Here is a 69056-nt window from a genome sequence, read left to right on the forward strand (position 1 = left end):
TAGGTAGTCTTTGGGGTGGCAATCACATAAGGTTGATGCAGGCAAGCTCAGGATAAGTAGGCCAGCAAGAAGCAGCTCGGTTCTCAAGAGAGACCGCATGTTAGGATGAACGAGCGGATCCCGCGGATGGCACATGGAAGAAGGCAGACCGGAACCACTCTTATATACTTGTGTTTCAATCAAAAGTGTAGTGCAACTGTTCTACTACCACATCATCAGGTGCATCTCCAAGAGATTTTGAAAAAGCAGGAAAACATCCAAAAAGGAGTCTCCACAAAACACAATCACAATCGCCCCATCATAGGCACTGCTGGCGTGAGATGCTCTACTAGGAGCTCAGATGAGCAGAGATGGTAATAGGAGTAGCACGAGAGGATAATTGTAGATCGACAAAACATCATCTGAACACAGCTGCCGGTGATTGCAGCATCCAAACTCTAATACATATGTTTACAACTAGCGCAGATGAGTATCGCAAATCTAAAATGGGAGTTTCAACAACCCTCACCACCATATCACATCGAATGCTTCCTCCGCCATATCACATCGAATGCTTCCTCCACCATTTCTTTTGGTGCGCTTAATTATGCACGAGCAACTTTCACTTGGACACGTTCATATCAGGTAGGTGGTGAGGATAATGCGCTCCACTGCGTATAGCAAATATGGTTTTTTATAAAGTGATTCAAGCAAAATGAAAAGATATTTTAAATTGTCTCCCACCTCCACCTTATTCCATTTCATTACTTGGAGGAGAAGAGGATATGGCCTAAAAGGAGAGAGGAGAAACAAGCCATGCTAATACGTGTATGGATAGAAGGTTCAAGTATGCCACTTATGACCTTTCGACATTACGCTCACTAAACTCTTTAATTTTGTTAGTTAACATTGATAGATCACAATAAACACTTCAAAAATGGAATGAATTTGCCATCCATATAATTAACTTATTTGTTAGTAGTAAACACAAGGCTTATTATCCAAAAATAACTTAATTCCCATGAGTTAAGGGGTGGCACTAGTAACTATATTATAAATATTATTGTTGATAGCTTTGAGGGAATTCTCACCATGCTTATGCCTTTTATGCCTGTTGTAGTAGGTATTTCTATGTGCCTCTTTCTTGAATATGGAGCAAAAAAATTGATATTCAACATTATGGTAAGATGTGCCCTTACTATACAAGGTTCCTTGCCCTAACACAAAACTAATAATGTTGCTTTGGTTAGGAAGTTGGATTGGATTTACTATTGAAACATTTAGACCTCAATCTTGCAGTTCCAACATATCCAATGCTAGTCATGGGCATTTCCAAACACTATCCTCTTGGAATATGTATTGTAACATAAATATTTTATATTGGGTTAGGCAACTCTTGCTTCATAGATGATTATGATTATATTGGACCCTCCTTAGAGATATAGGGCACCAAATCGTGTGATTGTAATGGAGGCATGATTAGCTTTGCTTTGTTTATTAAGTGGGTTAATTGATCATTAATGTAACATTCATACATAAATAAGCAAAAAAGTCTTTTGTGCATAGCTTATAATTAAGCCAATTATTGTTAATGTTTACTTTAGTATTTCCATGGGATTTATTATTAAACTTTGCTTTAGTATTGTGAAGAAAATAGTCACATATAAATGATGTGATCCAATAGAAAGAAATCGAGCTACGGATCTCAAGTTGTGGCCATGGGAGGTATCCCCATGGCCATAATGTGTACATTAAGGAGCATGAATCATCTCGGATAAAGGAGCTATAAATAAAAAAGTGTTATTTTTTAGGCTCTACCCAATGGAGCTATTGATTTGGATAGAAATATTTGAATTCATAAAAATATGTATCATATTACAAATACCATGGTATTTATTATGTTTGCAATTTCCTTATACAAATGATGTACTACAAAGTTCTCAACATTAGTTGTTATGAGGTATATTATAAAAAATAGTATTGAAAATATATTTTGGTTAGAATCTAACCTCTTAAATGAACCATGTATAGAGGTACAAATTTCTAAATTGATCAAAAATTTAGGATGCCAATGCAATTGCTAAAGATATTACCAACTTAAAGTGTTGTATTAGTAGCCTATGAATCTTTCTCTTGTATAATAAGATTAGATCAAGGGTTGGATGATAAATTCAATTGGGTTGAGCCCTTTGGAAAAATCAATGATCTACCCATTAAGGTGGGAGATGTGAGATTTATATTACTCTTTGCAATTGTAGATTTATCTCACTAGGTAATTGTATACAAAGAGGTATGAAATAGACTTATATATATGGAAGATAACACTAATTACAAGGACAAAGGAAGAAGACATAACAAGCACAACCCCAAGATCGACAAGTGTATAAATAACCACCAACTCCCATATGGCAACATCTTCCCTTCATACCCTTCTATATATTGAGGTGGAATTTTGTCAACCATATCATATGACATTAATTTTTCTTCTAGCAATCCATGTTGACAAGAATCAAAGGACTTCGGCACTAGAGTGGATTGGAATTTCTTAATAGATGTGGCAATTAGGGTTATAATGGACTTGAATTAAGTCATGGCATGGTATCTCCCATCTAAAAAAGTGATTGCAACATATGAAGTATCTATGGTACTAATTGCTAGTGTCTCTAATTGACTATTAGAGGACCATGGAAGCCTAATGGAATCATGTAACATCTCTATGAGAGGTTAGTGGAAGCATCTAATGGGATTTCCTGCCGTGAAAGACATTGCATGTGTGGCACTTATTGGCAAGATACAAGTTGATATTGGACCTTATGGTGGGGGTCTCATTTTCTGTGTTGATATGCCAAACAAGGGGTGTATTTGTGAGCATAAATGTAGCACATAAACTACTTTAGAAAACACCAAAGGCATGTGAGTAGAACTATCACATTTGGATGACACTTGTCAAAATGAAACTTAAAGACATATTTCAGAAGTTCTCATCAAGGCAAGGGAGTTATCGGTCAGGTGTGGGAAGCTACAAGTAAGAAAGGCAAGAGATCACAGGGGAATTTCTATCAACATAAGGAAGATGTTATGGTTTATTAAAGGGTATGGTTAATAACGTCCTACCAAGCCCCTAGGATCTTAGGAAAGCCATTGCCAAAACAAGACTATACTTGTTTTGCATTTGTGAGGAGAATATCTTACAACTTTATAGTGAATGTAGGCATGGCATATGTATAAGGAAAGATATCCTACAAGGCACCATAGCATATGACAAGAAAGAAGAAAACAATCATAAAGAACAATGTCCCTCATTTGGTAGAGGAAAATAATCTTAGAACAATGTCCCTCATTTGGTGGAGTCCTTTAAGATTTATTGCTGATAAAATTGTCTAGAAGATACATTGCTTCTTTAGGAAGAAGGACAAGCATTGCCACATGTAGGAAATGGTCGATGAACTAGTGAAGGATGAAATTACTTACTTGGAATTATTGTTTCTACATAGTTAACATGCATAAGAAAAAGGCACATGGAGTTGGTGAAATGGTTGACAAGGCAACTAGTGCGTGAAGTCATGGAAAATTGATGCAATGCCAATGAAGGATGTAAGAGCCAAGATGGAGATGTATGGAAAGATACAAAAGAATGCCATGGGAAACACTATGAAGCTTATGTTAGTAATGATTTTACCTTTCATTTGATATTGATTTGTCAAATAATGCTAACAATTAGTATCTATAAGTGGCATTGATGTAGAGCGCTTCATGACAATGATCAGTGATGGTTAGGAGAATCCATGTATATCATCTTTGATGAATTATAGGACCTTGTAGTTTTTTGGGATTAATGAGCTCATATGATTTGTTATACAAGTAGGGAACCAAATACCAACATGGGTCTTCCCATTATTTGCCTCCTTCACATCTACATTTGGGGTCTACTTGTAAAGATGTTTCATGGTATCATGCTATGCAAACCTCAATCATCAAGTAGTCAATTGGTATTGAGGCCTTACAGCCTATATTCATTGCATTTTTGCATCAGGGTAGTGGTCCTCCTCTCAAAATCCCAAAGAATAATCTTGAAATCTCATTCAAAGAGAACGAAAAGATTAAATTAAATTCTTAATGTGTGGATCACACTCCAATTGATAGAAGTGATAGTAGAACTGTACTAGATGGATGGTGGCATTGTAATGAATGGGCTTTATTACTAAAGCATTATTATGGAAAAGCATTGATGTGAACATTATTGATACTTAATATTAGGTCGACTACTTCAATACGTACTCCAGTTGCATGACCTTATTCAAAGAGGAAACTTTGAATAATTCTAAGGACAATGTTGAATCAAAAGGTAGAGAAGCTCATAAGTAGTGGGAGAGGATGAAGATTTTGAGATGGCATTGAGAATTGTGTAAATTGGACCATTGGGATAGGAAATAATGACCTAACCCTAAGGGGTGAACATGTATACATTTTTGTATTCTTTGGAATATGACATAGCATATCGCTAGGCATCTTTTGTGCACTTCATTCTCTCCCCCTAATCCTCTAATATGGTATTAAAAATGCTCATGCTCTATCCTTGCTTTGTAAAGAAACAATCCTTTACTTCTATGAAGACACAAGCCCTCTTTCTAAGGCATCTTTATCTTTGTAGAGCTCAACTTGTAGAGCTCCTTCTCCTCTTTGATCCATTAAAAAAATATTGTCGCTTTGGCCTATGGAGAGGGAGCCACATTCATTTTAGTCTTGAGCTGTCTTCAATCCCCTTTCATTTAGAGTTTCCTCTACAATGAAATCTTGTAGTATAATAGACGCTTAAATTCTATCAAAGTACTCTACTCTCCATGAGGAACAGAGCATCAAACAACACTACAATATCACATAGATGACTCACCAAGCTCAACACAATACAGTAAGAGCAATGCAATGAACAATAGCTATAGACAAGCATGACTATTATATCTACAAGACCTACAACAAGCATTGTAGCTAAGCAAGGGCTAAGCAATAAGCAATAGACCGGCATCTACTAAAGGTGCCTATGTAGAACAACATCACATATTGCATAGAAGACTAGCAAAGCAACAACAAAGAACTTTGGATCTCCAACATGCAAGCAACAACTAAGCACACAAGGTTTTGACTCCCACTTAGAACTTGAAGAATCATTTGCTCCCCTTTGTTTTATCTAGGTTGCCTTGCCTTGGAGGTTAGATTTCGATCTCTCCTCATCATCATCATCTGAGGTCAATTATGGCTGCTATTGTGGGCACATCTTGTCAATCCACCCAAAAATATGTCAAGTGCTCATCATCATGCAAGCAACAACTAAGCACACAAGGTTTTGACTCCCACGTAGAACTTGAAGAATCATCTGCCCCCCTTGGTTTTATCTAGGCTACCTTGCCTTGGGACTTAAACTTTGATCCCTCCCCTAATAAAATATGAAGAGGGGAGAGGAGAAGAGTGGGGATGAGGAGAGAGGGCATAGCTAGAGAGCACACAACAAATGACTAACTATACACTAGATTTAGTTGAAATTGTAGAATATATCCAAACCCTTTTAGGGTTAGTGTTAAGGCATCTAACCCTTTTCTTTATAGCACTCTATTGGGTTAGTGCTATGCACATATCAAATACATGATGTTGAGCATGGTTTCTCAACACCTTCCCTCAAGATCAACATCATGAAGCAGGCCTTCCCTCAAGATGATGATTATGGGGAATCGAAGAAGGACTGAGCATTGCATTCCGTCACACCCCTTTAATGGGAATGTCCTTCCTCTTCTTCAAACCAAGAGCGTGTCGGTGCTTCTCAAAAAGCTCTTTGCCAAGTGGTTTGGTAAAGATGTCTGCAACATTCTCTTTGCTATCACAATGTTGCAATGTGATGTCACCAAGTAGCACTCTTTCTCTGATGAACTGCTCTTTGACATCAACGTGCTTGGTCCTAGAGTGGTATACTTAATTCTTGGCCAATGCTTGAGCTGATTGATTATCACAGTATATTATTGTTGTCTGTTTCTAATAATAGTCTTCTGAGCCATATAGCCTCACATGCACCTGTAGTGAGTGTCCTATAAGATAGAAATAGTTGTTTCTAACAATAGTCTTCTGAGCCATATAGCCTCACATGCACCTGTAGTGAGTGCCCTATAAGACAAAGAAATAGTTGGCTGTTTATTTGACAACCATGATATTGCATCTTAACTAAGAAAAAATACATATCCCTGTATTGATCTCCTGGCTTTATGATCTCTAACATAGTCACTGTCACAGTATCCATGCAACCTTGGATGACTTTCTCTGTATTCTATTCCAAACTTTCTTGTACCTTTGATGTATCTCAAGACTCTTTTGGCTGAATTCCACTGAGACTATTTTGGATTTGCCATAAACTATGCTAGTGAGCTTACTACATAACAAATATCTAGCTGTGTGATAGTCAGATATATAAGAGATCCGATGAGCTGCTGCCGATAGTGTCATTGATAGTAGGCTTTTCTAAATCTGTTGTAAGTTTCAAACTCTGTTCCATGGTAGAGGCTCAATCTTGCAATCTACCATATGAAACTTTCTTCAAGAGACTGTCAACCTATTTAACCTGACTTATGAAGGTGTTGTCTGAATCTCTCCAGAACTCAATTCCAAGACAATAGTGCATAAGTCCATAGCAAACAAATGGGTATACAAAGTAATACTCTTGTGCATTTCTTCATTCATCATAGTAGTTTGCCATTCTAGTTTGTCAACTGCATCTTCAATGTACACTAGTCCTTATGTAGCCATGATGGTAGTCATAAGAGCATAATTGGTGGTTTCAACATGAATTGCTTTACCTTTCCGAGCATATGTGAATTTGGAAGGTGGTCTACTTTCCCTAGTAGACCATCTGAGTTGCTATGGCTTTTCTCGAGGTGCTTCTGGCAATTCTTACTCTTCTTCATCAATCTTTTATGTAGATGACTAAGTAATTGGTGTGTTCATCTCCTATATATTTGAGGTTTTCCATTCTGATTCCTCATCAAATATTACATCTCTAGAGATAATGACCTTTTGGTTTATGGGATCATACAACTTGTATGCTTTGCTTTCTTCACCATAGCCAACCATGATGTATTTATGTGACTTTGCATCCAATTTTTTGTGATGATCGTCATGTATGTGGGCATATGCAACCAAATATGTGGAGATGCCCAATGTGTGGCTCGTGTCCAATGAATGCTTCTAAAGGTGTCATACCCTGAATCGGTCTGATCTTAGAAGACAATTACGCAAGTAGTTTGCAGGTGGATATTGCTCCTGCCCAATGTTGATTCAAAAGATGCTTCTCACTGAGCATTGCTCTAGCAGTGTGTAGCCTAGGTGGTCAAGCCATCATTCTTGATGGGCCTTGATTGACTGGCTTGTGAACTAGTTATTTTGGCACCCTTCAAATTCAAGATAAGGCCTATTAATGTGTGCATGAATCATGAAACCAAGTGGCATGTAGCAAGAAGACTTTCATGTGACATTTCCACTCAAATCATTAAGAGCATCCTCAAAAGACATATCACGGGATGATTCCTAAATGGCCCAGCCTCATGGTTGTAATAATAATTTTGATGGCCATGGCTAGCCATCTCGATGTTTCTAATAGCAAGCTATGTGGTTTGGCCAATCAACAACATGAAAATTTTGATGGCCATATACTCCATGTATCTACTTAAATGACCAACCTAGTCGTTGAAACATCAAGTTGGCTAACAAGCCTTAACCAAGCCCTAGCAACTTAGTTAACTTGCTAGCCAACTAGTCCACATAGATTGATGAATATATTTTGTGTATATACTATGCTTTTCTTATAGTTTCATTTGTGAACATAGTACATACTACATATATGCTGTGCTTTTTCTTATAGATTGAATATTCTTAATGGGTTGGAAATTTATTTCCCTTAAGCTTGGAAATAATTTGAAATAAGGATATTAAAATGTTATCAAGGGCAAAGATTTACAATCATTTTTTTACACTTTGTTGGATGAGTAGATAAAACTCTATTTGCAATTTTTGGCTAATAACAACCCTGACACATAAGGGCAGGGTAGAAGAACTTCAACATTGTAATCTTTGATATGTTAAAAGAATCAAAGACAAGACCAGGTGCTACTACAAATGCACATAGACTTTTGGCCTAACAGGGCAATATTTGAATGGCTTGAGATGTGTCATGTTAGAGCATCACTGGCTGAAGATAGATGCCCATGTATCCCACAATAATGTCCCATCTATTGACCACTTAGATCCTTATCATGTGCTATAAAGGCAAGAAAATATCCTAATGTCCTTGTGGGAGCCAATTATTTGTCCAAAAGGATTTTCTAAGTGGCACTTCAGTGATGAATTCACTATTTTAGCACTTGAGCTCATAAATGTGAGCATACTTGCAAACTTTGCTAAGTATTCTTTTGATGGGAGATTGGAAAAGAAGCTTGACCAATGTGCACATAGAATTAAGGGGGTGGAGAGTAATTGGGGTGGGGGGGAATTAAGGGGGGAGGGGACAACCTATTGCATTCACAACAAGTTTCATGTGCAAGGTGAAGAAATGGGAGACACGTGGGAGGGGGGGCGAGGGGGTGAGGGGGCTTTTCCATTGAATTAAGGGGGGAGACTTGTTTTAAGTTCGTGGGGAGATGAATTAGGGGGGTAGCTAGATACGATATAAGGGGGGGTGAACCCGTCGTATTCGCAATAATAGTTTGTGGGTGGGACGTGGAGGAATTATGAGGGAGGTAGGCAACCTATTGCATTTGTAGTAGCTTATGGTCAGGAGGAATTAGGGGCAAGGATAGAGAGGAATTAAGGGGGGATGGACCAACCAGATCCATTCTCAATAGGTTGTAGGTGGGGGTTGGAGAGGGATTAAGGATGGGGGTGGAGAGGAATCAAGGACTGGGGAGGGTGGGGTTTGCAAGTGGAGAGACATTAGGGGTGGTGTGTAAGGAATCCTATTGCATTTGCAATAGGTAGGAATCAAGGGTCAGTATGGAGAGGAATTAACGAAGGGTGCAACCTTTATCATGCATAAGAAGTTGTGGGTGGGGGTTGGAGATGGAGAGAGAGAGAGAGAGAGAGAGAGAGAGAGAGAGAGAGAGAGAGAGAGAGAGGTTAACATCTTTGGGAAGCCTCACGGCCCATGAGATAAGGTACAATCAAAAAGGTAACACATACAAGCCCCAATGGGTAAGGCAAAGGGCCCTTGGTGAGTGATACTAAGAAACTCAAGAACTAGTACTCAAAACCCAAAAATCAAAAATCCTAAGGTAGAAGGAGATGTGATTGACTATCATCTATGATCCTAATGCTATGGCAACCCTCTAGTGGGATGTGAAGATATCTTGTATCTATCTCTATCAGGTCATCTCTCACTATAGTGGCATGGCCTCCATATCTCATATCTGATAGGCCATAGCAAGAGTGATGCTTCAACTTTGACAACCCCCTCTAAGTAGAGATAAGCTAGACAACCCCCTTTGAGTATAGCCAAGATAGGCTAGATGTCTGTCATGCATGCTCTCATTAACCTTTCCACCATGCGTGGTCTTTTTTCTCTAGCTCCACATCTCCACATCATCTCTTCCCCTACTGATCCACTCTGCCTTGACCAGCTAGCTTTTCCTCCACTCCATTATGGCTTGGTGCTGACTTAGATGTGCAAAAATCTATGACATGCCACTATTTCTTGTCTATCTCTGTCTCCTATGGCATTATATCTATTTTTCTCTGGTCTATCTCAATAGGGTCTATCGATAATGTCACATCTCAATTAGATGAAAAGGGGGGATTTGATCCATCTAATTACCTAACTACATGGTACAAACCCATCTAGATATATGTGCATAACATGCCATCAAACCCCTCAATCTTCTCATCATATTGATGACTCTATTGCCAACCTCCATAGTCTCCAACTAGGCAAGGCCAAACTCTGTGAAGGTATGTCATTGTCTAAAAGATAGCATTAATCTGGTGTGGCGTCATGGCACACTTTACTTGTACTATTTGATGAGGGATTACTCCAAATCATCCAAGAACCCCTAGTCCCCTATAGCCTCTCAAATATCCTCTAATTAGTCACCAATAGATCACTCCCCAAAAAGGTATCACATACATGGTTATTGACCTCACGTTTGTACCAAACAGCCACCCTTTTTAGGGGGTCTACTAGAAGTATGTCTAGAAGCATTGTCACTCTAGTTGCTCTAGAATTACCTGACCTCATATAGGACATTATCTAGCTACATGAATCATCATGAGTATAGGACTGCAAAATCTCCACTAGCTCCCCTCAATAAGGGAGTCTATGTTAATTATGTATAGTCTATGAGGTGTTGAAAATCATGACCTTGGTCTTACCAAGATTGACTATCTACAAAACACCTCTAGGGACTCTTGAAGGATATGAGGACTATATCATCTATGTATAGCGATATCTGTATCATCAAATCAACAAGCCATTATAAAAAATTTGGACTCAAAAAGGGACCCTTTAGAGAATTATTAAATTTTAGTGGCCTAAATAAGGGATATGGAATCTATTAAGGAGATTATGCCATGTGGACTTCTTTGTAATAGAGGCTCCTAAAATCTAGGGGAAATTCTAAGTTTTTCCAAAGTACCTACAAAAATATCATTTGGTGCTTCACAATAAAATATTACCTTTGGCAGGCTTGGCCATGTTAGGCCTCCTTGTTTTCCCTCATCCAATCTATCTCCTAACTAGAACTATGCTCGTGTTAGTTCAACCATTTGGCCCAGAATTTTGACTTCAAAACTAATTCTCTCACTCCTCTCTCTCTTCTAAAATATTTTGCCCCCTCCATGTGCTTCAAAAATGCATTCATGCTGCTTTCTAGTAGCTTGTTTCCAAACTATCTTCATTCCACTCTTGATTAGTCATTTTTCCTCTTCTCTATTCATGTTTTTCTTCCACATGCAAAAATCTCTCAGAGAAAAAATCTATCAAAGCTCTATTCATGCCTCTTCTCTCTTACCACATTATCACTTCCATTTAGTCTCTAATTGCTTCTCTCTCAAAGATTCAACCTAACTCTACTTGAAAAGAGGAAGAAAAACATATGTTTTATCATTTTTGCCCCTTTTTGTGTCATTCTGAAGTATTAAGAATCAACTTCAAATGAAAGATCACATATTTTCAAGGTAATAAAGTGACTTTGCTTTGAGATTTGTCTCTCTATTAAGTAAAACTTTTCATTTCATAATCTATCCATATGTTTATTGTAAAAGGTAAAAATGAGCAAGAGGTAGACCTACACTATATTTCAATCCATAAGACCATTTTCATCATTTTTTCTTCTTTAGTATAGAAGAAAGAGAGAGAGAAAGAGAGAGAGAGAGAGGGAGAGGGAGAAAGGGAGATTTTATTTCAAACTATTGTGTGTCTTTTGTTTGAGAAAGAGAGAGAGAGAGAGAGAGGGAGAGATTGTATTTCAAACTACTATGTTTATTGAGTTTTTTAAGGGGGATATCAAAGGAGAGAGAGAGAGAGAGAGAGAGAGAGAGAGAGAGAGAGAAGTAAGCCATAAATTTTGAGAGAGAGAGAGGGACAGGGACAAGGACAGGGAGAGAGATCATATCCCTCCTTCCCTCTCCCCTTCAAGCTACTCACTCACACAAACAAACAAGAAATGATTTCAAAATACTTAGTTCAAAATCCCTTACTCTCTTTCCCCTACCCCCTCACACCAAAAGACAAAATATACTTATCAAGACATGATCTCTCCCCTTCTCTCTCTCTCAAAATTTTCTCTCTCAAAATTGACTCTCTCTCTCTCTCTCTCTCTCTCTCTCTCTAGCTATCTTCATATGTCCCTCTCTTTCTTGGCCACTCCTTTAATCTACCCTATGACACAAACAAACAAAAAAACATTTTGAAACGCTTCAATAAATATTACTCTCTCTCTCTCTCTCTCTCTCTCTCTCTCTCTCTCTCTCTCTCTCTCTCTCTCTCTCTCTCTCTCTCACATATGAATATGAACTTTGCCCCTTACTCTTTTTCCCTTACAACCTCACACAAACAAACAAAATACACTTATCAGGGGGAGAGAGAGAGAGAGAGAGAGATAGAGATTATATTTTAAAGTTCCATTTGTTTAAGTGGGATGAGGTGCACCAAGGCGGGGGGTAGAGAGAGAGAGATTAATATTTATTGAAGCGTTTCAAAATGTTTTTTTGTTTGTTTATATCACAGGGTACATTAAAGGAGGGGCCAAGAAAGAGAGGCACATATGAAGATAGCTAGAGAGAGAGAGAGAGAGAGAGAGAGAGATTGAAAATTCTAAGGGATATTTCAAATAACAAAAATGTTTATGGGTGAGAAGAGAGAGGAAGAGAGCTATTGTTAATCTTATAATATTGGTGGAACAGGGACTATGGAGATGAAAAATATGTGGTGTCAAGGTAGTTTACAGTCTGTTATACTAAAAAACGTCAAGGATGAGCATGAGGAATGGATTTCTTAGCTCTACAAGAAATATTCTGGGATCACAATGCAACCTCCTAATTGTGGGTGTCACTAAAGTGGCTCAAAAGGATGCAAAGGACAGCTCCAAACATTGGAAATGTAGAATCATAAACTTTGAAATATCTCCCAACAACAAGGTAGTCACTTGTGTATGTATTTACATGTAGTTATGCATCCAAACATATACTTACATATGGAAAATGTAGGCCTTCCACATCATAGGCCCAATCGTAAGTACTTCATAGTGTATTAGGGTCATGCTTTAAAGTATTTACACTTAGCTAGGGACACTGACACAACTTTCTTATCCTTTCATTTGTTTGAAAATTTTGTATCCATCCAATTACAAGAAGTGGGAGCATGCAGCATGAATAACTAGGGTGTTGCATGTCCTTCATGTTGAGATTGGTAGTTTTTAGTATGAAGGTTGCATAACATTAGAGTGAAGGATGGGACCTTCCTTTTTTTATTCAATGTTAATCATGCCGGATCAAGAAGGCCAGTATGAAATATTAGAATCTCTTCCCTTGCCTTCTTTTGATAGTATATAGTGGATGCTTCCAAGCACAGAGATCAACGAATCATGTAGAAAGAATATTCAATGATGTGAGAAACACTATGAAGCCAACTACTGGTGGAAGAAATGCTAGGCTAAGTTGGTTTCTTCTATTCCCATGCTTTGTTGATTTCTTTGCTAATTGTAGGTAATTGAGAAAAACAAAGATAACATATACTTGCAAGAGCTTAAGATTGGGCTGGCTATGTGAGCTATTTGACAATAGATGGACAATAAGAAAATGTCATAGGGAAGACTTGGTACAATGTCATTTGGCTTCAGATGTGACATTTAGGATGTAAAGAGAAGGGGGAGGGAGGGAAAAATCAAACAAGGAAAAAAGGCACTAAAAAAGTTAAAAAATGAAAGAGAAAGAAATAAGAAAGGTAAATAAAGAGAAGGGGGAATATATAGATAAAGAGGGGAGGGAGGATAAATGCATAGAGAAGGGGGGAATTATAGATAGAGAGGGGAGAGAGAGAGGGGGGGGGGGGGGTTTGATGTTTGAAATTAGATAAAAATATAGGGAAGAAATAAACATATAAAAGGGAGGGGGAGCGGGGTAACAACAAGTGAATAGAAAAAGGAAGGAAAGGAGAGAGGAAGGGGGGGGGGGGGGGGGGGGTAAAGGGCATTAAAGACTTGAGAGTTGAAGGCAAGCATGCAGCAGGCAGGGAGTACTAGCACAGAGGTACTTCAAAGCAACAAGACATAGGCGAGGCCATGAGAGACGGGGTCACAGGGGAGACATGCACAGGCAGCATGGGGCAGGCGACTGCACATTGCAATGTCAAGGAGCTTAGTTGAAGTAAGAGCTACGTGCAGGCAAGACTTGAGAAGGTAGCGATTAGGATAGGGCGGGAGGAGCATGCGTAGTAGGGGTTGTGGGAGGGGCGGTAATAAGGGTGAGTAGATAGTTTGAGCATGCACAGTAGGAATTTCTAGTAAGTCAATGAGTGGGGGAGAAGGTGAACCAATGGAAGAGCAAGATGAGCCAATTGACAAACCAGTGGGAGTGCAAGAGACTTGGAAGTGGGAAGGAGGGAAGCTTTAAATAGGTGAGGTGAAACGGGAAGTGAGGCAGTTGGGGAAGTTAGGGAGTTGAGGGAACCAGCCAGTCGAGTAGTTGGAAAGGTAAGGGGGGGGTTGGTGGTGGTAGGAGTAGTGTTTGGGAGAGATATTAGGTTAGGTTAAGAGTGAAGGAAATAATAGTTTAGAAATAGGGAAAAATTAGGGGAAGGTGAGAGAAAGGGGGAAATAACGAAAAAGTTGGGGGGGGGTTAGAAAAATTAGGGATAGGGGAATTAGGGGAAATTAGGAAAGAAGGGGGAAATGGAAATTTAGGAAAAATTAAGAAGTTAGGAAATAATTAGGAGAAATAGGAAATAATGAGGGAAATTTAAGAAATAAAGAATATAAAGAAAAACTAGGAAGAAAGGAGAAAACATTTTTTTGAAGGAATTAGAAAAGTAGAGAGAGAGAGAGAGAGAGAGAGAGAGAGGTATAAAATTAAGAGAATTTTAGGAAAATATTTAGGAAAAGATAAAGTAAAGAAAGAAAGAAAAAAATATTTATATAGAAATAATAGGGAGAATTAGGAAATAATTAGAGGAGTTAGGAAATTAAGAAAAAAAAAAGGGAAAAAAGAAAGGATAAGGGATAATAGAAACAATTAGAAGAGAGGTCATAGAGTAGGACAAATTGTGAGGTTTTAGGGGGGGGTATTTTTTTAGGAGAAAGAGAGGGGAGAGAAGGGTAAAGAGAGAGAGAGAGAGAGAGAGAGAGAGAGAGAGAGAGAGAGGAAAATTTTCTAGAGAGAGACAAAGGGGAAAAGTTACTCTTAAAGGAATTTCAAAGGAATATAAAGGGCATAAAAAATAATTAGTGTGGTCAAGAGGAAAAAATGAAAAGTATGTGTGTGTGTGTGTGTGTGTGTGTGTGTGTGTGTGTGTGTGTGTGTGATTGTGTGTGTGTGTGTGTGAGAGAGAGAGAGAGAGATGGAAAGGGGTCACTAAGGTGGTTGATAGATGGAAAGCGTTGGTGAGTGAAAGAGACAGTGAGAGGTTGTGCAAAGGTGGTGAAAGAGAGCAATCAAAGTGAGAGATTAAGAGAGAGATAAACAAATAGACAGATAGACAGATAGATAGATAGAAAGAGTATAATCAAGCTGACAGAGAGTAATTAGACTGACAAAGAGGGACAAACATCAATTCTTGTTATTTGTGTGTTAGAAAACCATGACGATATTATGATTGAAGAATTTCCAAACTTTGGAGTCACACTTTTATTATTGCACATACTTTTGTACTTTTTGACATTTAGAGCTCTCACAAAAATCCATTTAGTACGTATGGGCTAAATCAACCATGGCAAGATTTGTTGCCAATCATCAATGCCCTTGATAGGGAGGGGGGAGAGAGAGAGAGAGAGATTTAATAATTTAGGGGTTTTTTTTTTAATATGATTTTAAAAATAAAGTTTTTTAAGGGCAATAGCCCCTTTATAAAGTATAATCATTTTCCTAACAATATTGAACAACTGCCCAAGGTTTCTTCTGCATCCACAAGTGATGAAGCAAGTTTGTCTGCATCCACCAACTGGTGGTAGAGACAAACCTAGACATAGAACTTGATAAACATGCTATTAACCTAGCTCTAGAGAAAGTTGGGAGTCAAGTCATCCTATTGGCATATCGAACCCTTCCTCTAACTATGATCTAGTTGAGGCAGCAACCAAGCCACACCTTGCATTGATTGATCCAATAACTATTAAAGGTGAGGAATACTTCCCCCTTAATGAAGTTTTGAAAGAAATCGATATTGAGAGGATGAGATACTATGCCAACTCTTAAATGCTTCTTGTGTGGATGTCATTGACTTTGGTGCCCTTTGATCTAACAATCAATGAGATTGCATGCTGCAATGACTCAAGCCTCACCAATTTAGAGGTCATCTATCTCACATAGAAAGCAATTGAGCCATAGTACGAGATGTCTAACGATGAATTTTGGGATTTGCAAAGGTCGTTGTTTTGCGACAAAGATGAAGAAACATCACCTCTAGTTTGCATCAACCACACAATGCACCAAAAAAGGGATTCTAATTGGACACTATACCCGAAGTCCTTCACAGTGTGGTAGAAAAGATATGAACTTTCTTAGCTTAGGGTTTATGATTTATTATCATATTGCTTCATTGTTTGTTTTGATTTCCCATTCCATGTCATCTATATTTATGTAGGTTCTATTCTTGCATAGAAAATCCTTGTTTTGTCTTGGCATCAAAACTAGGGTTTCTCAATAGCAACTGTGAGCTTTAAATTTATTTTTTATTTTAAACACACATGCTTCTATAGACATCAAAAGGGGAATAAGCCCTAGAAGCATCAAATATGATACCATGCGACTAGGACCTATTTTGTCTAGTATTCCATATGATGCCCTCTGATGCATGTAGGAGCATGTGACTTTAATTAAAATCCAAAAATTAAAGACCATCTAGTGTTTAGGGTCTTCATAAAATATTCATTAATGGTTGATTCCAAGATATGTTTGGCTCGATCAATATGCTATTCGCAAGGGTGGAAGCAAAGGACCTACTAGGGGAGCGATGGCTTCAATCGATCACTACATCAGCAACGTGGCTCCACACATTTTGGTCTTCCATCGACATTTTTACCGAATGGAAACTTAAAGATAATGAAGCTTAGGGTACTTAGCCAGGTGCTAAAGATGAAGGCCATCTATCACAATGTTGATTGGATGGTTAGTCAGATATTAAAGAGAATGAAGATTATGGTCCTTAGTCGAGGTCCTTAGTCAAATGCTAAAGATGAAGGCGATCTATCACAATGTGGATCGTGTGGCTTTGATTAAGCCTAGCATTGCTTTATCTTTGTTCTCGGACACATGATTTGGACCCCTCCATAGCGTCATAGCCATTGTAGGGCTATCCAGTGTTACTGATCCCTAAGCTATTGAGAATGAAATTCTTGAACCCTTCCTTCTTCGACAAACTAAAGAGGGTGCAGAACCCAGTATAGGCTAGAGGAGTATGTGCCCTAAGAGCTGATCCATGTAACTCTAAATCAATAACGACTTTATTTTTTAATTGTTTTCTTTCTTTGTTGCTCAATATTCTTTCCTTTCTTTAAATTGCATGTAAGTAAATAGAGATTATAAAGATGAAATCGTAATTATTATTTTTTTCAAATTTCATGTAAGTAAATTGAAAGATGCAAAGATAGTCATAGACTGCAAATGATGTGGGAAAATGATTTTAAAAGGAACCAAGTACAAGATTGAGATTGTCGAAGGCACAAAACACATATCAAACCTAACTATCATCCAAGGCATAATACAAAAGCAAAACCTAAGTATCTTTGGCTCTCGCCTAAGGCATACAATACTACATATCCTTTATGGTCATCATGGTGACCCTTATCATGTGGATGGTAGCCATCTAAACATCATCCATGAGGTCTACCAAGTAGGCCTCAGTTGCATGTTGTAGAGCAAGCAAGGCATATGCCCTATACACCAAGGGGGATCCATGGTCCCATGCCAATCCCACCAAGACATTTGGCTATTATTGATATTTTGCATGACCTCAGGTAACACTTTCACAAAGCTCGACTTTAGGATAAGAAGATCAATAGACTTCTAATACTTATGGATCTCCCAAAGTGCCACAATGCCCCAGTTTAAATCTATGCTTCCTCACTGGTGGAGGACCACGAGTGGGAGTCTTTGTCTTGGGCATAATGGTGGTTGTTGTGCTTGTGGTCGACATGGACAAGCTGCTTGCAGGTGTGCCTCCCCCCGTCTAGAGGATGGGCTCCTAGTGTGGGGGTTAAAGGTCACTGTGCCTTAACCCCGGTTATGTACAATACTCAAACACATATATAAATGAATGAAAAAGAAGATTAGGGTGGTTATGCACCCACCAAACTTGTGTGGCTCTCTGTCTCTCTCTTCTCTTCTTCCGTTCTTGCTTCCGTTGAGAGCACTCTCAACTGGTATCAGAGCCCGGGTGATCTAGCTGAGCGTGCGTGAATGCTTGAAGCTCAGCAGCTCTGTGGGAGGAAGGAGAAGCTTTGTGGGAAGCTTTGTGAGTGACTTTACTTGCATCCGAGTGTGCAGAGACCTTGGAGGAACCTTTGGAAAAGTCACTTTGGCTTTGCGAAGTGGTTTTGAGAGCCTGTTACGTGGTTTCAAAGAAAAAGTCATTTTTTGAGCTTTTCCCTGTTCCGTTCGACGACAGAGACTCCATATTGACTTGTAGAGGCAACTATTGCTTGCTTTTGGTGTCCACTTCACTTCAAGAGCTTGGAAACACCTTCATTCTTAAATCTGGGATCATTTCATTGGATTTCTGGCTCACTGTGTCAGTTTCTGCGTTTTTTGCTCGGGTGTTGGAACTCAAGTTTGGAGCAACCATTTGTAGATCTGTCAATTCCGGTGGACTCAGGAGGTCCTAAAACCTCTATGTTGCTCATCATTCGCACTCTGGTGGAGTTTACAAACAACTCTGTTTCCAAAAACGTTTTTCAGTCCGTGTGTTGGACCCAGTGATTGAGACCACGATTTCCAAAACCGTCTATCCCATTGTGTTCCGGACGCCCAAAAACCCCTACCTGCCAGTTCTTGCACGATTCGGTGGAGGATTTTTAGAGTTATAGATCTCTGTGTATTCGATTTCGTCTCTCTGTTATGCATTTTTCATTCTAAGGTTTTGAAACCTTAGATTTATGCCACATGGCAGTGGATAAGTGTTGACTCCCATTTCTCACTCATCGGTTGGGATTTTGGAGTTCTGGCAGAAGAGAGATATTTGCAGATTTTCTTGCTGAGTCCGATTATGCAATGGCGCCCATGTTTTGAGGCATCTCAGGTTCTATTTTCAGTAGCGCTCATTACCGTGGGACTATGATTTCTTGAGCATACCTTATGCAGATCACTCTGGTTGCAGTTCGAGAAGTGTGCGCTCATTCGTGGTATGCATTGGGTTGCAGTGGATGATTTATATGCCATTTGGAAGCATTGCGGTCCTTGTTGGATGCACTGATAGGCCCAAATTACCTTGTGGGATGGTATTTTTTATGGACGCTTTGCACATGGATGCTATTTTATGCTGAGGGACAGCTTTGACACATTGTTGGTGATGCACTGATAGTGCTATGCTCTCTTGGATGAGATATTATTGATGCATATGCCAGTGGACGGTGTTTATGCTTGAGTTATTTGGCACTTATTGGCATTTTCTTTTGGGCCAGATTTGCTCATATGGATGCATAGTATATGCACATGAGTCAGATGCATCTTTTGATGCTTTGAGCTTTGAGTTTTTTATGATATTTCAGTCTATTCTGGCATACACATTTGGGTGCACCTGGTATTTGGTGTGATTCTCTCTTGCAGGTACTAGCATTTGGGATTTTGTTTCATTTGCATCATGGCATCCTCTTCCATGTCTGAAAAGGAGTTTTTCAACATTAAAAAGTTTGATGGGACAAACTTTTCTTTGTGGAAAGAACAAATAAGGGATGTGCTTATTCAAAAGAAGCAGATTAAACCCTTGGCAGGGATTGAAGCTAAGCCTACAAATATGTCTGAGGATGATTGGAATGAGTTGGATGATGGTTTCATACACTTTTTCCTTAATATAGCATAACATTGACATCAACAAATAACATACAAACATGACATGTTTCAAAAAAATATCAAATCAAGCAAAAATAAAATCCCAACTACATACAAAAACTAATTATTCGAATTTATCGATTTAAAAATACACATATAAGAATTGAAAGTGTCAATAGAAGTAAGAAATAAAATATCTCATGATGGTTACTCAAATCAACCACACTAACATAGAACATTAGCATGTAAAACATGGTAAAACAACAAGAAGAAAAATTCATATCACATATAGAGACCACAAAAACAACAAATAAAATGACTTTGCATTAGAGGAATATAGTAACACACTTGTTACGAATGTCAATAACATCACAATAGAAAACAAAACTCATATCACATACAAATGATCTTTTCTCATCTTTTGTAATCTTTACTTTCCCAAAGCATAGTCCCATATCAACACGAACATTTTCTATTCTTGATATCATCCGGTCACTCTCTTATTGGAGATTTGTACAGGTATACTATCCTTTTAATTATTTAGATAATAGCATGAAGGACACAGATATGTACTCTCCAAAAAGAATTTTAAGGATTGGGCTCCAAGATGGAGCTTTCCTTGGAACATCATGATCCGATGCTTTAGTTTGATCGATCTTTGCAAGTTCAAAAGCCCATTCCTTTTGGATCTTTTTACATTCCTGCAATGATACTCTCTTTTACATGCATGATGGATAAGGATTGCTTGTATTTCTACATGTGCTACATTAAGCATACATTTAATTGTCTTGAGGTCATCACTAGATGCCAATCTATGTGGTAGGATCCATAGCTCTCAACTTCAAGCAGCTCAACATTATTATGACCGTTGATCACACTTTGGATATCAGTTTCTTCAAAGAACCACTTCAAAATTAAATGTCACTCCTTCGTCACCTGTAAAATCAACTCGCATTCTATTTTTAAATATTCTAAGCATTTTTACATTACCAAATCAAAATTCAAATTCCCTTGTTACCGGAAATGTAGCTAGCCACCAAATCTCTTGTTTTGATTACACATTAACTTCCTTGCATCATCAAGCTCAACTTGAAGGTCTAGTATTCTATTAATCAATGTCAAACTAACTCTTTCTAGTTTTTTACCTTCGACCATCTCACTTTCATCAAGATTTAGTACGATCATTAGTTGACCATTGCATTCTGATACAGGCATGTCGTAAAACTTTACCATGGTGTGCAAAACTCTTCGAACATCCATCACAAAGTTACTGTTGACTATGAGTTCCAGTTTGTTACACTCCCCAACCTTCCATTTCAGAGTTAATATACTACATATATGTTGAGGCTTGCCGACTAAATCAAGTACACACAAATTGAGAGCATGCCTTGCCTTATCCACATCGGTTCATTTTGGAAGCAAGGCTTTAACTTTTGTTCCCAAAAAAAGACATGATTTTTTAAAGCTCTTTAATATGAGCCAATATGCCCTTGTACTTATTCGTGAAGGATCATGAACTCCCTATGCATTAGTTGCATTGAATTGTTCCACAACCTTGTTCATTGACTCAAATGTCATCTCTAATTTTAGACTTTTGAATCTAGAATGTTGTATAGTAGACTCTAACATTTTCTTCGTAAACATCACCCATAGCACCAGAGTGTTCATCATGGTTAGACATGAGTTCTAAAACAGTCCTACAAGCCTTCACTCGAATGCTTCTAGTGACCAATTTCCTTGGATATTTCCTCCATTGGATGCAATCGCCTCTTACGATGAGTATCTTTCATGAATGCTAGTGTCTTTCTAATTTCCCAATGTCATTTTTCAGAGATGTATTTTACATATGTAAGTGAATTGCATTTAAAGTGCTCTCTCCCAACTAAGCATCTAATGTTTGAACTCACTTGTAATTCTTGATTATTCTTCTCTATGCCAGCATACCATGTTTCTTTTATAGCCATCTGAACACCTGTAGCTTGTATAGATGATAGCAAATGTTGATTCCAATCCTCTAACATTGCAATCCTTTTGTCTCTTTCATTAAGCAAAGATTGATAATGCGGGTAAAGTTACTTGCTTCATGAGCAATCAACATTTGAAAAATATCCTAACAAACCATTGCCATCCTTACATAGAAACTTTATTAAGCTGGCCAACCCATGGAATTGGTTAGCCTAACAAGTTTGTGGATCTACCGGATTTATCGTCCCATTTAACTAAAAATCCATGTGTTTTTCCTTGATTCTAAAGAGCTAGTAAACAAGAGGTGCTAAATCACTTTCAATTGCCAAATAAGATTCATTCCTAAATTAATTGACTTGCATTTAGCAAATTTAGAGGCATGCTTGACTTAGTAAAATACAATACAACAACACAAATCACATTTGAAAATGACAAACATTGTTAAACTATCAAATGTACAAACCAGATTCTTAGAACAAGAATCTCTAAAGGAAAAATGTAATCAAACTTGTCCTCCCGAGTGGCCCCTCTTGTATTCCACGCTACTAAAGTTTATGGATCTTGCTCCAAAACAAATTATATGCTTCCAAACATCTCGAAATCCATTTTTGTAAAAAACTACAGATACTAAGAGTGTATGTATTTGAAACTATTAACTTGCTTGAAAAGATATCCAAAGTGACTTTTTCTTTACTATTTCACTATTTTATTTTATAAGAAAGACTCTATAAGCTCACTTTTCTTACAAAATAAAACAATCTTCCAATGTTCCTAAACCATGTAGTGAAAGAAAACAACACAACTACACAAAACAAACTATAAACGCACTGGTTATAAACGCATTGATTCTTCAAAGTTGCATCATTAAATTTCAATCTCGTCAATGTCACTTTTTTGCATTGTTCCAAAGGCTGCCTAACCTAAACCTCTAGAAAGGTGCTTGAATAGGTCCAAACCTTCACAAATGGTTCAAAATCATGCATCCCAAGAGATTGCAGCAAGGAAAGTGACCAATGTTGAGAGATAGGTAAAAGAAAGATTGATTTTAATGCATAAGCAAGTGTAATGCCTGAAACTCAATCCTCTTTCTTCCTTTCTCAAAGAAACTCATCCAGTAGCTCCTTGTACATTCATGTTTGCCCAGAACACCTCGAGTTACTAACTGAAATGGATTTGAAATCACAAGAGAATCTTAGATGAGAGAAGAAATCGTCAAGTTTAATCTCATTCAAAAATCTTGGATGTAAATGTGAAGTAGGAGGGAAACATAGGTAGAGAAAGCAAATGATGAGATTGACGTGAGAGTCCACCCCATTATAGGGAGATCAGAGAGAGAAGCTTCCTGCTCAAAAGAAAGGAAGAAGTTTGAAAATAGGATTGGAGCAAGAGAAAGTCAAAATGGCACTTAGAAACGAGCGAGAAGGAAGAGATATGAGAGACAATGAGAGGAGTGTGATGGTTGGATGGGAGGATTTGATTTCAATACAAATGGTGCAAGTTTCTCTTTTTGCATTCAGGAATCCTCTTTTCTCCTTCCTCCTGGACACAATACAAAAGATAGATTCAAAATTCCACCAAAACACAGTCCTTTAATCTTACCAAAAGATTCTCTTGTTTGGTTAAGAAACTAGGTTTTTCTAGTTTGGTTACCATTCAAAAACTTGATCAGAAAATTGAGGCAGCAAAAGTGGGAGATCTACATCAAAAGTTGGTCCATGGAATAAAGAAATAGGAAGTTAGACGATTTCCAATATTCTATTGCCCTCCACTATCCAATATTTTACTCAGTTTTATTCACCTTATCCTTTCATGTCACTAGCCCAAGGGCTCTCTTACAAGGGTCCCCTTTTGAGTCCAAAAATTTTGTAATGAGGGATCACGTACCTCTTAGCAATCAATGAAAGTCGTGATCTCATCCATAGAGTTTCGATGAGAGTTTGCATCCTACTTCACTCCAATTGGCTCTCATTCTAGTCTGACACGACTCCTGGGGCATGTACTCTCCTTTTGATTGACTAATATAGACTCATGACCCCTCGAAACATAACTCTTAGGGTGTGCAACTTCGAAGAGCGGAACATGTCTAGATCAAGGTGATCCAATTTCAAGATCGGGTTTGCATTAGCCTTTACTTGATTGAGATGGATGGCATAGAGAGACTATGTTGAGACAAAGCATACATCGAGAGGAGATGGTGACATAGGAGACAAAGTTGGACTAGACGATAAAACATGTCACAGAATTCTACACATTTGAGTCAGCACTGGGTTACAATGGAGAGGAGAAATTCATCGAGATGAGGATAGAGTGTGTTAGCAAGAAGAGTAGGCTAGAGCATGCACAATGGATGTCCAATCTATCCTAGCCTTACTTATGGAGGGCTATCAGAGGTGACATGTCACTCTTGATATGGCCCATTACATATAGAGAGCACCTAGGCCTTGTCCCGCACCACATCGAGAGATGTCTTGGAAAAGGCAAGTACGAGATATCCTCATATCCCATCAAAGGACTAATGGGCCTCTAATACTCTTCGATTCCAGATCTTCAGTTCTCTCAATTTTGGATTTTAGTATAGCACTTTGCAAATGCCTTTGCTTTGGCCCATGGCAGCTTGTACAAGGAACTACTTTTGGTTGTACTTTGTCCCATGTCCCCTTACACCTCCCTAAGACACTAATATATCTTTCTATTTCTTTTTCTCAAAATCACCCCCCCCCTCCCTCCTCCCTCTCTCTCTCTTTCTTTGAGCTCAAGCTTCAGCTTATAACCCGAAGGAGAAACGTGCAAGATATGGAGAGTAGTGGAAAGCATCAAATTATTGCAGAGGTCATATAAATGTAATGTATCCCCACCGGCCACAACACTTGTCTCCATGATTAAGGATATGATCACGAATCAACTAAGCTAAGAAATGGTTGTTGATACTAACAACAAAGTCAATAGAGGCCTGTTCATGAAAGTAAAAGAGCAGGAAATCAGAGCACGCAATAAGATGATCTTATTCATTGGGGGATCAAAAGATGGTTGCTTCATAATGATGAGGAGAAACGCAGTTCTAGCCACTTCTATTTTTGTCTAGTTGCTTGCTAACTATTGATCACCAACCTAAATGACTGATTGTTGCCACATCAATCCACTGTGGTTCTTTACTGAGAGTTCTTAGGAGGATTGAGGCGACCATGCAGACCTGGAGCAACAAACATAGATGACATATTTGTGTGCCTTAAAAGAAGGAAGTACCACAAGGAATAAGACCTAAATGGCACCCACAATATCAATCAAAACTACATGCAAGCTACTTCAGGTGGAAGGCAGCAAGGAATAACATCATCAGAAAAACACATAAGTTGAAGGATGCAAAGACTTGGATATCTAAGGAGCTCACTTCGATTGAGCTCAAACAAAGAACCAATGAACTAACCAAAGTAAAGGAAGCATGCAAAGCAGACAAATGGGCGGTTTATCGAGATGGGCAAGCCTTGATGAAGGACTTCAAATCCAAACCTAAAGACTCTTAGCCTTAAATTGATGTTATAAAGGCCACCCCCCTCCTCACCCGACTATTTGGCACACATATGCCACATAGCTCTATGTTGTACTAGCCCATGTGCCATCTCATATGTCCTTACCCAAGTCCACTACATCCTACTTGTTTACACGGAATGTGTAGGTTGCATTGCATTAGGATAGACCAAGGCCACAAGGGCTACGGACCAAGATTTTGCACATTGACAGTAGGTCTTGGCCCTAATCCTAGCATAGATGTCCAACCATGTTGTTTGCCACGGCTTTCCCTTGCTTGGAGTATTGCTATCATAGTGCCGATACACATAGCAGGCGACCACGGACACTAGGAACTATTGCACTCTCATGACACTGGTCAAGATTTACAGGTCGATACTAGAGAGAGAATAATACCTACACAGAGGCACATGGGCAGTGAGATTTGGGATAGGCCAACACTCAGAGGAATGAGAACACAAAAGATGTAGCAATGGGTGTCTATTGATTTGAGAGGGAAATCCCTCTTTTATAGAAATGGAGAGAGGGTGGCCTAAATCAATGGCACCTCGCCTAAATCAATGGAGGTAACTCCTAAATCATAGGAACTCCACAATCATAGGCACCACCCCATGTGGGGGCCTTTGCATTACATCATCACCTGTGTCATGGTCTATGGCACTGTGCATCTTCTACACACACACACACACAACCATATGACTACTAGTGGATGCACACATGCACCTAGCAAGCCCTTGATCACACATATCCCAACATACCCCCCCTTAAGGGTTTGCCTCTTGTTGTTATGTCACGGATACATCTAGTCACATAATTTCACATGCCATCTCATGGTGGTCACACATGTCATCTCATGGTGATTAAGGATAAATCTATGACTAGGATATCATGCTAGAGAGGGTACCCAAGTGTCAAGGTTTACAAAAATGGGATAGACCCACCAAAATGGTTCTCTCCTTGCATGTACAAGGATGAATCTTAGGCCTTTGTGTGGACCTAGTTTCTCATGTATGCAAGAGGTACCATGGGAGCAAACACATATCACATGGCCTACATCATATGGTGACCGGAGGTAATTTACACATAACATTCTTCCTTTAATAAAGGAGACATCCTCCCCATTCCCTCCCTAAAGGATTGCAGTAATTTACACATAACATTCTTCCTTTAATAAAGGAGACATCCTCCCCATTCCCTCCCTAAAGGATTGCATATCGGAGATCACATCCTGGCTTTCCAAGTCTTGCTCTTATTCCCATTCAATGTGATCACAGTGTTGCATGAGCCACACTAGGTCACGAGCAATGCTTGGTGTGATCTCCCTGCAATCAACCACGTGATTGCTATCCATAGGCTCAACCCACATGTGAATAGAATGTTCACAAATTCCCTATAGACACATATGAACATGCTTCTTCAAATACTCCATTACAGACAAATGCATACTTGCAAGGGACACGGCCTCTTGAAAATTTGATTTGATCCTCCATATCAAAGTTTGGGCTTCGTTGAGGCGAGGACCCACAGCTACACCATAAGAAGACCATTAACATTTTGAGTTGAATACAATTTACTAAGTATGATATGGGTATTGTACATCAAATAATCATGCCATCATCATTCCTTATAGAACCATAAAAAGTGATATATAATATGGTAAAGATGGACTCCCCTTGGCAATATGGTGTTCCACCAACAGGCGTTCCAAGTGGTAGCTCCACGAGATGGACATATATTGAGGAGAGGAATTACCAATTTTACCCACCCCAAAATTGGGTTCCATTGCTCTTATTGATCATCTTGGGAAGAATAGATAGAATGTGCATATGCTTGGACACAAATAGGGAGGGTGAATGGATCGAAATACAAGTTAAGAAATGTAAGAAAATAATACGTCGTCTGTGCTCAACAGATAACAAGATCTCATACGCAAGAGAGAAAACAAGATAGTATGGAGAATCTAAAATTTGATTACTGTAGAACTGATACAATAGATGGCACTGCCTCCCAACCGTATGCTCCTGTGAAAGAAGCTTCGATGGCATGCCGGAAACAATAGAAGACGGAGGTTGGATGCTAAGGAATGAGGGTTGCTATAGCCATCTCAAAGGGCTCACAAAATGATCGCCTGCAAAGCGAGAACAAGCACTTGAAAAATTTGGGAAAAGAGATAAAAGAAAGCATGAAGAAGGAGAGAGATGGGGAAGAGATGACAAGGCAATTTTAAAAGCTCTAGATGCTCATGGAGGTCGAAATGGCTCTGATACCAAATGTTCGAACGTGGGAAAAAATAGATGCATTGTGGCAAGAGGAGTGACAACACAAAAGATGTAGCAATGGATGTTCTATTGATTTGAGAGGAAAATCCCTCTTTTATATAAATGGAGGGTGGCCTAAATCAATGGCGCCTCTCCTACATCAATGGAAGTAACTCCTAAATCATAGGGACTCCACAATCATAGGCACCACCTCATGTGGGAGCCTTTGCATTACATCATCACCTGTGTCATGGTCTATGACACTAAGTGTGCCTCTTCTACACACACACACACACACACACAACCATATGACTGCTAGTGAATGAACACATGTACCTAGCAAGCCCTTGAACACATATCCCAACAAAGTGCTCCTCTATCTCCGCCTCCTCCAATGTGCACTAGAATGAAGCCTATCAATACACTTCTCCAACTTCATATCTCATTTAAATGCTACATTCCGGTTTGGCAAGACACATGGGGGAGGCTAGACAACCCTATTACCATGTAAGTTTTGGCTGCGTATCCATCACATGGCAAAATTCATCATTCAACATTTATGACATTATGAATCTTTATGTATGCAAATTTATGTGTAAACAGACATGATCCAGGGCACCTCCAATCACACATGGCCATAAAAGGCCAGTTTCGTTTAAAAACACCACCCATCACTTTCTGGAATCGTAATAAGACGACTTCAGACTTTTATGCATGGCAAAGGATGATTTCTTTTCATCAGTCACAGACTATCTTCAATCACTCAAGTGAACTCCTTGAGCCACAACTTATGCTAGTTGAGATAACAGCCCGACTCCTCTCTCACGACTCTGATGATGACCCAATGCAAGAAAAAAAGCTAGATCTTTGAATGCCATATGAAAAATATCCCACTCTAGATCATTGGTAACACTAAAATGCTTCAATTAATGAATTCCCATGAACTCCAAAACTCTTTTATAACAAGCAAATATAGTCCAACTATAAAGTCTGATTTTACATTTGCTGTAGCCTTTTTAATCAAATCAAGGGAACTTCTAGCATGATACAAGCCTTTCTGAACTTCATGGCAAAAATTTGCCAGGAAGTTGCGAATGTAAAATCGTATAGTATCCATTCTACCACATAAGTGCTGTGAGTCTATACTTGAGCAAAAAAAATCTTTCCACCAACTGGGGACACAATGTGATGCTTCCCCACCAAAGAAGGTAATGTAAAGTCGCTCTCCTGGATGCATGTTTCATCATATGGAAAGATGAAATACGCACATTATATGTCTAATAAGCAGCTGGGAGGTTACAAGATATTAGTACATTAACACACGACAATCTACATCCTCACCAGGTGATATTGGACAATTCCTTGGCATCTTTGGGGGTGTGTATAATCAATCAATACAAGGGAATGACATGACACATCTCTATGACAATTAAAACGATCCAGGCTTCTCAAAAGGGTTGTGCTGGTATTGATTCTGCGTAGGAGTTCCAATCCCATAAGGAACATTCACAGCATAGGGATTACTGAAAGGATTTGACCCAGCCTGTGCTCCCATCATTTGTTGTTGTTGCATTAAAGTCTGTTGCTGTTGCATCATCATGATTTGCTGTTGCTGGGCCATGGCCGACAACTGCACATTTGGAGGTGGTGCAACCCTGCTAGATGCGATGAAAGGATCTTGAAGCCCCACCTGCATGCTAGGACCTGTCTCAAAAGGATTATTAGTAGTTGTGTAACCACCCGGAGAAGAAGCGTATGGACTGCGCCTCATTGCTGCATCTTCATATAAGCTATCCAAAATAAGCTGGTCGAATCCGCCACCCTGCAATATCAGGTGAATGTCCACGGGTTAGGAGAAGCAGTATGAGATAAAGACTAAAATATAAGACATTATACAAATATTAACCTTGATTTTTAAACCACAACTTGAACGCTGCAATTGTCAAAATAAAAGACGAATTTGCAGATATGCTCTTAACATGAAAATGCCAATCCTCTTTCTGCTTGAAAATTGTACAGCCATTATTAGTATCAAACATATCACATGTGACTTTCGCCTTGCAGGATCAATAAAAGTAGTCTCTGTACTGCACCTATTCGAAATAACCTTCCCAAAAAGAATTGCTCTTCTGTAACCTGTTAAAGGCTAGCTTGGTTTCACAACCTTTGAAAAGAACTCATTTATAAAGCATGTGATGTTTTCTTGGCGCAAACATGATAACAGAAGCTGCTTCATCAACATCTAAAAAAGAGCCTGGGGGGCACGCGTGCGGGGGGGGTTGGGGTTGGTGGAGGGGAGGGGTTGGTATTTGCACAAAAAGGAACTTCTATTAATGCTTGAAAAACAGAGGGGGATTAAGCATTCAACAAGGCTTAGAAAGGCCTTTAGACAGAGACAATCACCAAAGTAGGACATACATCCAGTAGAACTCTTGAGCGGCCGAGTAATCGGTCCTAGAGACAAGTAAAAGACTTGAAAGCATGATTACTAGATATTGCAGATATCACTTCTATTAATCTTGAAAAACAGAGGGGGATTAAGCATTCAACAAGGCTTAGAAAGGCCTTTAGACAGAGACAATCACCCAAGTAGGGCGTACATTCAGTAGAACTCTTGAGCGGCCGAGTAATGGGTCCTAGAAACAAGTAAAAGACTTGAAAGCATGATAACAGCTCAGTGAAGGTGCTAGATATTGCAGATATCACTAATGCAGGAATTTGCAAGGGCACATAAGTGAGCAGCCCAAAGCTCATAATGAACTTAAATTCAAGTCATGCCATTGAGCATAGAGCCAAGAGAAGCAAGCAAGAACTTGCTAGAACTTCAACGAGCTGGGACAATAACACAGAAAGCTATAGGAAGAGGTGACACAACTTAGTATGTAGCAGCAGCAAAGAATGCGAAGTCTGGAAAAAGGCTAATCCACAACCTAGAAGATGTTTGAGAGGACGCCGAAACATGGTGACACATCTGCAAGCACTTAAATGGTCATAAGAGCCTGGAAAAGGCTCAACAGTGCACAGAAGGCTCTCTGCGCTTTCTAGCAGCAGCTGCAACATCAAGTCCGGAAAGCACATGACACCGAACAACCTGACTGTTGTAACAGCAGCAATTTCCATCAAAAGCATTGTGACCATTCACAAGAGCAGCAAGCAAGCAGGTAGTGAGAAAGTGAATGCCACTGCATAGTAGCAGCTTAAAAGTATTCAAGAAGACTCGTTAAACCTTCTATCAAGGAGCTTTTGAAGCAAAGCGTTTACAGTGTTGACCTGCTGGCCAGGCTGACCTGTCCAGCTCTTTAAAAGGTCCTATTTGCAGACACCTAGCTGGCGTTACCCCAGCCCATGTGCCCCTTTTAGCCCATAAACAAGGCCTGAGTGCAGCCCTAAGAAGAATGTCCCTTGGCTGCCCATGTGCCTGGCTCTGTCCATGTGGCAGCAAATAATCCATACACATGGCCATGAGGCATCTACAGAATATGCCAACATGACACCTATATTACACCCATGCCATAGAGGTAGAGTCTTCCACAGAGAAAGCTCCTGCGAGCCCTCTCCCTCCCTCCCGCAGCCTCTACCTCCCCCTTGCTCACCCCCGCCTCGGCCGCCCTCACCCCCTCGCCTCTCCGCCCTCGACCCTCGCCGCTGCGCCCTCCGCCCCCCCCTGCCTCACCCCTCCTCCTCACCTCACCCCCTCGCTACGCCCTCGCTTCGCTCCCCACCCGCCCCTCGCCCCTCGCTACGCCCCTCGCCCCTCGCCTCGCTCTCCACCCGCCCCCCCTCGCCCCTCGCTGCGCTCCCCACCCGCCCCTCGCCCCTCGCTTCGCTCTCCACCTTGCCCTTGCAACGCCTCCCTCGCCCCTTGCCACGCTCCCCACCCGCCCGCCCCTCGCCCCTCCCGCCCTTCCGCCCCGCCCCCTAGCCCTTCCACCCCGCCCCGCCCCGCCCCGCCCCACCCCAGCCGTCCCCCGCCCTCGCCTCTTCACCCCCCCCCCACCCTCCATCCTCCGCCCCCACCCTCGCTCTCCACCCCCGCCCCCTCCGCCTCCCAGCCTCCCGCCCTCGCTTCCACCGCCATCCCTCCCCCTCACCTTCGACCCCCGCCTCCGCCCTCCGCCCTCCGACCTTCCCGCCTCCGCCTCCGCCCTCCAACCTTCCCGCCTCCGCCTCCCCCACCCGACTCGCTTCGTCCCGTTTCGCCCCACCCGTCTTCATCACACCCAGGCTCCACCCCTTCCTCTATCCCCCCCCTTTTTTGGGTGGCAGCCTCTTCTTCATAGGAGGTCTCGCAGTTTGTCTTGGCAGTATGGCAGCTCCCCGCCCGGAACCGGAGGCCCAGTCGGACCCTCCCTCTCCAGATGCCTACCGCGTTATCTTGACAGAGCAACAAAAATCATCTCGGGTACAGGAGGTTACCAATGACTTTGCCCTTACCTCTGTCTATGGCAGAGTCATTGGACATTCCCCCTCCAGATCAGCCATCAGGGACTGGCTCCAGTCCACTCTCATGCTAGAGGACAGCCACATTGAGGAGGTGGCCCTTATGGGAAGGGGCATCTTCTGGCTTAAACTCTCCACTGCGAAAGCTGCGAGCAACCTGATTGCTGGTTCCCCCACATCTGTGGATGGAAAGATCATTATGATAGTCCCTTGGTACCGTGGATTCAGTGCAGTGGATTTTGATGCTCGTTTCCGCATACCTCGCCACCCAGTGACGCTAGTTTTTCCAAGCCTTGCTGCTGAGCTACGGCCGATTGTCAGGGACCTGGGCTCCCACTTTGGCTGGGTTATGCATGACACTTTCGCCGACGCGGTTACTACGGCAGGTGCCCCCCAAGTCCGTGTGGCTGTGGCGGACCCTGCGACTCTCCCTGCAGTGATTGAGATCGTGACAGATGCTGGCAGCATTACCCAGAGCATGGTAGTCACAGGACAGCCAGGCCAGTGCCTGAGGTGTCACGGCTTTGGGCACCTAGCTGCTATTTGTCCACGATTCTCCAGTTCCTCTCGGCCCCCCCCGCCCCCTCCCCCCCCCTCCGGGCAGCCACGTCAGGAGGAGCAGAGGCAACCGGAGTCCGATCCAGAGATAGCTGGCGGTTGGACTGAGGTCAGAAGGAAAAGAGGAAAGAATAAGAAGATTTCCCAAAAAGGCAAGGAGGCAGAGGTTACCCAACCTGCAGCAGCGCCTCAGAGACCTGACAGGCAGCCGCCCCAGGGTCCTGGGAGAGCTTCCTCTTCGACGGTAGCCTGCCCTCCACAGCCTCAGGTTCCCCTCTCTTCTGCTCCCCAGCCCCCTTCCACTCAGTCCCAACCCCTTCCCCAGTCGCACCCCCCCTCTTCCCGACCCGCAGCATCAGCCCCCGCCTCTTCCTCTTCAGTCTCCTCCTCTTCCTTCTCAGCCCCAGTCCCAGGTGCAGCCCCATCCCCCCCCCCCGCCTCTCTCAGCTCTCCTGCAATGTCAGTTGTACCGATGGTTCCTCAGCCGCGGGCAGCTCCCACTCCCCCTCCTCCACCCCCCCCGCTAGTCGCCTCCGTGGAGTCTGAGTCGCCTACCCCCCAGCCACCTCCCCCTTCCCCTCCACAGGCAGGACACCCTGAATCTACACCACCCATGGAGCAGTCTTCCCTGTCTGCTAGCCCCTCAGTTGCAGACTCTGGTGGGCCTCAGCTTCAGGAGAGAGAGCTTCCTCGCGATTTCTACAGATCTGGCCCCTGGGACTACTTGGATGTGGCTGACCTTGGGACCTTCCCTGCTTGTCTCGACATCAGTATCTTCCTGCTCCGTAAAGGGGCGGATGGGAAGATCGCAGCCTTGGCCCCGAGGGATGGCCCTAGCTTTGCTTTCACATTCCTCAGCGACGGCACCGAGACTTGGACAGACGACTCGGTCTAGGAGGCTCTCAGAGAGCAGACGCACGCTCAGGTTTGCTCCTGGGTAGGCCCGTCCGGTGGACAGCTTCTCGAGACTCAGTGGTCCGAGGGTGACGTGCGCTTGCGGTGGCTTTGCGCCGCCAAACGCTTCAGATTGATTGTGATCCTCAGGCCCCCTCTATCGTGGCCCCTCCCCCAAGATGTCAGAGCCTGGACCCCTCAGAAACTCCGAGCCTTCTACGGGATGACTACTTCAGAGATCTCGAGTTGGCTCGAGAAAGCGTTTGTTCATGGCACTAAAGGCCTTACGCCTTTGCTAAAGGTGTTGAAGAACGGGCAGGACGACCCCGCCTCCCCCTCCAAACCCTCTCATAAGCGTCAGCGCCTCCATTCCGAAATGTAAGCTTCTTCATCGACATCTGCCACAAGCAGACAGTTGTTCGCAGCCTACCAGTCCTCACCATGAGCTTACACCTTGTCTCCTGGAATGTGAACGGGTTTCATTCTTCTGGCACCCGTGGTCCTAGGAAGCTCATCTTGAGACAAGAACTTCAGCCAGCAGTGATTGGTCGCTTGGATATACTTCTGCTCCAGGAGCACAAGCTTTATGTGGCTCATTCCCGTAGCTGCGGGAAGATTCTCCCTGGACGCTCTCACACTTATTGGGAGCCCTCGATCGACGCACAGGGGAGGAGTGGCGATGTCTGTACTTCCGTGTGCGAGCAGTTAGCCCAGAGAGTTTTTGGTCATGGTACGTTGATCCCAGGCCGTGCCCTTTGGGTAGGCCTAGAGTTGGAGGGTTCCAAAATAGGAATCCTCAACATCTATGCTCCCACACACCTCCGATGCAGAGCCACCTTATGGAGGACACTCACAGGGATTCTCCCAGACATGGATTCCTAGATTGTTGGAGGTGACTTCAACAATCTGGAGACCTTGGAGGACCAGCAGGGCAGAGGACCAGAGTTTACAGGTATGGCTCAGGGAGAGCAGTCCGCTTGGGACTCCTTTATCTTTGCGACAGGAGGTAGGGACAGCTGGAGAGACCCGTCCTTCCGCCGTTGGCACGGGAGCTTGGACTTCTCGTGGGGCTTCCGCAGGGAAGGAGGCAGACTCCTGGAGAGACTGGATAGATTTTATGTCAGTGATTGGGCCATCAGCAGAGGCGGTCAGGCGGGTATAGTGCCAGGGACGACACTTTCCGACCACGCGCCTGTGCTCTTATCATTAGATTCCGCAGCTCAATCCCTCCTCCCCGTTCGTGCCGGATTCCCGACTCCATCTTCTTGAGGGAGGACGTGCGCAGTAGTATCAGTAGCCTTTGGGACAGAGATTGGGGCGAGTGCGTGGATCTGGTTGATTCAGTGGCGCAGGCTTTGCAGGAGTCCAGCCAGATTTGCCAGCTCGCAGCCCTTCACATTCGACAGGAGTGGTGGGGCAGAGAGAGAGCTCTTCGTAGGGACCTCGCTTCCATTCAGCGACTCCAACAGGCAGCCCCGGGCTCGGAGGAGCTTCGGATCCAAGCCCTTCGAGCCAGAGCCCTTCTTGAGGAGACTCTCCAGCGCCGTTCAGAGTTTTCCTATCACGCCTCCCTCTCATTCTGGGCTCGGAAGGGCGACCGGATGTGCAAGGAGTTCTTCAGGACGCATGGACAGAGAGCAGCAGGTGATCAGCTACAAAGTCTTAGGACAGCGGAGGGGCACATCGTTACTGATCCGGGTGAGGTCTTGGGGTTAGCTACCGACTTCTACAGGACTCTTTTCCAGCAGGAGCAGCTTGCCCCTTGCACTCGACGTTCCCGCGAGGAGGTGTGGAGGCATATTCCAACCCTGGTTCAGCCCAGCATGCAAGCGACGTTGTTGGCACCGTTCACTACTGACAAGATGTTGGAGGCCTTAATGGCCATCGATGGGCAGAAATGCCCTGGCGAGGATGGGCTATCTCGCGCCTTCTTCACCTCCTTCTGGGATCAAATCCATCAGCCCCTTCTAGCAGCCCTCCAGAGGATTTTCAGCAGCGGATACATGCCAGAGAGCCTCTCCTCGGGACTGATTTGCCTCATCCCGAAGGGAGGAGATCGACAGGAGATCCGTCAATGGCGCCCGATCACTCTCCTCACCACTGCCTACAAAATCCTCGCCAAGATGATCAGCGCCAGAGTTCGGCCCCTACTTCCTGACCTCATTCATGACACTCAGACAGGCTTTGTCCAAGATCGCAGTATCCTGGATAATGTCTTCACCTTCTCACAGGCGGCGGAGTGGGCTCAGCACAGTGGGTCACATTTAGCCATCCTACTTCTCGACTTTGAGAAGGCCTACGATCGAGTGGACTGGTCCTTCCTGGAGGGTACTCTGGAGCGACTAGGGTTCCCAGCAGGATGGATTCAGAGTATTTCAGCGTTATACAGGACAGCTTCCAGCAGGGTCATAATCGGCAGCAGGATGGGAGAGCGATTTCGTTTAGAGAGATCAGTGCGTCAGGGTTGCCCCCTTGCTCCTTACCTATTTCTCTTCTTCGCCGAGGCCATGACATACTACCTTCGGGCGAGGTCGACCGGGATCCGGGGTGTTCGCCTTCCCATCAGGGAGGACACGGAGCTCCTGGATTCAGAGTATGCAGATGACACAGCACTGTATGTCCAGGATGATGAGATGATGCTGGAGAGGGTGAGGATGGCCCTAGAGGTCTTCTGTTCGACAGCCGGTGCGAAAATCAACTGGAACAAATCAGTTGGTTTTCTCACAAACCCTGGGGCGTGCTCACAGTGGGGGAGGTTTTTGGGTTTCAGGTGGATCCCGCAGGGACAGACAGCTAGATATCTCGGCTTTCAAGTCGGCCTCGATATCACGCCTGCTCAGCAGTTTCTCCCGGTGCTAGATTCCATTCGACGGAAGCTCGCTTTCTGGAGCACTGCTAAGCTCTCTCTTGCAGGTCGTGCTCTTGTAGTTAACCAGGTTCTCCTAGCCACGGCATGATATGTGGCTTCTTGTTGGTGTTTCTCGAGATCCAGCATGGCACAACTTAGGAGGTTGGTCCGAAATTTCCTGTGGTCTGGGGGGGACGGTCTCAGAGATACCAGAGCCAGGGTTGCCTGGCAGACAGTCATTCTTCCGCAGGCTGAGGGTGGCTTGGGGGTCATCGATCCAGAGCTTCAGAGTCAGGCCCTGCTGGGCAAGTTAGTTATCCGCGGTTTGACCCTGGGGGGGCAAACGTGGAAGATGTTACTTCAGCAGGGGGTCGGTTCTTGTGTCCCGCGCCGAGGTGGAGAGTGGCTACCGTCCCTCAGGTGGATCTTCACTTCTGCCCCGCTCACTCAGCCCCGCTCCCCACTCGTTCGTAGCCTTCTCATGGTTTGGAGGCGGCTCCGCCTCAGTCTCATACAGTCCCCTCCTAGCTGTCAGGAGGAGATCGATCGCCAGCCGCTCATCTAGAACGGTCAGGTCAAAGATGTCGAGGGCCTTCAGCTGGGGGAGAGGTCACACATCAGGTGGGACGGATGGATGCGGGGGCCAGCCCGGTCCCTTCGAGTTTGGAGGGACACGTACAGACACTTGGAGACCGTTGCTCTAGCAGTCGCAGCTGGAGGTGCCCGTGGAGCTCAGGCGAGACGCACGGAGATAAACGGAGCGATTCCAGCTGGTTGGTTGGTTGGTTCCACCCGAGTTTCAGATCCTCATGCCTGGTGATGACCGTTGGCTAGGACAATTCACCCCGCGTGGCATCCCACTGGTGGTTGCAGGTCGGATGGACGACACCTCTGTTTTCCTTTTTCGCGGTTATGGGGGACGGCCGACTCAGGAGAGAGGATGTGCTCATCGACCCCCTACTCCCATGGCAGAGGGTTCGGGTCGTAGGCCTCGTGGGGAAGGTTTGGCGAACCGATCCCAGTATAGAGCAGGATCAACTGCAGTTATGGCGACTCTGGCTCTGGGAGGGGCGGGCCTTGTCAGAGCTTGATTGGGACCCAGGAGAGTGGAGATGGCCAGCGATTGTGACAGGTCAGGGGCCGACCTCTTTCTTCGCCTACAACACGACATTGGGCAGGAGAGTTCTCGAGAGGATGCAAAGCCGCCCTCCCACCCAACGGCCCAGTTGGTATGCTCAAGGTATCTCCAGGCTATTTTTGCAAGCCTTCTGGAAAGCCTTGTGGGAGAGCTGGCGGCCGCGGAAGATCTCCTACTTCCTTTGGCTTCTCGCCCACAAAGGTCTTCCAGTGGGGAGCTGGTTGCGGCAGATTGGTCAGGATGGACGTTGTCAGATCTGTCATGAGGACAAGGAGTCACCAAAACACTGCATGTGGAGCTGCACTCGCGCCCAGGAAGTGTGGAAGTGGACCTTCGGGATCCTTACTCGCGCACCACCGGAGTTAGGTTTGATCACTTGGAGCGCGTTCTGCTAGTGCAACACCGCACCTGGTTTTCATCACTTGTTCGAGGCATGTCCGCAGGACCCCACGTTCCTTATCACACAGGGGACATGGGGGCCGCTCGAGAGCATTCCGCCGCACCTGGCAGAGGCTGGCACAGGATCTCAGGAGAGGCAGCCAGTCTGGGAGATTATTAGCAGCATCGCAGGATGGCACATTTGGACCTCGTGCTGCGCGCAGATCCTCGGTGGCACCTCCCTTTCGACTGGCCAGGTCATGACTGACATCTAGAGTGAGATTATACACACCCTCAGAGGCCAGTGGGACCAGATACAAGGAGACTCCCGGGCTGGCCGGGAGAAGCGGAGACGATTCCTCCGTGAGTGGGACACACATGGCCTCTTCTTCGAGCATACTTCGCAGGGCCTTCAGTGGCGCTACTCACCACCTCTCTGGCTGTTCATTCACACTCGCCTGATCCCTCCGTGAGAGAGAGCTTTACTTTTTTGCTTCCTTTTTGGGCTGCGTCCGATTTGTGAACGCAGCCCCGTCAGTTGCAAAGCTGACCTCATGTATCTTGTTTTCGAAGTAATATAATCAGCACTGTTTTTTCAGCAAAAATATTACACCCATGCCTATGCAAGGTGTCAAGCCCCATTTGCGCTCCTCCTACGGAGCTCCGCTTACATGTTATAGGTGAGGTACTGACCCTATTATTCCACGAAATCCACTCACCAACATAGAATCACATCTTGACGTAAAGAAAGGCAATGTTCTAGTAATCACAAATTTTGATAGCTCAATGCTTTTCTGATAGTTTGTCTAAATGTTGGAACCGCAGGAACTCCCGGTGAAGCTTAGCTTCAACATAGATCACTACCTATGTATTTATGACAAGGCTTTTATTGATCCTCCTAGGTATACCCGGATTCACCTGCCACATTCATTGAGCGGATCTCATTGGGCACTTCCCATCAACTTCGCATTGGGAGTGGGCAAGCTGAGGGAGTACCTAGGGAGCGGCGCATATGCACTCTGCGTGAGCTACAGGAGACTAAGTCAAAGGCGCATTTCATCTTCAGATGTCCAATATACTATGAGATATGAGGTCGCTTTTGTTGCCTCTTTAGAGAGCTTCGGACTGCTCTCCCGCTTCCTCGCCTTCTAGACCAGAGATGTTCGGGAGAGCTGAGGGAGTACCTAGGGAGCGGTGCATATGCACTCTGTGAGCTATAGGAGAATGAGTCAGAGGATCATTTCATCTTCATGTGTCCAATATACTACGAGATCTGAGGTCACTTTTATTGCCTCTTCAAAGACAACTTTGGGCTACTTTCCCGCTTCCTCGCCTTTCCACACCAAAGATGTTTGGTTGCCTTCATCCATGAGGCAATTAGACATCGAGAGCACTTATTCAGATCACGGAGACAGGGACAGGTGTACTAGTAGACTCTTCTCAGAGCATGATCACAGAGTTTTTCCAACCAAACCGCGCAGGTATCACCACACGGATCTACGACATAGGAAACCCGGATCCCATGACGCGTCATACCCAACAAAGAATGGACATGCAGATTATACTTGGAGACATGTCACCACAATGTAAATATCCTAAGTCAAAGTACAGTTGACCATTTATCTGATCATAATTAAAGAGTTTTCATATGTTTTAATTATGGTCAAAGAGTTCTTTTAATGATCAAAGAATCGACTATGGTCAAAGATACTTGACTTTGGTCAAGTAAGCCTAACTTCGGTTGGGGAGACTTGGTTTATTACCAAGAGGATTAACTGCGGTAACCAAAGAGCCACAGAGCTGACTACGGTCAGAGAGTATTGACTTCGATCAACGAGACTTGGCATGCGCCAAGAGGATTAGCTACGGTTAACCAAGATGTGCCAACTTCGGTTGGAGAGTTGTGCCAACTTCGGTTGGAGAGACTTGATTATAATTAAGGCGCCTCGGTCAACCAGAGAATAAATATATTTATATATATTTATTATATGTGCACGTGTGTTCAGTGGGGACACCCACCGTGACTAGAATTAGTCCACAATGTGTTTTTTGCGTGCAAAGCGCTAACAATCAATGGGTGCCATGGTGGTGCGCTTTAATTAATTGTTGTAGGTACTAGGAAGGGTTATTTTCCTAACCGCTACAAAGCCTAACAAGCATCTAGGAGGCGGTTCGCGTGACCAAGTGCTTCGAAGACTCCAGAGTTGCCCTTAGTGGCATGTAATATAGACAAGTGGCATGTTGCCAATTTGAAATGAGCTTGAAGCTCTTGTAATATTAATTCGCGTTGGATTTTGTATCAAACAGCTCCATGCTGAACTCTTTGTAACAAATTCTCTCTTCAAGAAACAAAATACCTTCGAGGGGATCCAGCCCAACATGTTGTCCTGGGGCCTAGCTGTGTGTAGAGGGAGAAAGAGAGCTCTTCTGAGAGTGTTTCTGCAGAAAATTATGAGCGTGAGATTTCATTGGTATCAGAGCTCAGATTAAGCCCTTTCTTAAGAGGCTAACGATCCAAGTGCTGGAAATGCCTCTCGAGATGATAGGTCGACGCTCCCTCTAACACTTGGAAGATCTACACAAAGTGCACGGTGTGTTTTAGTGCAATGATGAATTAGTAGTGCTACGTGGACGACATTAATCTTCAATGCAAGCGTCTGGTGAATTAGCACAGGTTCAAATCATCCGACGGGATCTCTGAATTGGGACATTTTCCGTTTGATTTTCTGAACGTTCTCAGTGCGTGTGCTCGACGCCAGCGTTCATAGGCTAAGCAACTACTGAATTGCAATGGAAGAGGTCCCGTGACTGCGAATGGTGGAACCTCTTCAGCAAATTGACGGAAGGACTTCCACAAGAATTCCCTGTCAGATTTCGTGCGCTCGCAGCATCTTTTGTGTGTCTTAGTATACATGGCGACTTGGGCAGGTGAAATTGATGAAAGCACTAAGGTGATGAGTGATGGCAGATGCCCAGGATGGTTAGGCGCACACAGAGAACGTCCCGTGACGGATTCTCCAAAAGGCACGACGCGTGACGTCAGTGAGCAAACCAAGGTTTGAACCTTAGGCTGACATGGCAGCCAACGTGGCACTGAGGATACCATAGCTGACGTGGCGCTTACACATGGCACACAAGCAAGCAAGCATGATGACATGGCAGCCAAGCCGACGTGGCAATGACACGTGTGAGCTGATGTGGCAGTGTACAGTTCAGGTGCTGACGTGGCAGTACATTTGGCAGCCAGATCAGATGCTGACATGGCATGTCCAGTTAGTTGACCCAACCAGACTAGTCTAGTCACTGTAACCAGACTGTGACCAGTCCAGTTAGTCTAGTTGCAGACTAACCAAACCAGAACCAGTCAGTCTGGTTAGAGTAACCAGCCGGTTACTTCATCTAGTTACTGTCGAACCCCCAAAAAAAAAAGACAGTTGCAGAGACAGTTCTGGCCATCAATTTTCACCTATCTGTCAGACCTTTACTGTCAGGAAAGCAGCAGAAAAGCAAAGAAATCAGAGATTTGCAGAAAAGAGAAAATGTATGCCTTTGTGCATTGGAAAGATCAATTAAATGCATTCTGAGTGCTTTTTGCAGCAGCCAGAAAAGGGGCAATACAGTTGTTGATGCTTTGGCAACTTTGTGGGTGTACGCTTTGAGTTGACAGCCCATTACTGGCACAAGTTGTGAATGCAAGACACCTCTTGTTGAGGTACTTTCTTTCTGAAAAGCAAAGGCTGAGTGCATCAGTTGCTTACACAGTGTGTATGAGAGAGTTGCAGATCTCAGACAAGTTGCAGAGATGGCTTCACAGCAGCATGCCCAATCATCCCATGAGGGAATGGCAGAGTCTAACCAGGTACAGCAAGCTGAGGCTATGCAAATAAATAAAGAGAATTCCTACAGAGAGTTGATTACTCACTTGGGAGAGGCAACAAGCGATCCCTTGTTTCACAGGATGGTGTATACAACCTCTTTTTGAGGGAAAGCCAGAGAAGCCTCCCTCTGGAACAGATCAGGAAGAAGTGGTGGTGAGCAAAAAGAGGAAAAGTGCAAGTCCTCTTCCCAAGAAGAAGAAGGCGAAGCATCATCACAGTTCATCTAGTTCGTCTTCATCTTCTAGCTCTACCTCTTCATCCTCGACATCACCTCCTTCTTCGGGGTCTTCAGAGTCAAAGAAGAAAAAGAAGAAGAAGAAGAAGAAGGAGAAGAAGTCCAGCAGAAAGGCAGAGACTAAAGAATTCAAGGACGGTGGGAAGTCAGTAATATTTGCCACTTACAATGGCCAATATGGCCAAGCTGAAAAGGCTATGCAGTTCATAGGGCAGTTTGATGCTGCCTTTAGCCTAGAAAAGTTCAACGAGTCCTCAAAGCTTCGTATGGTTGGTTTACACTTCACAAGTACAGCCAGTGCATGGTGGATAGCTAAAACAGCCAACTATGTAGCCCCAGGAAATGGAAGGACTTCAAGAAAGCTTTCTATAAACACTTTATTCCCAAACAGTATCAGGATCATGTCCTTCTAGGTTGGGAGAGCATTCATATGGAAGCACAAGATACAGTTGAGTCTTACAACCAGAAATTTTGGGACGCATACTTGCAAGTTTCGCCTTTCAAGAATATTTCTGACAAGACTCAACTCAAGAAGTACAGAGCAGGACTCACTCCAAAGATACAAGCCCAAGTGAACACCAAAGATATTAAAGAAATATCAGATCTCATGCATTCAGCCAATGTGGCTAGTCTCATGTACATGCAGGATCCTACTGGTGTGCCTTCACTATAGGCAGGGTTACCGGGGGATAAAAAGCCAACAACCCCCAAGTTTGAAACAAGAGAGTTTCCCAAGGCTCAGAAGAGGGGATTTCAGCCTCAGAAGCGAAGGGGAAACCAAGTGCAAAAGCCCTATAAGGGAAGACCACAGTTTACCCCTGAACAGATTGAAACTTTCAGGAAAGAGGGTAAATGCTTCAAGTGCGGCAAAGAGGGGCATGTGGCTGCCCAGTGCCTAGAAAAGCCTTCCACTTCGAAGGGAAAAGAGGCAGAGAAGCCACAGGGACCGCAAAAACCAATGGCAGGAGGAATTCCCGACATACTAGGTCATGTTTCAAACCCAGAAGAACGAGAATTGTTGCTATCATGGGACAAAGTCAGAGACTAGTAAGCGCTGATTTTATTTGATCCAGGGGCTACTAATAACTTCATATCAAAGGATCTAGCCCTGAGGCTGGGAATAAAGACGGAGGAGTTGGGCAGGGCTTTGGATGCCGATCAGATGTTCTGTAGGAACCCTATGCCAGTCACTCCCTTGATAGGGAAGCTCTATCTTCATGTACAAAGTTATGTGGATCAGGAAGACTTCTTCATTTCTCCACTGAAACATCATGATGTAGTCTTGGGTATGCCTTGGTTTCATCGCAAGGCAGTGAAGTTGACTTTTCCTGAAAGAGTGCTGGAGTTTGTACATAGGGGCAAAGTACATCATGTGGTTGCTAGGAATAGAGGGGAAACTATTCCCATTGTATCAAATAGTTCTGTCAGAAAAGAAATAAAGTCTGCAGTTTCAGCTTACATGATTTTTGAACTCAGCAAGAGTTCATGGTCCAAGTAAACTGGAAATATTCATTGGTCGCAAACCTTGCCAAAAGAAGGACGGGTTGAAACAGACCCTCAGAGCATGGCGCCTGGAAGACTCCAGGTTGTTCATTCATTATGAGGGGGACAACTGGAAGATCGTGACAACTGGACTGCTCGAGTTCGAAGGCGGGAACGTGACTGAAGGAGGTGGTGCCAAGAGGTGCTACCAAAGATGGACCTGTGTACCAGGATGGTGTGCGGAAGCGGAACCAGACCTGGTGGAGCAGGAGCCACTGGATGAAAAGCTAGGAAAAGATTTCGACATCGAAGTGTTCCAAAGGACTACGACCAGGGAGTTACTAGAGCATCCTCATCGACGTGTTGCCATTGGGCCGAGATGTGTCGGTGAGAGGGGGTGTTGGAATGGTCACCTCCCCATCTATAAGCCCCCAAATGAGGAGAGCGTGGGGGAGGGAGACCTAGGGCAGGATGTGCCAAAGAGAAAAAGAAGAGAGGGGGCTGCCACATGGGCAGCACCTCACATCAAAGAACATCGAAGGTACCCGGAGCTCGGATGGATCTGCAGCAGCAAAAGGCGAAGCAGTAGCCAGCACAGCGGACACAGAATAGGACGCGATCACATGGCGCTGACATCTGCAGGGTGTACGGATCTGTACACTGCTGTAGAAGGGCCTGGTAGAGGCGCAATGATGGCAGAATGTGCAGGATGGATAAGCGCAGATGTGGAGCAGGTTTTGGGCCTGTTTGGAGGCCCTGGTTTAGGGCTGGAGAGTGGGCACCCAGGTGTCCAAAAGCAGCAGCAAGGAGGGCTGCAAGGGACTGACCCTGGGGGGCATATTTATAGCCCACAAAGGTTGGCCAGGCAGGGTTATATAGGGCTGGGCCCTTGCCTAGATTGGAGGGCCAAAGGCCCTAGAAGTGTGGGCCCAAAAAGCCCCAGGTTGTGAGCCCTTATAGGGCTGGACCAGCCACAGACTGGTCGGCCAATTTGCTGCAGGCTGGTCGGTATTTTTGCCAGCCCTTGGGGCCCTATAAAAGGAGGTCCTTGAGGCCTCACTTCTCATCACTTGCAGCAGAAAACAGCCAGCAGATAGGAGCAGCAAAGGAGCTTCCCTTGGGCCTATGTTCAGGAGGTGAAGGGAGCACAAGGAGCTGCAGATTAAGAGCTGAGAGAGCTGCCACCTAGGCTGGTGCAAAGACAGCAAGGTGGAAGGGATCTGGATGGATAGTCTACAGAAGCTCGAGGTGGAGCACGCGGACTCGAGTCTAGAGATAACTGACTGATAGGAGAAGGACCTTGTGGTAAGATCAAAGGACCACACCATTGGTGGGACTCTGGATCTATATCTTTTGTATTGTGTCCATAGTTTTGGACGGAAATATATTTTTGGTGGTTTCTCTATATTTGGCTGGTTCATTGTCTATTGATGAGTCTGCACATCTAATCTATGTGACACATATTAAGTAAAGAAGTTTGTCATTCCACACCCCACACACACTGAGTGAGCTCCAATAAGTCTTCCACTGTGCATACCCTCTGTTGGGTGATTTCTAACAAATTCTGCCAGAGGACCAAGGATGAAATATTTGCAACTGAACAGTTTGTGAGAGACCTCCAGACAGCTTACAGCCAAGTCCGGACAGCAATTGAAAGGTCTCAAGAGAAGCATAAAAGAGCTGCAGATAAGCATAGGAGACAGTTAAATCTCAAGGAAGGCGATTGGGTACTTTTAAAGTTCGAGAAAGCTAGGCTCCGCAAGTTTAAAGGCAAACAGAAAGTGTATGCAAAGTTATCTTCCAGATATTATGGCCCTTTCAGGGTTACAGAAAGAATAAATGAGGTTGCATACAGGTTGGTATTGCCAGAGCATTGGAGGATTCACTATACATTCCATGTGAGTCTTCTAAAGAAATTCCAGGGGCCACAACCTACAAAGCCAACATCAGAGGATCCACAAAAAGTGGATGAGCTGGAGGAGGTCCTTCAACCAGAGCAGATTGTGTTACATATTGTACGCAAAGGCCCTCAAGGCAAGGAGTTTTACAAGTATCTTGTAAAATTCAAGAATTATGCGGCATTGGATGCCAAGTGGATGGATGAAGACATGTCCGATCATCCACAGCTTTTGGATGTTTACAAGGAAGCTTTTCAGTTGAGGTCAACTGAATAGAAGCCAAGGGGATGTCACCACAATGTAAATATCCTACGTCAAAGTACAATTGACCATCTATCTGATCATAATTAAAGAGTTTTCATATGTGTTAATTATGGTCAAAGAGTTCTTTTAATGGTCAAAGAATTGACTACTGTCAAAGAGAATTGACTCTGGTTAAGTAAGCCTGACTTCGATCGGGGAGACATGGTTTATTACCAAGAGGGTTAGCTGCGGTAACCAAAGAACCACAAAGCTGACTACGGTCAGAGAGTGTTGACTTCGGTCAACGAGGCTTGGCATGCGCCAAGAGGATTAACTACGGTTAACCAAGATGTGCCAACTTCAGTTGGAGAGTTGTGCCAACTTCGGTTGGAGAGACTTGATTATAATTAAGGCGCCTCGACCCTTGGTCAAAGCCCCTTGATTATAATCAAGAGTGTTGACTGCGGTCAACCAAAGAATAAATATATTTATATATATTTGTTATATATGCACATCTGTTCAGTGGAGACACCCACCGTGACTCCAGAGTTGCCCTTAGTAGCATGTAATAGGACTTAGTCTAGATTTTAGACAAGTGGCATGTTGCCAATTTGAAATGAGCTTGAAGCTCTTGTAATATTAAGATTTTAGACAAGTGGCATGTTGCCAATTTGAAATGAGCTTGAAGCTCTTGTAATATTAATTCACATTGGATTTTGTATTAGACAGCTCCACGCTGAACTCTTTATAACAGATTCTCTCTTCAAGAAATAAAATACCTTTGGGGGGGTCCAGCCCAACATGTTGTCCTGGGCCCTAGCTGTGTGTAGAGAGAGGGAGAGAGAAAGAGAGCTCTTATGAGAGTGTTTCTGCAGAAAATTATGAGCGTGAGATTTCAAGACATCCCTTCCATGTTCAGGACCGACTTGGGTCACCATAGCCCTAGTCCGACGCAAAGCTTTTGCTAGGAGACCACGCCAGGTAGCACCCACAGATAGTCAGCAGCACTCTATCTCTGACTTTATGATACCACTGTCCCATCGGGTGCTGGGTCCTTCATGATATTGCGTTGGACTCTGCTTTGTACTCTCATGACATGATAATAGTGGTGATGATGAGAGCCATACTGTTGTGGACATTATGTTTTGGCTTTGTATTGAGGGTTTTTATGACTATGTAGCATGTAGCCTGTAATATGGGTGTTGATGTTCATTTAGTAGCTCCACCCTTTCAGCTTGTTTGTATCTGGGTTCTCCGAAGACTCTAATAAACTTTCTTTCTTTCTTTTTGAAGAAAAAGTCTGAGGCGAAACATCAAAGTAGGCGTCATGTAGAGTCTTTTCTTTTAGTACTTTTGTCGACCTTTTGTCAAGTAAGTATACATTGCTTTTGCTCAAAAGCAGTTGGGAAGTCTTTTGCCATCCAACATTGACCTCGCTCTCTTGAGCTGCAGAATTGATTTAAGTTTGTTGGCGATGCTTCTCCTCTCCTATGATAGCTTTCAATTTCTTTGTGGTTTTAATTTCCACCATTGCTAGCCAGTCACAAAGAGAAAGAGGATGCAGAACAACTAGTGAAAGCAGTCAAGGTTCCCAAAGTTCCAAAGCCACCACGATTGACAATGCCACAAAGGAAAGAGAGACTTTCTAGATGGTGCCTATCAAAGATCCAGAACCAAGATAGATGCTCTACGGAGATCTCAAAGAGAAGGATCCAAGGAAACCACGGGCAAACACTTACCGAATCTTTGCAGCTTCTCAACATCAGACCAAAGCAACAGCCCAAAGTGTTAGACATTGAGAGGGGGTGTGGGAGGTCAATGGCCCACCCTATGGTACCCTTCATCTGTATCTCAGTTGCTCACTTGTAAGGCCCCCATATGCGGAGAAGCCATGATAGATGCAGGTAAGTGGCATAAGCATCTGTATGCATCCATCCATCATTTTAATGAAATGGGCTGCATGTTCAAGACAGCATACCGATGTCCTAATATTCCCTATGCATTCAGATAAATGCAAAGGTGGCATTCAACCACATGAGGAGATGACGTGGCATCCACACCACAGTGAACAGCAATTACAGTGCTGATGTGGCACTGCACTGTGGATACTGACGGCAGACAGCCTCGTGGCACACCACACACTACAATGGCTGATGATGATGTGGCAGCATATGACTGCTGCAAATTGAATATCTAGCCACCTCTGAGCCTCCAAATGAGGAGGACAAGGGGGAGGTGTACCAGCAGGGTTTTAGAGTGCCACGTGGGCAAGGAAAAAGACTGCCACGGGGCAGATGTAGGATGACATGCAGGGCTGCCACATGGGCTGCATGGACAGCAAAGCAAGCTATCAGCAGACTGCAACAGAGGCAACAGTAGCCTGGAGCAGCAAAGACCTTGCAAGGACAGCAAAACTGGTTGTTAGAGGTGGTCAGAGGCCTCCAGATCTGTGGAGGTTAAAGGTGCAGATTGAACCAGAAACACAGGGCAGGGCAGGCAGGAAACCTGCAGCAGACAGTCGCAGGGTGTATGGCTGCGAAGGAAGCGTGTTTGCAGGGCATCACTATGAGTGCAGAGAAGTTCTAGAAAAGCACGCAGGCTAACAGTGTTTTGAAGGTGCCACGAGGAGGTAGAAGCGCAGTTTTGTAGTGTCAGGGGTAAACATCTAGGCAGCACCTTGCTGCTAGATGGTGGCACACTGTGCACACCTTTTGTACAAGGTTTTGGTTCATTTTTGGAACAATATATAATTACGATTTCTACTCTCCTGAGCATTGTTCAATAACTATCTGTATCTCTCTAAGCACATGTACACATTTAAGGAAAATTTTGAGATTTGAATTAGCATTGTGTGGTTTCTAGGCATACGCTCATACAATCTTCCACTGCTGGAGTGTTGACTATAGCAAGCAATAACAATATGACATAGACAGTATACAGCTGCACACATGGCAGCGTATGACTGCTGCTGATGATGATGTCAGCATGATGGTGTAGCAGGTTGGCCAGGTCGGCTAGTTGGCTAGTAGGTGGCGACCTATCCTCTCCTGCCCACTAGATGGGCTATATAAGTGTTCCACTCCCACTCTTCCATTGCATCCATTGTCTCTTCCAATCTTCAACACTTGCAAAGAGCCAGAGTCTCCAAGGCGTAGTGCATCATTTCGCTTGTTCCTTCACCTCCCGTCTCAGGAATTGTGCAAGGAAGGCACCTAACGTCCAGTGTGATATTCATTGTCAGCCTGCTTGGGCTGTGTATATACAGATCTAAACTCTATCTCCAATCTTTCTCTCATGTGAACATTTCTTGGTTGAAGATTGCTTCCACTATGTGCGTCACCATGCATGGTGAATTTCTCTCACATACAAGACATTAAAACTCAAATAGTGGCAATGCCCCGTACAAACAAATCATTCATAATTCATTATTCTTACCAATTTGCTGTTGCTTAGAGCACTTCCGTTACTGCTTGGGTTGTCTACCAATGCTAACTCCCATCCTGTGGCTCCAGGTGCTAGATTTATGTCACCCCTTGGATCATAAGGTGTATTTCCATTTGATGTAGGTCCTGCACAATTGGTGAAGCAAATATGATCCCAGGAGCCAATGCAATCTGAAGTGTAAGAAACTAATCAATGAATTCAATACAATAAAATATTCATAGTCTCTGTCAATATGACCTGATGGGACAATAGCAAGAGCCAAAGCATTGCTCTCTTCCAAGGCAGATGCATCGGGATGAAATTGACCTAAGCCCTGAAAGCCAAGATAAACCAAAATACGATAAGGTTCTGGAAACAAAAGACTTTTCCATGGACTCCATAGAAGATAAATATGGAAAAGTGTCCACTTGCCAAAAGATCACTACTCTCAGAATCTGGACCACCAACACTCTCCTTTAGTGGTGGTGGTGGTGGTGCTTGTGACTGGGGACCAGCAAGTGTTTCTGAATTTGCAGGTGCTGGAGAAGACTCTGATTCTGGTTCCTCCCCTTTCTCATGATAAGTGATGCGCAATCGAGTCAATGGAGCTTCATCATTGTAATCCTGGACCAAAGAAACAGAAAATACAAGCTGACCTAGTTGAAGAAGCATCATAGACCACCTTACACAAGTACTATTGCAGGATAAATTTTTAAAATAGTAAAGTCCTTGAAAACAAGCTCTGGCCAGATAGTCACCACAAAATCCCTTGGTACAGGCATGAGACGAGGTGCCTCCTTAACATAATCCTCCATAGTTGCCAGAAAAGATTGAGGTGGCTGCAAAAACAACCATAATAAAAGTTACAAATAACACGTCAACTTCCTCAGATGGATGTGCTGAAGACGCCACAAACAAAAAACTAAAAGCAAAGCACCACTTTTTGATGGCCTGCACACTGGCATAGCTGATAAAAATTGGAGTCCACTGTATCAGAACAATAGTTTGGACCTGAGCAAGTGATGGAAACTGAAAGTTGCGTGCCAGCTCCAAGCTCTTACAAACATCATAGAAATCAGACAACCTCTCTGCCTGCCACATCACATAGCATGTTTATGCTTATTCTCTCGACAAGAGTTCTACGTGCAGTGCACTTCATGCTGGTGCACTGAAATATGCATGGCACCCGAGACACATCTTACAAGAAATCATTTCCTAAATATCCAACAATCCCTCTGAATGTAACACAGAATCTACAAGCACCTATGCAAGGGCCCAAAAAGGGGGAAAGGAATGAAGTATATCCCATCATAGCACCTGTTGTGCAGCCCTTTTATAGATTTCAAGCGCTTTCACTGCATCATGTCGCTGCATCTCAAAAAACTGCAAACCACTGAGATGGTCAGCTATTAGGAACCATACATATTGCTTTCTCAGGCACAAAAGGCAAACAGAACCACCTCATACCTTGTCTATCAAGTTGATGATCCCATCATTGACTGCACAATACAGCTTGAAGCTCTCCTTCAATACCTGTACCAACACAAGAACCAGGGAATTAAAGAATAGTAAGTTGCAAAACAATAGGGCATTCACTCAAGTATAAAGGAAAGAGGGCTGCAGACTCTTTGTTCATACCAAAGCAAGAGCATACTGGATTACAAAGTTAGTCCTTGCTGCTCCTTCTGGCTGTAACAACCCCACAGGAGGCAAACCCATGGTTGCATATATTAATACCCATCAATAGGCACTCTCTTCCTCTTGAATTATTGACATTTTCAGTCATGACAATGGCATGAATATCAACTGCTATTTGATAGTTAATAGCAAAAACAGTTAGTCTCCAGGGTACTCGGATACCTGACATCCAATCAGACGGTACAGTAGCTGTTGCAATGCGGGTAACTGCTCCAAAAGATCCTCTGTATCCAGATCCCTTGTTCGACTGTGACCCTACAAGAGCAAGCAGATTCCAAGAACTCAAGAAGAAAGTTTCAGAAGAGTATCACAAGTAAAATCACATACTTTCTGCTTAATCTTTGACTAACACAAAATACCTTTAAACAAGACTGGCATCCTCTCCTATCTATAAGATGTTGCAAATGTTAAGAAATTCGCAAGGGTCCGCTCTAGGTCTGGCTTAGGGTCGTCCAAGTTGGGGCTTGCCTCCCCATTATGTAAGGGAAGGACAACTTGTGGGATGTTGGACACAGATCATATTAAGGTACAGGTTGCGAGAAAAATCTTGCATGGTGCAACACAAAGAATCTGATTATGGACTACTTTAAGGATATACAAGATCAAGTCACTTGGAGAATGCCTTTTAGTAATCTTGATGAACTAGTTGTTCGAATATAGCTGGTCACCTCCACATTTGTAAGCCCCAATATGAGAAAAGATGTGGGGGAGATGGACCATGATAGGATGAGACGACCACATGGGCAGCGCATTGGCTACCATGTGGGCAGCATACGAACTAAGAAAAGACAAGAAAGGGGTTGCCACATGGGCAGCACATAGGCTGCCATGTGGGCAGCACATGTAAGAATGTACCTGGCTTGTTAGAGCCTCCCTGGTGGACAGAATTTTACGGAGAGTCCACATGTCAGTCTGCAGCAGTCCCAGGATCTCACAGGAATTGTACGGAGGTCTGTTGCATCTGTACGGACGGGTTTGGAGGCATCCAAAAGGCTGCAAGGAGCTGGGGCAGGAGCTGGAACAGATCCAGGAAAACGCAGAGCAGCAGGGCAGGAAAGGTGGTTGACTGGCAGGGGGGCTTGTTTGGGGCAGGAATAGACCCCGACGGGGGCTGTACATGGCCTAGGCTGTGGCTGCATGCCAGAAGGCCAGGCGGGCCAGTGAAAAGCTGGTCAGCCGCAGCCAGCCAAGTCAGGCCCCACAGACCAGCAGGTTTGTCAGCCAGAATAGGCTGTTGGGTCAGGGGGCCATTGGCACTATAAAAGGGAAGCCCTTGGGGCTCATATTTCATCCATTTGGATCAGCAATTCAGGAGCAGATTGGAGCAGCAGATCAGCCAGACTTGGGCCATCATCCAGGAGGACCAGGAGTAGCAAATATTTATCTATCTATCTATCCATCTACACACACACAAACCCCTTTAGTAAGTATTACCTTTGCAGTTGGGTTCAGGTACAATGATTGGTCAGTAAATATAAGGAAGGTGTGTGTGTGGGACACTAGACTTTCGAACCCACCTCTTTTGAAACCCAAATTTCTTTGCATACTCACACTGATCCCCTGCTTGCATAAACCCACTCGTCTTGCCTCTAGCAGCCAGTTTTGCTCATTTCATCTCTCTACTCATAGTTCAGTGCAATAGCTATTGCTTCATCCAATGTGCATATTTAGTCCCTAACTCCCATCTTAATCCTGTCATTCAGTCCAAAGATATAATCTTTACTTGCACTAAGTGAGGAAGAGGTTCAAATATTTTCATGAGTATTTCCCAAACTTATCAATGTACTTGGCTACTGATATAATCAATGTACTTGGCTACTGATAAAGTCTTCTGACAAAGATACTTGTACTCATCCCAAGCCCAGGACGCTTTGTCGGAAGGCAGGAAATGCTTTCTAAATCCCTTTTTGAGCCCTTCCCAAGTAGTGGATGCTGTTTCATCCCGCTGTTGTTTTGGCCGCCATCTATCCGCTGCATTAGCAAATATGGGAGAGGCCTCGCGGATTTTCTTGATGTAATGGCTCACTTCACAAATGCAGATGCCGCGTCCCATTCATGTTAAGCAGCCCCCCATGAAATCAAAGCTACCGTCTGCCATCCGATCAAAATACTATTCCCGTCTAATTTCAATATTAGGCACTAAAACCTTACAGGTTCAACCGAATGCACACAGACTGGCTCCATCGGAGCCTTTCCTTTGTCTTCTCTCAATGGTCTCGTAGACAGTGCTTGAACCATCCTCCTTAACTGTAATTGCCCCGGATCAGCGTGTAGCTCTTGCTTTATAATTTGCTGTAAGGCATCCACTACAATAGAATCCTACCAAACATGTACAGGCCATAGTGCACGACACCTGTTGGGTCCGCCGGACTCCAGATTCTACAAGGTCCACCCGTGAGGTTTCTCCTACAATTTCCATTTACACCTATTCATCGAGTTCTAAGTTTGGGTCTAAAGAGTTTACTATGGTTTTTTTTTTAACACACACTGTCCAAAACTGTGATTACAATCGCATAAGCCAGATCACAAAACAACCATACCTCAAACACCTGAAATTGTCCAAAACTCCAAATTGTAAAGCCAACTAAAACGTGTGTCCTTGCCCTATACTAGGGAAACACTGCAACCCAAATAACTGCAAAAGAGCTCGAATAACACAAAAATCCCCAAATTCAAACAAAGCCAATTTAAAAACGGGATAGAAAGCCCCCCTGTTCAAAACTCATGCATGATTTCAATAGCCTTTGTCCTTTACTGCTCAAAATACCCTGCACCTTCCACAATCAAACCTCAAGTTCAAGATCTCTAGAATCATTTGTGTCTAGAAGCCTCGAACTACTCCACCAGGGCAGCTTTAATCGTGAACAATCACCAACCAGAAACGAACCAGAAGAATGGTTGCCATAGGGCGACCCTGTAGAAGGTAGAAGAGAGCTGCAACTAGGCTGAATTCTGCACTGTGGGATGGGTACAATTCAGCACTTGAAATAGGCGATCAGTTTCTGGAAGAATCTCGCTACTGAATGGACTCTACCAAATAAGGGCCAAGGCGAACTAGGCTGCAGAAAATCGATGAAAGTCTAGGCTGAACAGGGGCGACCAAGCTTTGCAATAAACACGCTTCTGTAGCAAACAGATCATGGCTGCAACTGTAGGTGCAGGGGCTGCAATAGGGCGATCAAGCAGGGCTGCAATACGCTACTACTGTAAATCATGGCTGCAAGTCCCTGCTACAGTGCTACTGTAGGTGCAGGGGCTGCAACAGGGTGATCAAACAGGGCTGCAATACGCTACTGCTGTCAATCATGCTGCAATTGCATGGCCATAACTCACACTGCTACAGGGGCAACACATCAGGAGGAAACAAGGCGCAATCTGCTGCAGCAAGGCATGCTTTTGTGGGTGCAACCTGTAAGCAACCAAGGCGTAGTTGCTGTGCTGCAAATAGTGGCTGTAGCAGGACCAATGTGGCTCCTGGAAGAAGGCGACCAGCCCCAGAAGGCGGTCGACCTACAGTAAATGGGTGGCCAGCAGGAGAAAACAAATCACTCCTCTGTGGATGATCCTAGGACTGCACAGGAGGGTGGGCAAATGATAGATTCCTATCAATCTGCTGTGAATCCCCCGCGAGATCCCATGGGCTATGGCACACTCATCATCCTGCTAGCCATTCTTTGCAGCCAAGAACCTCACGTACATACATTTTTCAATTTCATTGTTGAGCTGCAAAGCCTCAATTCCGTAGAGAGATCTAGATGCCAAATGTCACATTATTAACACGTATCTTTGATGCACCTTTTTACCCCTTCTTGGGATACATTTTAATTTACTTGCCCCTAGGCACATTTTCACAAGTAGATACACCAATGGCCTTAGATCTATCTAGTCAATGCCATAACCCTTACCGATCGCCTTGGCATTGTACACATAATACTACATTAAATATACCTTTGTAAGACTAGAACATATCCAATCCTACAAATTCAGATTTTTGTTGTTCTAAAGTCCGAAATTCTACAAAGAAAATAAACAAGAAAACGAAAGAGAAAGGGGGGGGGGGATCGTGCCTGGAGACGTTGCTCAGGAAAGAGTAAAAATCACGAGTCTCAAGGCAATGCCAAAAAAGGTGAGACAAGGATTTAGTTGGAGCCAGACACCTGCGATAGACAGCAGGAGCATGTCTTCGTGCTAGGAGTTGGCCGAAAGGGGAAACACCAAGCATCACTCGCCCCAAAAAGACCAACCGCTACGTTGATCCCTGATTACCTTCACCCTTATCAAGTGCTCTTGAGCAATACCTCCTTCCTCCATTACCTTTGTGAACAACTGCTGGTCCTGGAGTGAAGAATCATCGCTTTATTGTTCATTTCATTACATGCTTCAAAGGAAAATCCACAACTTGAATGTGCAGAATCATCCTGTCTAAGGCAGTTCCAATAATCATGGACAGCGCCTTGCAATACCTTTCCTTCACTCTTCCGGTTTGCAGGCTGAATGACCTTTCAAGAGGCATCCAAAGTATCCTTGAGCTTCACTTCTGTACCTATTGTCAATATCAAACCTTCCTAGAAAGAATAATTAGTCCCATCCAATTTGCCATTCTCCCCGAAGTTGGAAGTGGGCATGAGTGAAGCCATACAACAGACAAGTCAAACACCCTCGGACTTCAGATAGTTCTAGATCAAAGAGCTAAAAAAACTTGAAGCAATGCTTGTTATAAGCATTTAAGCAAGTGGAAGGTAGGTTTAAGGATGACGCTCCTTCGGAAAGTGTTTGTAGTCTTAAGAAAGATTTCTAACTTTATTCATGACAACATAATGCCCTTAAAGGGGGAAAGTATGTCGTGTGCCAAGCTAGCTAGGACTCACTTCCACCTAAGAATAGGTCAAGGAATCCGTATATGGGTTTGGTATACAAGCTCCAGGATTTAAGGGACACGATTATTGTAAGCGTCTAAATTTGAAGCTACTGTAGGTATGATCGGGTAAGATGGGGCCAATGGTCATTGGGCTTGGACAATACTCAACTTGCCATTGTTTATTGCAGGTACACCTGAGGGTTGTCTCGATACAATGGGACACCATCTTTTGCCTAAGCCATACCCCTACACTTCCAACTCAAGATGAGCTTGAATTAGGGCTCTACAACTGGGAGGAGAACAAATGCCAAAACCCATTGCTTTCTTACTCAGGTTCTTCTAAATACAAGTATCCAACCAAGGAAGGTTTCATGAATGAGGACCTCATATTACTAGTTAGAATTGTACACATCTAGAATTTAGAACGTTTTCCATATGTCAAGCATTTCCTCAAAGTTGCTAAAACCCATTGCTTTCTTACTCAGGTTCTTCCATGAATGAGGACCTCATAATACTAGTTAGAATTGCACACATCTAGAATCCACAACGTTTTCCATACGTCAAGCATTTCGTCAAAGTTGCCTAGTAAGAGTGTCATTCAAAAGAAGGCCTACACCAAGTTCCTCATCAAGTGGAGGGCTTCCCAAATGATCTCTCTCTCTCTCTGTGTTCCCCCCCCCCCCCCCCCCCCCCCAAAGAAGGCCCCATGTGCTACACTGATTGCTATCCTAAGTAACCAACGGTCAAAAGGATGTAGGACTCTTGATTATAATGTGCTTGAATCAAATCCAATGTATAGAGTATCTGTGACTTAGATGTGATTCAGCTCGGTCATCAAAGAAAATTTCAGATAATGCCAGTGAAACCCGTAACTTTGTATATATAGAAGCTACTGCCCTAGGTTAAAATGCGTGCTCCTCGGGCATAGCCCAGACTAAAGCTACACTAAAAGCCAGTCATCTGCCGATCGGGACATGAGACTCGAGTCGAGCTCAGAGCCTCCACCAAATGCTAGTAGCACGAGTCAGCCTACCTATTGTATGGGACACATGCAAACCAAGTACACATACTGGTGCTGGTGAGATGCTACTTTACTCCCAAGCTCAGATGTGCTGAAATGGATAATAACCTCTAGCTAGTCATAGTAGATAGTCGCTGCTAAGCCTCACAAAGTTAATGCTTTGTAAAATGTAAGCATTAAAAGCACATTTTGTATTTTCCTTGAATAGTAAGTTCAACGTTTTCAAGTCCATGTATACAGGTGCCTTGTTACTAATCCTAGAGTAGGGATTCATCTGAGGAGTGACCTAAGTATCAACACGGTTCACAGAGACACCGCATAGTTAATTTCTTGACATATTGTGCACCTGGAAGGCATCACTGCATCTCACCAACCTTTTTATGCAATGGTAGAAAGAGCATACAAGACTACCTTATCAGAAGTACCCTTTCCCAAATGTATTTATGACTCTACCCATTTTCAGAGAATCTAGTGGGACTCCTCATTGAATGACAAGTGTAAGGAACCAATCACCATATCATGTTCACTCTCATTGTAGCTATAATTTTGCTTTTACCACTCCAAATCACCTCACCTGGACGCGCTCTGCTTCAACATCATATCTCAGAACACGAAAACATTCAAGTCGCTCCTCCAAGAATAGGGCATACGTCCTCACCCATGCAGAATAGTCCCAAGCTAGATATACAAAGCAAAAGTAGATTAGACATAGAAAGCAAGGCCAATTGGGAGCAATCTAGAGTTTGCTTTTTGAGACTGATGAATTCGTACCATTGGGACTGGAGTCATCCTTGAAGTTAGATAGATTTAAAATGTGTCCCCGACTGCGTGGATAACTGCTGATTTCTTCCCTGAAGGTTGGATCCCCTTCCTTCATGGTTCTGTGTATCACGATCAAAGCTTTCAATGCAACCTACAAGCGTCACTAAAATTAATCAGAAAAAAGCCCAGCATCAGAACCAAACTCACCAACGTGCTTCCAATCATAGCATGATATCTTTCAGAAATGCTGGTGAAGAATACAATTTCAGCACATCACACACGTCTGGTTGCAACCTCCCTAGCTACAACCCTGCATGCTTCACTGTTCAATTACAGATACATCATAGCAGCTTGCACACAGAATGTGTAGTCTTCTCAAATCAATGCATTGTCTGACCAGACCGCACACAATACCCTTTGTGTATACATGACCCTAGCCTTTATCTCCACCCATTCATACCAATGAGACACTTCGATCAAGGCATTCTCAGGACGGATTCACCTATAATTACCACAAATATTTAAAGAGGCTGAGCCTAAATCAGCAGTCACACAAAGTTGCATATCAACATATTTCATGCTTGAACACTATGATACACCATCTCATTGTTAGCAGGTTCTATAAATCTACAAAAGTCCCAATTCATTGCTAACTCAAACAATGCATACACCGAGTACACTCACAGAACCCAGACCATAGTTCTAGTCTCGAATGATGGATCTAAACATGTAAAATACCTCTAGATACCCAGGAACAATCTGCCAGAGTTTTGCAATCCTCTTTTGAATGTAGATAAATAAAACTACCAATGCATTCTAAACCATCTAATAAGCAGATCTGTGTAATAAAGTTATTCCCCTCAAGTACTGACTTACAGTCCAATTATGAGTCTTAGCAAGACGCCTGGCAAGTGCCTGCAGACAGTAAGCAACATCTGCTCGAGGCCTCGAAGCTGATGTTGCCATAAATATGACTGCAACACATAAAAATTTACAACTGGTGAGACCTCTCTCTCTCTCTCTCTCTCTCTCTCTCTCTCTCTCTCTCTCTCTCTCTTACACACACACACAAGCTAGAAACTACAAAATCCATCATGCATAGCAGGGAATAGCTACCATTACATCCACACCAACATCATCGGTCTCAACAGTGGGTGTAGACCATAGCATAAATAAATGCTATCACACATGACACATACATATCCACACCCTCACACTTTTCTCTACTTGCTTCCAGCGGTCCCTAGCAAGCCCACCCACATGCTGAAGCTGTAAATCAAAAGTGCTTAGAAAGAGACATCTCCAAGTTCGAAAGGCAGCATTTCAGTAAAGCGAGGGTCAGATCCCATATAACTTGAAATAACAGCTGATACATGGAGAGATCGACAGAGTTTAGTGAACACATTGCCATGTTCAAATGGTGGCTTTCGCCTAAAATGCGAGTTGGATCCCATAAACTTGAAATAGAATCTGATAGTTGGAGAAAGATTGCAAGAGAAACAGGATTTGTAAGGCATGTAACTCCAAGTGAGAAAGGAAACGACACAGTTGGGAAGATACAGTAAGAATGTTCCAAACTATAGAAAAAACCACTTTTGAGTTTAACTTGAAGTAAAGTAGATGGAGATATGCAGGTGAAAGAAATTGAGGGTAGCTTCATACTTGAAGCAAAGTAGATGGAGATATGGGTGAATGACATTGAGGGTAGCTTTTAGAAAAAAATTGGAATTGCCCTTGACAGTTTAGTGGTCCAATAGACCTGACGGGTCTCCATGGGAATCAACAGGATACCTCATTTCCTAAGCAATAGTCTGTCAAAATTGAACCTTGCTTTTCTAATGGACACACAACTTGAAAAAGATGCAAGGGAATAAACTTGCCTCTCACATGCTTATCCTTTGGAGGGCATTCAACGTGATTCGTAGCTTTCACCAATGCGATGTCCAAGTCCTATTCCACATATGAAATTTAATTTACTGTTAATGTCGCAATCACTATTTTAGAAAATGCTTCTACAAACAAAATTGTTGTACAGATCGTCTTAGATCCCGATAGTCAAGTTCGGGCAATGGAATTGAATTTCTGAGAAACTGGAAAGGCCAATACCTTGAATTCACTGTTAACCTTTGCAAGTCCTAGTTGGGTTGTATCTTTCAAAGCACCCAGAGCCCTTCGCAAACTCTGTTGCGTTGCTCCACCAGCCATAGCGTTCACCCTAAGTTGATCCTTCTTGTTCCTCCGAACACAGAAGCTGATCCGCGGGCATAAAAAACAGTAAACGCGCTATGACCCCTCCTTAACCACTATCGATGTGACAAAAAGAAACTGATTCCAGTTCACGAGGGGAAGAGGGAGTTCTGCTCCACTGAATGGAGGGCTCTCGCCTGATCGACGCAGAATGGTTGGGTCTACGATTTTTTATATACAAATTTATCTGCCACTGATCTGCCCAATGCTCACGTGACTCACGTCCCCGAGTCCCAAAGTAGCATTCCTCCGAATCTCCGTACATATACCAGGCTTGATGTTCTGAGCAAGCGTCTTGTGTTTGAAAAGGCCCTGGTCTCGGAATGCAGATCCCGCCACGTCGGGGAGGGAAAGCATCGATAGGCGGATGGGAATGCAACCCAAAAGAGCTCCGTTGGGGGAGCGATCAATTGGAGAGCGCCCAATTGGCGAGCGTGAGGGAAGAGATGGGTTGGGGAAAGGAAGAAAGTGATCGAGGTGGTATGGGTATGCTGAGCAATCTGCTGAGGGGATTGAAGGCAAGGGAAAGACCGAAAGCAAAAGGCTATTTCTCTGCAAAAGCCTCGATCTTCTTCGATTTGCAGGCGATCAATCAGGAGTCTCTTTGAAGATCAATCAAGAGTCTCTTTGGCTCAAAAATCTTCACAGAAAGCTTCTCTTTTTGTTTTTGCAGAAGCCAAAAACGCTCTCACACAGTATACACACGCAAGAAAGTAGAACCCTTCCAATCACTCCAAAAAAATCAAGCTTTCCTTTTTTCCCCAAATTTTTGACCTTTCAAGATTGCCCCCTCTTTAATGTAGCATCATGGCCTTCCTTTGCTAAAAGGAGTCCCCCACATGGGTTGTTGTTGCCCCCTTTCCTCTCTCAACATGCATTGTTTCTCATGAATTGTTGGTGGTGGTGGTAAGTAGACCTTTGTGTCTCCCCCACTCCTATGTTGGGTTCATTAGCCTTCGTGGGGCTCACTTGTTCGTTATCATTTCCTTGAGTATTAAGTCACCCCAACATGTTCGTTGCCAAATGGAATTGCGATTGGCCGCCGCCATATGTAGGGATGCCTGTCACTTCATATTTTTCATAAAGTAGCAGCAAGTAAAAGTAATAGCAACATGTCCTTTCGGTAAAAAGAATTCTCATCTTGTTGCCACATCATGAGGATCATTTCTTGGTATGCATTTCTCGTTGGGTCACATCCACATGTAAGGATGTTCTTCTTCAAAAGGAGAAAACTCCCTTTTGCTTAAGAAAACTCTACAAAGTGGCTCCTACCTTTTTTTCTCTATGGAAGAACAAAGTAAGTAGTAGGGGTAGGGGGAACATATTTAGATACATAGCTCTTTTGAACTCAAATACAACAAAGTGAACTTGCCATCCAATTTGCCTCAACCTAGCCATCTTAGCAATAGGAGTTATGAGTGGTTGCAAAGAGTGGCGATGAGGAGAGGAATGCTTATGAGAATGAATATTGCTTGGCTAATTTTAGTGAATGGGGAAGCTTTCTTCCATTTTTGGCAACTAAACCAAAGTTGCTCCATTTATGATATGGCAATTTTTGGGTTGCCAAACAAAGTTGCTATTCACATAACTCATTTATGTCATTCTTCCTTTCCAAATACCTTCCTCATAGCAACATGTCATTTAGCTCAATGAAATCCCCAGTAATGTCAATTGAGAACACAAAAGATGGAAAAAATATCAATTGTAGGATGGGTTAAGGATAACTCTTGTGATATGTTTGTGAGCGTTAGTGACCCAAACACACCCCAAACAGTTTCTGGAATCATGTGGCTAAACAGGATTCTACCCATCAGGGTCACGCATGCATTATGTAAAAATGCCAACTCATGAAATTTCTTTTCCAATAGCATGGGGTGAGTGTTTTTTTCATCACAGAGTTAACCACATTGTGTGCATATGTATGTATATGCATAAGTATGTATGTATACACATGCACGTGCGTGTGTATGCACATGCGCATGTGTACATGTGTGCATATGTGTATATACGTATGGACATGTGCATGTATATGTACTTATGTGCATGGACATGCGCATGCTTATGTACATATATGCAATGCACACAAGTGCACATGTGTGTGGGTGTGCAGGTGCACATGCATGCTTGTGCATGTACATATGCATGTGTGTGCACATGCATGCGTGCATGTGTGTGTGTGTTTGTGCTTGAGTGAGCATGCGTGTTGGGGGAGGCAAATATTTGGATTTTTCAATTTTCATTCAAGATGTACCCATTCTTCGTTGTGGTGAACCCCCATCCTTCCCCATATAGGTCTTATGAGTACAAAGAAAACATTATGAAAACAAATGAAAAGGGATGGATAGGAGGAGGAGGAGGAGGGTGATGGGGAAGGGAAGTCACTAGGTGATTCGTATATGTGCCAATGTGCATATATATATATATATATATATATATAGAGAGAGAGAGAGAGAGAGAGAGAGAGGAGGTGTTTATTCACACTTAAATGGGTATATTGTATTGAATAGTCACCATTATTACAACTAGCATTCATTCCATGCACGCCCCTCTTATCTTGCCCTGATCTTAATTACCATCTTGACACATAATTTTCCCTTTAAACCCTACCATGGCATGGAATACATGCTTTTCATTCAGCTCTTTAAATCTTTTTTACCTCAATCCACTGCTTTAAAGTTGCATGCTAGTGTGCCTCTTGTGTATTATTGATGACCATATTCCCTTTGCATGGTGGGCAAAGATGATATGATATGTTGCTAGTAGCATTCTATTAGGTGCATTTCCCCTTTGCTTTGCTTTAACATCATGACATGTAATGTTTTCTTTTAAACAAGGCCTGAATGCTACCATGACATATAATGTGTGCTTACATCATATTTCTTCGAATATAATGCTTTAAAGCTACATACTAGTGTCCTCTTATGTATAATCAATGACCATGTGCCTTTGTGGTGGCTCATAAGCGTAATATGACAATGATTGTGAATCTAAAGACTTAGACATGTATTTACAAACATTGTAGGCATGTGAGCTCATATATTAGTAACATTATGAATATACAAATGTTGTACCGCTTTTGGACTTTAAGCCTTATTGATATCCAAGTCTAAAACATTAAATGTGTACACATAGGGAATATTGGTCCTAGCATTTTATAGGCTATTGCTATATGTGCAACATGCCAACTGACTCCTCACCTACAATTTCTTCAATTGTTTTTTTTTCAATTTTCATCTTTGCAATAACATAGTGTCCATATAATAATACACAATGTGATTTCTATAAAATGCTTGAAATATGGCATTAAAGAAGCATTTTATATATATTAACTAGCCTTTACTCATGCTTCTTGGCTCCATGACAGCATTATGCACTTACTTATGCATTCTCTTATACGTAAACATATGCTTGCAAAAAGTGACCAAATGCAAGACCCTGAGAGCCAAATGATTTAACAACAATCTTAATGTTGAACCAAGTAGAGTTATTATCAAAACATTATACCTACATCACATTTCGTAGGAGTCAAAAAATATGCACTAGTAATTCATCCATGTGACCTTCCTAGCAAAATGCCCGATAGATTGAAATATACTATAGAAAATAAGCATTGGTCTTCCACATCGAGACTCGTTAAGAATGCGAGACATTGAGAAAGTAAATATCAATAGATTGTTGTTTGTGTTTGTAACCATCAAGTTGAAAGGCCTAGTTAGTTTCTAATCAGTAGGGGCTCTAATCCTTGGTAAAACTATTCTATCGTGATCTTGCATGTCTAATTGTTTCATCCTCATTATTTATGTGCTAGAGTTTCACATGTTATAGTGAATATTTACATATAACGACTCTCTATCTTGCATGGGAGCTATCAGCAATAAGTGGAAGAAAATGTAGCCACTTGAAACACACGAGTCTAAGAGTTGTATTGTCTTATTCATTCTTTTATAAGCGTGAATATGTATACAAATTACTATTTGGAAAGGAGAACCTTTTCTGCGATCAATAAAAGTTCATAAGTGTTATAGGAAAAATATGATGTTGGATGAGTAAAATATACCTAACAAGTATAGGCCATTTTCAACTTGCATAGTATTTAGCTGGAATGGAATTTTAATACATTTGAAGGTCCATATATTCCATCATTGTGTTTTAAAATATATCTCCACATATTCATATTAGACAATATGCTCTTTGTGTTTAGCTTAAAGTCATGTATAGTCTAAGCGGATAAGATTGAACAAGTATCGTGATACATACAAAATAGTTTATAGGCACTCATTTTCATGGTCAAAAGGCCTATTTTCATTTTTTGCAGCAGTATCGATTTTTGCACATTTTTATATTTAGATAATTTATAATAATCATGATCTAAATGTCATTATTTACATTGAAACACTTATACATATATTTTAGTTTTTGAATCTCCTCATGTATGCAAGATTCAAATGAAGGATTGATCAAATGCAGTAAAACTTCAAAGAAAAAAGATGTTATAAATTTGATTTCCAATTTTTTTATAAGCCTAAGATTTCACCTACATCTCTATGCATAATTCTTCTTCAACTCCACATACATCTGTTACATAAGACTATGACTCTAAGTAAGACTACACACATAATACTCTATGTTTAAATCATGGTAGATTAAGACTACACACGACTCTATGTTTAAGTCATGGTAGATTAAGGCTACACGTATTAAATCATGGTAGAAGTTCTTTTGAGTCATCTACATCGACACACACTCTTTTCTTTTTGGCCTTTTGCTTTCTTAGCAACCTATATTTTATTTCAACATCCATTTGTGTAGTCCAACTCACGTGTCGTGGGGATCTTGGAAGAATGCCGTCAAAGTCCTCACTCCTGAACAACTCCTTGTTGGAGCTTCATATTCACAACCCTCACACTTGTGTCACCCAAGTGCCTACCGGATTGTGTTCAAGTAATTCCACGAGACTGAAGAGAGAGAGAAAGAAGAGGGGAGAGTATGAGAGAAGGGAATGGGGATGAGAAGAGGGAGAGAATGGTGAAGGGGGGGCAGTGGCGATCACAAGGCAACTAGCAATGGAAACAAGAAGACTCAAGTGCAAGAGAATGTAGAGAAAGAGAGCTTCCATTCCCAATGTTGTAAGTACACAATGAAGACCAAAACCAAACTTTTGGCCTTAAATACATTCCACCTTTTGAAGGGAGGGCTATGTTAGAGTTAGCTCAAATGTCCACCTCTCATGTAACCCACCAATATTCTGTGTACCCAATGTTGTAAGGCCCCCATATGAGGAGAAGCCATGATGGGTATCGGATATTGGGAGGGATCCCCAGTTTAGACACTGGAAGGGGTCTTAGAGTAGACTAGATGGTTATGAGACGGCTTAGGAGCCAAGAGTAGATACCTGTCTGCAAAAGGGGGGGTTCGGGGGGGCGATAGCCCCCCCGATAGCAAGGGGTCCGGGGGGCGCAGCCCCCCCGGTGGGGGTCTGGGGGCAAAGCCCCCAGCGACAGGGTCCGAGGGCTGCCAGTAGCCCCAGGCCCGATGGTATGACCTATGCGCGATCCTTCATCTGCCCGCCGGCATGTTTTCTGAAGGGTCGGCTGGTCTTCCAGGCCGACTGTCTATTAGGCCGACTGCCTATTACAAGGCCGACCATCAACCGACTTACACTATATAATAGTGGCCACCCCCTGTCCAGTATCATCAGATCACCAGTTCTTCACGCTCATAGTCCTCCGTCCAGCATCTGTTTAGATCACCATCGAAGCTCTGTCTGTAGAGCGCACGGGTGGACAGCCAACCATCAGTTGTATCAGCAGTTTGGTATATCAGAAGTTTTTGTATTCTCTCCAGCTTTCCATCGTGCACTTGCGTTTTGTTGTTATCTTCCGCTGCATACTATTTTCTTACAGGCTAACCCTTGTACTCTCTTGTACCTCTCTCATTCTCATGTTACAAACACTTAGGCCCATATGGCTCCAAGGCAGATAGCATATTATAATCCTCACACCTTCTCCTACCTCTCTGGTATGTCAGTGCAACATGTGAACTGTTAACCATTGCAGCTAACATGCCCCCTTCCTGTTAACAATCCATCCCCGTCGGATTGTGTCTGGTGCATGGCACAGACTTCAAGGTGTTGTTCATGATTCTGTACCAATCAAAGGTCCTATGGGAAATGCAGCAAAACCGATGGAGCAGCTTCCCAAGATATGTCTCCAACCTGTCTTCACATGTCTGAATCTGATGACCATGAAGATTGCAAACACATACATACAAGCGCATCACCTGAGGAAATAGGGGCCCCTCATTCAAGTTGAAAATAATCTCAACCTTGAGCTGTTGTTGATTCTTTTTTGCTAGTGGGTCCAGTGTAGGTATATCCCAAAGTAAAATGATAAGCAACTTGAAAAAGTGCATCGTGGGGCGATGATTGCAGGATCTGGGACCGAGGTGAAGGTAGTATTAAATTTCTCCATTTGAGCTGCCTTCATTCATTCAAAATCTGGCTAGCTCCAACAGCGTCTTAGAGGCATGTACGTGGGATCAATGCACCATTCAGGCCCCATTGAATATTAAGTTCGCCAAAATCCCTCAACCTTCAAAAGGGTATCCACCATTGAGGTTGGAGACCTGCATCTATATATGTTTTAGTGACTATAGTATAGCACATACTTCCATTATGTCCTTATGGATTAGGTGGAAGCTCTGCAGCTTTCCTTTCCACTTGTCAATGTCTACAACATCCTTGCCCCATCCTCAACCATGCAAAAAGTCAAATTGCCTCATACCAAGTGTCATGGTCACGAGTTGTCTCTTAAGGCTGGTCCTTTTCTTCATGTGGATGTTCATCCACTTCTTCTTTCCCCTCCTCTTCATATGGCCCTTCGATGTTTAAGAAGAGCATGGGCTTGAGAATCCTATACCATGTAGTTGTACTCATATCTTTGGGTCCCTCCTGGTCGACCAGCTACTGGTACGTATCCATGGAAGTGTGCTATGAGGTGGATGGGTGTGATAATTGGTCGGTGCTAATGATGGTGGAATTGGGGTCAGCATTGGGTGTGGTGTCAAGTTGTGAGGGCGGTGGTGGTTGTGGTGTTGTGCTAAATAGTGTCCAGGCTGTATCCATATCCTCTTCGTATACATTAATCATCGAACTAGCTTATGCTTATTGTGCGGAAGGATCCTGCTCTATTTGATCCAGGAGGGAGGTGGAAATGGTGCGGGAAGATGAGGGAGTAATGGAAGGTGGGAAAGCATATGAGGCTTCATTGATGGGGTCGAGTTCCTCTGTGGAAAAGAGGTCTTGTACACTGATGGAACATGGTGATGTGGCCGACATGAAGTTGTAGCGAGAGATGGAGTGATTTTTGGGGGCTGAAAATTCAAAAAAAAAATCGACAGAGTTCTTGTACACTACCAAGTGAGCACCTGCAAAATGAGGTTGGCTATAACCTGGTAACACATAGGGTCAACGTTAGCATTAGGACAGCAAGACAAGCATTAATAGTGCAGCAATTGGCAATGGGTCTTGTGTATCTACCTCATTTTAAGAGAGGTAGGTTCTTGTGGCACTACTGCAAACCTTGCCATTGACAACATCGAAAGCTACTTGGTACTCATAGAAGATTTACTAGGATATCAGGTTGTCGTAGAGCCAGAGCTTTGGGCACCCTTATGAAGTTGTTACCCTAAGAGAAAGCTTGAGCCTGTAGCAACCTCTTGAGTATCCATCTAGAGTGGTACTTTCGTTTCTCCTTGGTTGTCTTGCGTCTTCATTACGAACTAGATATTTTCGATTGTGCAACTTGAATTTTCGTTGGTGTAGGAGGTGGGTGGAGGGCAAAGTTGTACAATGGCTCTAACCTTCCATAGAACGTGATGTTGAGGGTGGAAGTTTACCTTTTGTATGCCAGTATGGGCTCTTTTCGTTGGATGCATGAACCATTAGCAGAACGCACAGGATGGCTGATGAACTATTGATAGTTGTATCTGGAGCTATGAAAGGATCATATTGTTGCTACCTTTTGGAATGTCAGTCGAAGTGGATGAGGAAGCTTCCACCAAGGCTAAGGGACTCATGTTCTTCTTGTTGGACCCCCGGATCACAGGGAATGCTGGACCTAAGGTTACCCATTGCCGATTAAGATGATTGAGGTTCAACCGTTGTTAATTAAAGTTGCGGTGCATCCCTGCCAATTGATTTTCTAGTTAATTGCCCAACACCAAGATTGCCCGAGGATAACTTGTTCATCCATAGCACCTGTCGATAAAACATACCATCTATTGGCCACGCGATGGTTATTAATGGATATAGGTAATTCAACCTATTGCAGGTGATATTTTACCGTTCCCTACATGTACCATGATAGGAGTAGGTTCAAGGGTTACCTTAAATGCTCGTACACTTCCAAGCAAAACAATCTTGGAATTCATCCAGTAGAGCAAGCAAGGCTTGCTCTTGCTCAGAGGTTAGTTCATCAGCTATATAGACCGGTTTAGGGTCTTCACCTCATTGGCAAGGTCTACTTCCTTAAACCATTATAATTATATTGGTTGCCTTGCTCTACTGACCTTTTAGCCTGCTCAAGGAGTCTCTTGCAGTCCTGGACCATACAAGCCTTGAACTGCTTGGGGGCTTTACGTAGATCGGTGTCCTCTCCTCATCATCCTTCATAGATTTTGAGGCAACTTGCTTCTCCTTGGGAGAAATCTTGGAGTCTTTAACCCTTGTAGCTTTGCTCTTTCGAGGTGGTTCCTCTTCCTCAGGGGGCTTAACCTCGACTAAAGGGGCTTCCTCTACCTTAAGGGATTCGAGGGGGGCCTTAAGTCTGTCCAATCTAGCTCCCCAATTGGATGAGAACTCATGGTGTCTTGTGTCAACACCCACATATCTCAACCATTAAAGATCCGCATAGCCCTTGATCATCCGCTAGCGCCCTCAAGATGTTTATCATGTTTAAGGGAACTACAGTCCTTGGCACCTTGGGATCATAGGCCACCGTTTTTTGTTCTAGCCTTTTCAATCATGTATATTGTCACTAGGACAATAAACATGATTGAATCTAGTTCTAGGAGAAATTGGGCTCTGGCAACCGAGCTTACTATTGTTCATCTCGGTCCTCTCCCATGTCCTTCTCGTTTATAATCTTGGAACACATAAATGGGTGCAGTTCTTTGCGTAGTGTCTGATTCAACTACAAATAAGTTTTTGGTCATGGGGTGGGCTTTCCATGTTTGTAGGTCGACCCTCACAATCTACTCGTCCATTTTTAGATAAATTCTTTTAGAGGCCCAGTCATGGACCAAACTTGCGGCGCACATAAATGGTCTCCCTAAGAGGACATCATAACCATCTAGCTGCTCATGGAAGTCCATCACCACAAACTAGACTTGGTAAGTAAGACCGAAGGTCTTGATCATTATGTCCTTCAAGACTCCCACTGTCTGAGTTGTTGCAGCATTGGCTAGTTTCACAACCAGGTTGGTGCTTTCCACGTCAGGCTTTCCCCATTTAGCCCAGCACTATTTAGTGACAACGCTGACACTTGCTCCTCCATCCAGTATTGCCATGGCCTTTTTATTTTGGCAAACAAGTAATCGGTAGTATAGCAT

General features: G+C 43.3%; 1 protein-coding gene and 1 long non-coding RNA gene across 2 annotated transcripts in view; both read right to left on the minus strand.

Moving 5' to 3' along the window:
* LOC147887119 (uncharacterized) overlaps positions 1 to 196 on the minus strand; it is a 694-nt gene extending 498 nt beyond the window's left edge. The window contains exon 1 of the long non-coding RNA XR_015543254.1: positions 1 to 196. This exon is cut by the window's left edge and continues 105 nt beyond it. This is a non-coding gene — a long non-coding RNA (uncharacterized LOC147887119).
* A 28195-nt stretch (positions 197 to 28391) lies between these two features.
* On the minus strand, positions 28392 to 60230 carry LOC147887120 (putative clathrin assembly protein At2g01600). Its single transcript, XM_087394034.1, has 15 exons — positions 59307 to 60230; positions 59081 to 59150; positions 58077 to 58174; positions 57210 to 57351; positions 57013 to 57116; positions 50722 to 50814; positions 50500 to 50550; positions 50329 to 50394; positions 50179 to 50244; positions 49873 to 49953; positions 49620 to 49700; positions 49294 to 49485; positions 49120 to 49195; positions 48874 to 49007; positions 28392 to 29268 (listed from the first exon to the last, which is right to left on the minus strand). The coding sequence occupies exons 1-15, from the start codon at positions 59403 to 59405 to the stop codon at positions 28876 to 28878; spliced, it is 1746 nt and encodes a 581-aa protein (XP_087250160.1). The 5' UTR covers positions 59406 to 60230; the 3' UTR covers positions 28392 to 28875.
* Between the last annotated feature and the right edge of the window lie 8826 nt (positions 60231 to 69056).

This window comes from Dipteris shenzhenensis, chromosome 23, assembly GCF_047967505.1.
Source record: "Dipteris shenzhenensis isolate YYH24624 ecotype China chromosome 23, Dip_SZ_1.0, whole genome shotgun sequence".
Classification (NCBI taxonomy): Eukaryota; Viridiplantae; Streptophyta; class Polypodiopsida; order Gleicheniales; family Dipteridaceae; genus Dipteris; species Dipteris shenzhenensis.

Excerpts from the sequence above, each read along its gene's own strand:
- LOC147887120 (XM_087394034.1), bottom strand. The coding sequence starts at position 59,405 with ATGGCTGGTGGAGCAACGCAACAGAGTTTGCGAAGGGCTCTGGGTGCT. Across the intron at positions 50,395-50,499 it reads TCCAGTATGCTCTTGCTTTG|GTATTGAAGGAGAGCTTCAA; the intron begins GTATGAACAAAG and ends GTGTTGGTACAG. Across the intron at positions 49,486-49,619 it reads CTGTACCAAGGGATTTTGTG|GATTACAATGATGAAGCTCC; the intron begins GTGACTATCTGG and ends TCTTTGGTCCAG.